At 40.6% G+C, this 69,067-nt stretch overlaps 1 long non-coding RNA gene and 1 pseudogene across 1 annotated transcript; one reads left to right on the forward strand and one right to left on the reverse strand.

The window, feature by feature from the left end:
- Positions 1–42,662: 42,662 nt before the first annotated feature.
- On the reverse strand, positions 42,663–58,039 carry LOC139075059 (uncharacterized). The gene is made up of 3 exons (XR_011525089.1): positions 57,924–58,039; positions 48,683–48,878; positions 42,663–45,160 (listed from the first exon to the last, which is right to left on the reverse strand). It is a non-coding gene; the product is annotated as an uncharacterized lncRNA (long non-coding RNA).
- LOC103549067 (large ribosomal subunit protein uL30 pseudogene) lies at positions 56,172–56,993 on the forward strand (annotated as a pseudogene).
- Positions 58,040–69,067: the final 11,028 nt, after the last annotated feature.

Below are 69,067 nucleotides of genomic sequence, written 5' to 3' on the forward strand. Positions count from 1 at the left end.
GCAGAGAAAGAATTTGAAAAGATACAGCATCCATTTATGACAAAAACTCTGAATAAAATGGGTATAGGAGGAAAATAGCTCAACACAATAAAGGACATATATGACAAACCCACAGCTAATATCACTCTCAACAGAGAAAAACTGAAAGCTATCCCTCTAAGAACAGGAACCAGAGAAGGATGCCCACTTTCACCAATCTTATTTAACATAGTATTGGAAGTCTTAGCCAGACTAATCAGGCAAGAAAAAGAAATAAAAGGGATTCACATTGGAAAAGAAAAAGTGAAACTGTCACTATTTGCAAATGACATGATTTTATATAGAGAAAACCCTAAAGAATACACCAAAACACTTTTTGAAATAAATGAATACGGTAAAGTTGCAGGATACAAAATCAACATAAAAAATCAGTTGCATTTCTATATACTACAATGAAGTAGCAGAAAGAGAACTTAAGAATACAATCCCAATTATAATTGCAGCAAAAAATAAAATATCTAGGAATAAGTTTAAACAAAGAGGTGAAGGACCTGTACACTGAAAATTATAAAACATAGTTGAAAGAAATAGAAGAAGACACAAAGAAATGGAAAGATATTCCATGCTCTTGGATTGGAAGAATTAACATAGTTAAAATGTCCATACTTCCTAAAGCAATCTATAGATTCCATGCAATCCCTATCAAAGTTCCAATGACACTTTTCACAGAAATAGAACCAAGAATCCTAAAATTTATATGGAACAACAAAAGACCCTGAATAGCCAAAGGAATCCTGAGAAAAAAGAACAAAGCTGGAGGTATCACACTCCCTGATATTTAAAATATACTACAAAGCTATAGTAATCAAAACAGCATGGTACCAGCACAAAAACAGCCACCCAGATCAATGGAACAGAATTGAGAGCCCAGAAACAAATGCACATCTATGGACAGCTAATTTTCGACAGGGGAGCCACGAACATACAATGGACAAAGGAAAGTCTCTTCAACAAATGGTGTTGAGAAAACTGGGCAACCACATTCAAAAGAACGAAACTAGACCATTATCTTACAACATACACAAAAATTAACTCAAAATGTATTAAAGACTTGAATGTAAGACCTGAAACCATGAAACTTCTAGAAGAAAACATAGGCAGTATGCTCTTCTACATCAGTCTTAGCAGCATATTTTCAAGTACTATGTCTGACCAGGCAAAGGAAATGATAGGGAAAATATAAAAATGGGACCACATCAAACTAAAAAGCTTCTGCACAGCAAAGGAAACCATCAACAAATGAAAAGACAACAATTGGGGGAGATATTTGCAAACCATATATCTGATAAGGAGTCAATATCTAAAATATATAAAAAACTCATACATCTCCACAACAAAAAACTAACAACCCAATTTAAATTGGGCAAAAGATCTGAACCTACATTTCTCCAAAGAAGATATACAGACGGCCAACAGGCACATGAAAAGATGTTAAACATCACTATTATCAGGAAAATGCAAATCAAAACTACAGTGAGATACCACCTCATGACTGTCAGAATGGTTATAATTAACAAGACAGGAAATAACAAGTGTTGGAGAGGATACGGAGAAAAGAGAACTCTCATACACTGCTCATGGCTGTGCAAACTGGGGCAGCCACTATGGAAAACAGTATGGAGATTCCTCAAAAAATTAAGAGTAGAACTACCATATGATCCAGCTATTCCACTGCTGGGTATTTATCCAAAGAATATGAAAACCCAAATGTGTAAAGATATATGCACCCCTATGTTCATTGTAGCATTATTCACAATAGCCAAGACTTGGAAGCAACCTAGGTGCCCATGAAGGGACAAAGGGATAAAGAAGATGTGGTATGTATACACAATAGAATACTACTCAGACATAAAAATGATGAAATCTGGCCATTTATGACAACATGGTTGGACCTTGAGGGTATTATGCTAAGTGAAATAAGTCAAAGAGATAAAATCAAATACTGTATGATCTCACTCATAAATAGAAGATAAGAACAACAGCAAATACATAGAGACAGATTTGATTGGTGGTTACCAGAGGGGAAGTGGGGAGGGAGGAGGGTGAAAGGAGTGATTAGGCACGTGTGTGTGGTGACGGATTGTAATTAGTCTTTGGGTGGTGAACATCATGTAATCTACATGGAAATTAAAATATAATAATGTACACCTGAAATGTATGTAATGCTATAAAATAATGCTACCACAATAAAAAAATAAAATTAATTTTTAAAAAAGTATGATTTTGGCTGTCAGTTTTCTGTAGATTTTTTTTTAATAAAGATTTTATTTTTTCCTTTTTCTCCCCAAAGCCCCCCCGATACATAGTTGTATATTCTTCGTTGTGGGTCCTTCTAGGTGTGGTATGTGGGACGCTGCCTCAGCGTGGTTTGATGAGCAGTGCCATGTCCGCACCCAGGATTCGAACCAACGAAACACTGGGCCGCCTGCAGCGGAGCGCACGAACTTAACTACTCGGCCACGGGGCCAGCCCCTGTAGATTTTTTTTTAATCAAGTTGAAGAAGTGTCTCTCTATTCCTAGTTTACTGAGAGTTTTTACCATGTATTGGTGTTGAATTTTGTCAAATGCCTTTTCTGCATCTATTGATATGACGTGGTTTTTCTTCTTTAGCCTGTTGATGTGTTGGATTACATTAATTTGTTATAGAATGTTGAACTAGCTTTGCGTGCCTGGGATAAATCCTACTTGGTAGTCATATATAATTCTTTTTGTACATTGTTGGATTCAATTTACTAATGTTTTGTTAAGGAATTTTTTAATCTATGTTCTTGAGAGATACTGCTCTCTGTTTCTCTTTCTTGCAACGTCATTGTCTGGTTTTGGCATTACATAATTCTGGCCTCATAGTATGAGTTAGGAAGTATTCCCTCTGCTTCTATCATCCACAAGAGATTGTAGAGAATTGAAATTTCTTCCTTAAATGTTTGGTAGAATTCACCAGCAAGCTCATCCAAGTCTGGTGCTTTCTATTTTAGAAGGTTGTTAATTATTGGTTCAATTTCTTTAAAAAATACGAGCTTATTCAGATTGTCTATTTCTTCTCGTGTTAGTCTTGGCAGGTTGTATCTTTATAGGGATTGGTACATTTTATTGGACCAATTTCATATTGGTCCAAATTTTACATCAAATCTGTGGGCATAGAGTTTTTCATGGTATTCCTTACTATCCCTTTAATGTCCACAGCATCTGTAGGGACATCTCTTTCATTTCTGATGTTAGCCATTGGTGTCCTCTCTCTTTATTTCTTTGTTAGCCTGGCTAGAGGCTTATTGATTTTATTGATCTTTTCAAAGAAACAGATTTGTTTTCATTGATTTTCTCTACTATTCTTCTGTTTTCAATGGAATTTCATTGAATTATTCTCTAATTCTTATTTCCTCTGCTTATTTGGATTTAATTTGCTCTTTTTTTTCTGGTTTCTTATGGTGGAAAATTAAATCATTCACTTGAGAATTTTATTCTTTTATAATATGCGTATTAAATTTTCCTGTAAGTGCTGCTTTCTTTTCATCTCACAAACTTTGATAATTTGTTTTATTTTCGTTTACTTCAAAATACTTTTAATTTCTCTTAAGATTTATTCTTTGACTAGTGTGTTACTTAAATTATGTTGTTTAATCTTCACACATTTGGGAGTTTTCCAGCTATCTTTTTGTTTTTAATTTCTAGTTTAATTCCATTGTGGTCCGAGAGCAGACACTGTATGATTTCTATTCTTTTAAATTGTTGAGGCGTGTTTTATGGCCCAGAATGTGGTCTATTTTAGTGAATGTTCTATGTGAACTTGAGAAGAATGTGTGTTCTGCTATTGTTGGGTGAAGTAGTCTATAGATGTCCATTATATCCAGGAGATTGATGGTGTCAGTCATTACCATTATGTAAAGCTCTTCTTCATCCCTGGTAACTTTTCTTATTTTGAAGTTTCCTTTTTTGAAATTAATATAGCTACTTTTGCTTTCTTTTGATTAGTGTTAGCATGGTATATTTTTCTCTATTTACTTTTAATCTATATTTGTTTTTTCTGTCAATATTTTAAATATTTCACTTCTCTCTCTTCTTGGTTGCACAGTTTCTGAGAAGTTTGGTATAATTCTTATCTTTGTTCCTCTATAGATCTGGTGGGTGTTTTTTCCCCTTTGGCTTCTTTCAGGGTTTTTCATTATCTTTGATTTTCTGTAGTTTGAAAATGATATGCCTTGGTATATTTTTTTGACATTTATCCTGATTATTGTTCTCTGAGCTTCCTGGATCTGTGGTTTGCTGTGTGACATTAATTTGGGGGAAATTCTCAGCCATTATTGCTTCAAATATTTCTTTTGTTCCTTTCTTCTTCTGGTATTCACAATATGCATATGTTACATCTTTTGTAATTGTCCCACAGTCCTTGGATATTGAGTTCTGTTTTTTGCAGTCTTTGTTCTCTTTTTCAGTTTTGGAGGTATCTACTGAAAAATTATCAAGCTCAGAGATTCTTTCCTCATTTATGTCCAGTCTACAAATGAGCTTATCAAAGGCAGTCTTCATTTCTGCTACAGTGTTTTTATTCTCCAGCATTTATCTCTGTTTCTTTTTTAGGATATCTATCTCCCTGCTTACGTTGCCCATCTGTTCTTGCGTGCTGTCTTCTTTATCAATTAAAACCCTTATCATATCAACCATAGTTGTTTAAATTCCTGGTATGATAATTACAATATCCCTGACATATATGTTACTGATACTTGCTCTGTCACCTCAAGTTGTGTTTTTGCCTTTTAGCATGCCTTGTAATATTTTCTTGATAGCCAGACATGATGTACTGGGCAAAAGAAACTGCTGTATATAGGCCTTTACTTACCTGGTGGTGAGGTGTGGGGGGAAGAGAAGTATAGTCCTATAATCAGGTGTCAGTCTTTAGTGAACCTATGTTTCTGGACTATGAATTTCACATGTGTTTCTCAGTTTTTCTCCCCTTAGTTGGAATAGGATGACCAGAGTGGGCTGGAGTTGAGTATTTTCCTCCTCCCATGTAGAAGGCTAGAGTGGACAGGAGCTGAGTATTTCCTTCTCTCACATGGAAGGTAGAATTAAAAGTTGCTATTTTCCTTCCCCTGGGTCAGGTAGGTTCTGATAATACTTCAGCAGGTTAGGTTCTGGTTGACTAGTTTCTCCTGAGGGTACGCCTTGTTAAGAAGAACAGAGTGCTCTGACGTATTTGCAGATGGTTCCTTTTTCCTTCCCCATGCTCAAATCATGAGAGGATTTTTCTCGGATATTTATTATGAGAACCTGGCAGAGCTCCAGGAGGTAAAACCCGCAAAAGAGAGGGCCCACCTATGACTTGGTCTCCCTGGTGATTTAACTCTCAGAGTTGTCCAGAGTTGCACACACTGAGCTGCCAGCAATTTGTCAACCACAATTCAGGTTTTCCTACCCTGGCACTGATTCCTGAGGCAGTTTCCACTCATTAGTCTCTGCTCTGGTAAGCTGTGACTCCCTGTATTCACCTGTCCCTCTCTCTCCAATCTTGGGGGCAGGAGTCTGCTCTGTGTTCTCACCTCTTTTATGGATCCAAGAAGAGTTGATGAATTTTCAATCTGTTCAGGCTTTTACTTGTTAAGAGGGAGGGGTAACTTCCAAGCTCCTTACATGCTGAACCAGAAACAAGAAGTTCTGATAGCTACTTTTTAAATAAATATATCCGTATTTTAAGTAGAGAAATTTATTTAAAGAAAAACATAAAGTAAATATTAGTACCAATGGTAGGTGGAAATGGGCCCAAATCCAGAATGTGGTAATGAATGACTAATGTCTGGAAAATGCTGCATTATGCAACATGTGCATATACCTTAGATTCCTTTCTATCTCTCTGCTACTCTGCCTCTGAACCAGCACCCCACTCACTGCTCCTGAGGAGAATGTTTAACTGAGAGAAGGCTGACTGTACATAGGGTGCCAATTTCCTGTGCTTTCCAAAGAACTTCTGGAGGACACTAAGTAATGGAGGCCACTCAAGAGATCAATATTATGCTAATCAGCATGTGAGACACTTTAGCAGACTGATACACTCCACAGGCTTGAAGCAGAGAGCAGAGTCATTTGAGGATCCAGAAATAAGGAAGGCAGGCTTTTAACTGAAGAATAACTGAGTACTTTTCTGAGAACAGATTTGTCCCCCCACCACACATACACTGTTGCAGATGCTGGAAGCCGTATTTGTATTATGACCCCTCCTTCTTAGCTACAGCTTATTGCAGTAGGCGTTGAAAACCAACTCAAGCTGAGCCCAATTAAAAAATCTCTCCTATGGAAATTTAGAATTAAAACAAGAGATACTATTCAATTTTCATCATATCTTGAACTAGAAGGATATATAAATTAAGGAGTTGAGCCATGACCAATTCCTGCTATATACAGAGGATAACAGAGGGATTTAGTCCACTAAAAGGGAGATGAATAACACAGGCACTTAGCAAGGAAAGGGGAGGGAAGGCTCTGTAGTCTCATAGAGCCAGACAGAGCAGTTTATGGTTCACAGTCGCTGTTTCTAGTTGGTTCCAGTTACCAATTGCTGTACAGCAGATTAACGCAAAACTTAGTGCCTTAAGCAACAGCCGTTTTATTATAGCTCATGATTTTGAGGATTAAGAATTAGTGCAGAGCTTGGTTGGGTGGGTCTCCTGCTTCATATGTCATTGACTGAAGTTACTCACTGGTATTCAGCTAGCAGAAGGACTGGTTTAGAGGGTCCCATGATGGTTCCACTCATATGTCTTGTACCTCGGTCAGTTGGCATGAAGACTGGGTTCAGCTGAAACTACCAGCCTGATCATCTACCTGTGACCTCTGTAGTATGGCTCTCAGACTAGTCAGGCTTCTTTCAGAATGGCTCAAGATTCTCCCAGAAAGTGTTCTGAGAGAGAGGAAGTAGAAGCTGCCAATCTCTTAAGGTCCTGGGCTAGAAACAGGTATTGCCTTCTTTTCTGCCCCCGTTCTACTAGTCAAAAAATTCAGCAAGTCCAATTCAGATTCAAGGGGAGGAAAATTAGATTTGACCTCTCAATGAAGAGAGTAGAAAGAACACTGCAGTCTTCCTTCATGATGGCTGGCTCACTTGGGTTCCCTGAGAATGTTCTATGCCTCCACAGGAAGTAGCCCTTTTTGGGTAGGCTAGTTTGAGTCATTTTTAGCTATTTGTAGTTATCATATCAATGAATAAGTTACAAGGACAATGCTTTATATTTGGTTGGCTCTCAAAAACTCTTTGAATGTAGCACACTGAGTGAGAACTGGAGATTCAGTACAGTTTAGGCTCTGCTGCAAGAAAGACCAAGGTTCAGATGCTGACTTTAAAACTTCCTGGTTTTGTGACCCTCAAACAATTACTTTCCTTTTCTAAGCTCCAGCTTCCTTGTGTGAAAAGAGGAAAGAATAAGAGTGCCTATCTCATTCAGTGATGGTAAGGAATCCAGTGAGATCATAAACACAAAACTCTTAACATAGGGCCAAGCATATGGTAAGCACCCAATGAATGTTGCTCTTATTCTTTTCATTCATTGTTATTGTTAGAGTTTCAAGTCAAAGAAATGTAAGAGAAAGGTTATACACTCAGGGAATATACAACCTAGCTGGGATACAGGATATTTCTAGTAATAGAGAACTAGCATTACAGCTATCTAGCATTAAATTAAAATGAGGGAACAGTCAGAGAGCAAGTTCCTATAGGTTATTAGAGTAAAAGAAAGTGTTATAAATTGGTCAATCAGAAAACATTCCAAAGCAGGGGTCAGGTCAGAGATAGACTTTAAAGGACGCACTAGGGTTAGGCTAGAGCAGAGGTGAAGGGAGAAAATCTCAGGCAGGCAGAAGAGCAGAAGATAAAGGCCAGGTAAAAATGTGCTTGAGGTTTTCGGGAAGCCTTAGCGAACCAGTGCAGCTACAAATGCTATAGGAGGTAAGATAGAAAGAAGGTAGGGATCCAACGGAGTGAGAGCCTTGAATGCCAAGTTAAGGAATTTCAATTTATACTTAAGACTGGGAAATTCTTTGGGAAGTTTTAAAATAGAGTTAAGTAACAGTATATTAATCTTCTAACAGAATGTAGACTTGAGTGAAGAAAGAGAAATGTTTAAAAGAGAGACTGTTAACCTCTGGACATAATATAGATAGAGGTGAGCAATAATGGAGGCCAGATGGTAATAGCAGGAAATGAATGGATGGCAAGCATCTAGGAGACGTCATACAGAAACATTGACAGGGCTGATAGAAACTGTGACTGACCAGATGTGGGGAAAATAGAGGAGTTAGTAACGTCACCCAGGTGTCAATTCTGAATAACACAAACAACAATTGCCCCATTGCCAGAAATGGCAAAGTCTGAGAAGGCGGCTAATTTGGAACAAGAGGGAAATGGAGGGAAGAGAAAGAGAGAAGCCTTGGATAGATGGACAAAGAAAGAATGAGAGGACAGAAGAATTTAATAAGGTATAAGACATCACTGTTCCTTTAACCCTCAAAGGAGAAAATATATATTAAAGGTCATGAGTCATTCAGCCTAGAAGCACAGGAGTTTACACACTTGAGTTAGTGCTTTTGAAATAATGGGTCATGTGGGAGACAATTTATAATCCCTAACCCCAGAGACCTTCTGTTGTGATTTTCAGAAGCACTTAACCAGAAGCTAGGCCTTAAAATCACTAGTTGAGAAATGAAACAAGGGTTTATTCCCCCAGCCCTCTCCCCACATTTACTTACTTACAAGTGTTGAGATCAGTTGATATGAAAGGAGTCTGACACATAAATTCCTTTATTGTAGTTATGTTTTACTAGGTCCCCTCAGCATTCTGTGTGTGTGTGTGGCATGATGTATTTTCAGAGGGACGCGTTTAATTGTTCATAGGCAAGTTCTCCAAGACACAACGGGGCTCAGTGCTATTACCTCAATCCAGGGATTTTGTTCTTCCAGACACAAAACTGCGCATCTACCTCTGTGCCTCCAAATGTATTTCTTGGCTAGGAGAAACAGAACGCTACTTACTTCACTAAGCGTTGTATACATTCCAACCTGATGGGCAGGGCAGTCACTCCATAACCCAGGGAGTTGGAAGGAATTACTGGGAACCCAAGCCCACAATTGCAACCTGAGAGTCATTGTTTTAGATCACAATCTACCTCTAACTCTAACTAGATAACTCAAAGGTAACCACTGACATTCACTCCAGGGTAGAGAGGGTTCCTAATTTGTCTTCCCATCTCCAGTTTATCTTACACGCTATCTTAGTTTGTTCCGGCTGCTGTAACAAAATATCACAAGCTGGATAGCTTGTAAACAACAGAAATGTATTGCTTACAGTTCAAGAGGCTAGGAAGTCCAAGATCTAGGTGTCAGCACAGTCACCTTCTGGTGAATCCCCTCTTTCTGCTTCCTAGGCAGTGCCTTCTCTCTGTTTCCTCACACGGTGAAAGAGGCAAGAGATCTCTCTGGGTCTCTTTATCACTCTTTCATCAGGCATTCATCTCATTCATGAGTGCTCTGCCCACATGATCTAAGAAACTCCCAATGGCCTCACCTCCTAATATGATCATTTTTGCAAGTTATAATTTCAACATATGAATTTGGGGGGGACACAAACATTCAGACCATAGCATGAACTATTACCAAATTCTCTTCTCGGAGAATGATTGGAGCCATGTTGTTCTCTTACACAAGTAGGTTATTTTATAAATAAATGATCTTATGCCTTTCTAGATTATTCCCCAGACACCATTCCCCTTCCTAATGACCTCCTTGTATCCATTTGGAGGATTCCTCTTCCATTATATACTGTCTTAGCAGAAGGAGATTTTCCAGAACCCCAGCGCCTCCAACCACAGTAGCACAATCGTTCTTCTACCTGCTATCTAGACCAGCTAGGGGCTATCAGGAGACCCAAGGGTGGCCAATCAGAAGATATATCCCTGGACCTTGAATCTTGACCGACACCAACAGCAGAGGCAGCTATGACCAGGACAAGTCCTTCCTGACCAGGCTCTTCTGGCAACCAAATAGCCTTGCTTCCCTGCTTTCTTCTTCTTTTTCTTCCAGGACTTCCCTATTTATGTTTCCAGGGGGGCCAAGGAGGTGTCCCCACTTGGAGCAGGCCCACTACATTTTGGATACTCAGGGTCCCCAAATTTTCCACTCGTATAGCCCTGGCCTACATCCAAGTCTTCCCCACATTTACACTCTTGAGGATGAACCATGCTGCCACTGGCATGCACACCCCAGGACATAAGGTTGGCTGAGGAATGACTTATTACAAGGAGGTGGTAGGGTGTGAATAAAACTTGGTTTGCGGTATCCATACGCGCACAGGCAAGGCCCTTCCTAGGGCATGTGAGCGAGTGAGAAGAGAAGAATGAGAGGTTGCTCTGGGGAACCTGAAAGGGCAATATAAGCAGGGGCTGGGGGGGTGCTGGGGCAACTTTGTGGGCAGAAGGTCCCTAGTGTGAACTGTGTAGGGTGAGGAGAAACCTTGCGGCTTATGAAGTGCATAGAATGGGGGAAAAGGGGGTTGCAGTGGGCAAGCATCTGAACATGAGAATAAAACGCCCCCAGAGCACCTCAAAGAGGAAGAAAATGCGGGAGTTTGTCTTGTGGATTCCTGAGCCATCAGAAAAGGAGCCTGAGGGAGGGAGCCAACAAACCAGGGAGACATTCTTCTCTGTCATCTCTCCCTACTCTTCCTGGCCTCTGGAGCGTCTTCATATCCCCAGGGCAAAAGCGCAGGCTGTCCACAGTTAGTCGGAAGTAACCATTGCTTTGCATCTACTTCTTGTTGTTGTTATGAAGACATTTGTCAAGGGCAAAGGATAGAACATATTTCATGCAATAGTTTGTTAGTTTGATTTATAACTCATAAATATTTAAACGTATAGTATGTGGGCCTCCATTTGTTCTCTTTCCCTGGGCCCACAAACAGTCCAGGTAGCCCACCTGCCCTTCTCCAGCTTTATCTTCCAGCTTCTCATTGATTCTATAAGGCCCAGATATCTTTCTAACAATCCCTTTTTGCTATTGCATCAGGCTCTGCTTTGTGTTTGCAACTGGGAACCTCCCAGAAGCTTTGCCTTCATTTGATCTAGGAAACCCCCAAGCCTTATTTCTTCTAAATACAGAAAATATAAAGAAGAAAAAGAAATCACCCAAAATTCATTAACATTTTTACACAATCGTTTTTCAATATGTCATTTTTGGCGGAACTGGTGTTACAAACACATGGTTTTGTACCTATCCTTTTCACTGAGCATAATCATTTCCCCATCAATAAAAATTCTTCAGGAATAGTATTTTTAATGACAGAATCCTATCGTGTGGGTATTTCATAACTTACCTAACAAATCTCTGAGTTTTTTCATTGGAATAAATTATGCTGAGATTCAGATCTTTGGGCACAAATCCTTTTCTACATTTCTTATTTCTTTAAAAATAGATTCCTAAAGGAGGGAATATACATTTTTAAGGTGATTGATAAATATTAACAGATAAAGCTCAAGCAAGGTTTTACCAATTTGCTTTCCAGTCAGTAGAGTTTAAGAATGCCTGATTTCCTCATATCTTCACTATCCAGCTCTTTTTTTCACTGAATACCTCAGGGCCATTATTGGCTGCACCTTATAACCCCAAGATAGGGCTCCTACACACACACACAGACTCCCCACCATACCTCACTGCAGTATCAAGATAAAGGAGGTGCTGTGATAGAGTATAAGAACAAAATGGAAGAAATGGAGGAGAAGAGATTGTGAATTGAACTAAAGGGGAATGGAATTCTCTCTTGACCTCTATCCCTCTTGGTGCTGTTGAATTCTTTTGGTCCTGTGAAGTTAGAGACCCAGGTCCTCCTTCTAGAAGTCTAAAGGATTTCTTCCTCTCAACTTGGAAGACCAACAGGAAACAGGGTGATACTGAAGGGAACACCTAGGCCAGCCATTGGTCTAGGTAAAAGATATTTTAGTGGGTCACATTTGTTTCAGGCCTGTTCAGTAGAGGTGTAAAATACAAAGGAGTTGAACCAGAGCCTGAAAATTATTAATGAAGAGTGAGTATTTGCCTGAATCAACTTCTAGATATCTCCCTCTATGGATGAGGGAGATGGGATGACAGGGTTAGTTGGGGCTGTGCTGGACCAGATGGTCATGCATTTGGTGATTTGGAATCTCACCATCAGAGACCCAACACCATTAACTTTTATTTCAGATTCATTTCTAACAGGCATTTGCTACAATGTATATTAGTCAGATGGAGTTCGAGATCTAGTTATCTGGTAGAAAATGGAGTGAAATTATGCCTGTCACAAAGACTTCAGCAAGAAGAAAGAAATGCCAACTAAATCTGCTGATATAGCTGGAAGCTGGAGTCCCAGAGGCTGGGGGTAGAGTGAACCAAGTGGTTTCCCAGAATGACCTAATATGGGAAAAGTCAGAGGTCAAATGTAGGATGTACAGAAAAGAGGAGCAACCTGGGAAAATCAAATCCGCCTAAGTTATGAGGTTGAAAAAGGAAGAAAATTCCCATGAGGGCTGGGACAAAGTGAGAAGCCAGAGGAATGCACAGAAGTGAAGGGAGAGCTTTCAGGACAATAGCATTTGGAGGGTCGTTTTTTATGGAGTGTGGACTACCTGGAAGTTGGGTTCACTGGGCTGGTTTAAGAGCACCGCTTTGTAGCAGACATACCTTTGGATTCCTCTCCACAAGACTATTAATATGTCTTATAATAATGGAGGCGTACTACTAAAATAGAGTGGAACAGTTTATTCAGAAAACACCATACTTTATGATGCTGCACTCTCCCTACCCACCCAGGTCCCATTTACCACCAGGAATTTCATCGTTAAAAATTGTTGGGCCGGCCTCGTGGCATAGCGGTTAACTTTGCGCTCTCTTTGGTGACCCGTGGTTCACTGGTTCAGATCCCAGGCATAGACCTAAGCACCACTTATCAAGCCATGCTGTGGCAGGTGTCCCACATATAAAGTAGAAGAAGATGGGCACAGATGTTAGCTCAGGGTCAATCTTGCGCAAGTAAAAAAAATTGTTAAAAATGGGTTCAAAATCTCACCTATGTATTTTGAGGGCATCTCTGTTCATCTCTCTCAACCTTTTACCTCAAACTATTTTTGTTACCTCAAACTTTTTATGGCTTTGATGAGGACCCAGATTTACTTCTTGTATAAAAAACTAGACAACCTGGGATCTTTAGAAGTGAAATGCCAATTTTTGTTTCAGAACATCTGAGATAGTTGGAAAAACCCCAAATTGCTGTTTACTGTGAATACTAGAAAGATTACGTGTATATCACTTTGGAAAAGATAACACTCTGGAAATGCCTCTCCTCCCGTTGTGCCTTGGGGTGAAAGGATTTCTGTGGTCTATGTAAACCAGAAATAGTCTCTATGCTTTTGCGAAGGGCTTAAGTTATCAGGATGCTTTCTCTAATTCAAATTCCCTTGTCTTTTCTAAGTTGTCTTGGTACTCTCAGGAAGCCAAAACTTCTAGGAGAGAATGCTCTGAATCATAACACAGACCAATGGGAGAAACCTGATTACACTGAATTAAAGTAAGTTTGCCACCAGCTCTGAATAAAATGTTAGAAGGTATCAGGGCACCATATTTATTTGGTCTCTGTCCTAAAGAAGGCAGATGGTGGAGGGGCTGCCTGCCTTAGAGAAGGAAGCAGAATTCATCCCTTCCCTAAGGATCAGTAGATTGCAGACCCCGAGCTCAGAAAAAGTATGTTCTGTTACAGAGAACATGAAAAGTACGTGTATACGCTCAGCATTTGTGAATGTTCCAGTTCCAAGTTTCTAAGTTGAGGAGGCAAGGGGACAGTGGAGGTGGCAGAAAAAAGTCAGTCACGTCCCTTCAAAGCACATCGGATTTGGAGGCTAATCTTCAAAACTGCATTTGCCTTTATTCTTCTTGACTTAAGTAAATGGGATGAAAATAGCTTCAGAATACATCATTTCTTTTCCAATTTCACATAGCCGAAACCCTTTATTAAGGAGAGCTGACCTTCAACACTCTAGTGAATGTGTTTGTTCTCTTAATTTCACCAGCAAGTAGATAACAGTACAATGTCGCTAGCCAAACCTGACATAGGACAGTGAGCATTTAATTAGCCCTGTGTTAGGTCTAACGTAGACAAAACCATCACTAGAGGGAAAATAGTTTTCTAGAAGTGTACACTCAATAGGATTTGTGATTTCCTGTCTCTTGATGGAATGTTTTCAGTATAGAGAGCAATACAAAAGATGTCTTTGGTTAAGGTTTTGTTTGTTTGTTTAAGTTACCTTGAGGATCAGCAAAAAAGATGATGAAACAGAAAGAACACCGAATTTGGATTCAGACAGACCTAGATCAAGTACTGGCCCCATCAGCTAGCAGTATATTCTTCGCCAAGGTACTGAACCCGATGTTTCCCAAACCTGATCGCACACATCAGAATCACCTGGGCTTCAGCCAAAGAATCTTTTTTAAACAAGCACTTCAGATCATGCTGATGTGCAACCCTGTTTGGGAGCTTCTCACCTAAATTCTCTACATGTCAGTTTCCTCATCTACAAGACGTGGTTCAATACCAACCCCACGTGTGAGTACTGAAGGAGATGAAGGACATGAAACATCTATTGCATTGCCCTGCACTCAATCATATTTAGATATTCTCTTTGAACTAATACTTTTGAGATGATTTCTTCCAGAAGATTTCAACTGGCTTTCAGGAGGCAACCTGTTTAGGTACCGTATATCTATTATTTCTTTACCACCAAAGATAGTTACAGCAAAGATAGTTATTGCTGCTGAAGGAACCCAACAAATCACAAACAAAACATCTTCCATCAGGGAGGCATGAGGAGAAAGTCAGAGAAATGATTTTCTTCTTTTGAACCAAAGATGTAACTCTGCAAAATCAGTAAAAAATGGATTCGAAAGATCAGGATTAGCTGTCCTTCCTCCATTTTCTTTTCATCTGAAAGCAAATGGAGAAACGGGAACCACTTTGCAGCAGGTGATCATGCTAATTTTCTGAGTCACTTCCTCAAGGTGTCCTTAAAAGTAGCAATCATCTCTACTCAAAGCAATTCCCTCCCATTAGATCCATCAGCTCCCCAAATGTTTGACACCATTTAATCACTGCTTTGTTACCTCAAAAAGCATCGCCTGTATGGATTAGCTTTTTCTCCAACCTTGTCCCTTGTGAAAACTGCAGCATTACAAAACAAAACCCAAACTCCTACCACAGAAATTTTTTCAAGATTGATGTTCCGTGATGATGTTGATGTATCTGCATAGAATTTTTTTTTACATTCAAATCCCTTTCACATCCTCCTAATATCAGTTTTCACAACATTGGAGGTAGGTAAAGCAGGTGTCATCACTGCCCTTTTAAAGATGAGAAAACTGAGGAATCTGAGACACAGGGAGGGCATAGAGCTGGTTGAGTGACCCAAATGGAGCCAGAAATCCCAGACTCTTAGTCTATACTCTTCAAGACTCCAACTCTGATGGGTTTAAGCCGTATTGGCTCTTAAAACTAAGAAGTCCATGAACAATATTGTTTTAGGCACAGATGGTTGCAGGAATTCAAATGCTACTACCAAGTAACAGTGACATCGACTTCCTCTGACTCTCTCTGCATCTATCTTTGTGTGCATGCATGTGTGTTGCCCCCGTCTTTCTGTGTGTCTCTGTGTATGGATCTGTGTGATCTGTAGGTATGTGTGCCTAAGGTAACTCCTCTCTCTATTTTTGTCTCCATCTTCCTTCTGTCTCTTGCCTGCCTTTTTCTATCATTCTCTTTCTGTCCATCCCTCTATCGCTCTTTCTCCAGCTGCTTCTCCCCATCTACCTCCCCTTTCTCTATCAGCTCTGTTTTCTTCTTTTTAAACTTTATGCTCAGATCAGTTTGTTCATATGGCAGCCAGATGATCCCTTGAAGTTTCAAGCTTCCGTGCTTCCAGAAACATGCAATATAATGGAAGTCTCCTCTCTCTCTCTCTCTCTCTCTCTCTCAAAAGTCAAAACAAACCTCTAAAACTGACTCTGGTCAACCTCGGTTGGGTCAGGCGCCCTCACGTGGACAACACTGGTACTCCGATTGGTCAGTCTGAGTCACATGCAGGCCCCTTAGATTCAGTGCTATCAGAATCACTGGAGAGAGGAATAACAGTTCTCTAAAGGAAATGTCAGAGGTTTTTACCAAAAAAGGGAGAAGTGTTGCTGAATAGGCCAAACCCACACATATCCACACAGCCTTCATTTTAGTGCATCATACATTGCCTCCTATGTATGGGCATTTTTAAGGATTCTAACTCCTTTAATGTTAGGTCAAAAAGAGAATTCCATACCTCACCTGAAATAAGGCCACACCCTAACAATCACTGAGGGAAAAAGCCACGTAAACAAGCTAAGTTCCCGCTTCTTACAGATAAAGCTCATCCACAGAGGACTTTTATGAGAAAATATGTTTACCCTTGCAAAAAAAATATGGCAGAGGGGAGGAATGCTTAAGCAAGTCATATCATCTCTGAGCCTCAGTTTCCCCATTTGTCAAATGAGGTAATATAAGTCATAGGGTCTTTTGCAGACCACGCAATCCACTCTGGTTAGTTCAAACAGAAAATGATTTATTACAAGCTGATGTCACTTCTGGGAACCATACCGGGCTGCTATTTAAACAGGAACAAATGTGGTTAGGAGAAATATCCAGTCACCATATGGAAGCTCCACTGCATATGTCATCCACTACTTGGACCAAAGACAATGATGATAGAGAGTAGAAGTTTCACCCCAGCTGCCCGAGAAGAGCTTCCATCACTGCGTTTGCAAGAAGATCCAGTCTCAAAGTGCATAGATACCACTTCTTCTTGCTCATTTCTCACATACAAATACAGAAACCACAACACAAACCTGCTCCAAGGTGTGAGAGGAAGGTCTGGAATTGTGCTTTATCAATAGCCTGGATTCTCTGAGCACATGTAGGCCAGTACAGTGTTGGGTCAAAAAGCATGGGCTTTGGATTCGGATCAAATCTGAGCTCAAAGATGTACTGTTTTACTTTAACCTCTTTAAATTCTCCATTTCCACCCACTGTTAAGTGGAAATCCTTGTAAATAGAGATTAAGTATGCAGGGCACCTGGCACATAGCACACACTCAACACAAGGTAGCTAATAGGAGGTAGCTCATGAAACTCAAAAATATGTGAAAATATAGAATAAACATGCCTCTTCCTTCCCTCTTATGATCTTCTCCTTGGCCTACCTCTCTACACACAACTGCACTAAATAGATTTCTCTGCAAGTGTTTGTTGCAAAAGACTCCACAGGTGAGATGTTAGTAACTGGCAGCTTTTATTTCCAATTTCTAATAGCCCCACCTGAGACCTTCCTGTGCGGCCCACACAGTAGCACAGCCGCCTCCTACCACACACGGGCTGGGTCCCTGCACAGAGGCACCTCTGCTCCTTGCCCTGGATCAGGAGTCAGGAGGCACTCCAGGACAGATTGCTTAGATCTCTACTTCCTGGACACCAGGCCTGTCTCCATGGCATCATTCTGCTGAAAATAGACAAGAAGTTTATTTCGAGATCCATAGAAAGGAACACATAGATGGGGAGACGATTAAAATGAGAGACTGACGAGTCTTTATGCAAATTCCAGAACTGAACCCACTCCTCCAAGAGCTTTCAGGCCACTAGGGCCTATTGTTCACCCCTATTCCTCCTGGCCCATTGCAGTCAACTGTTAAACTTCAGACCTTGAAACAGAATTTTAATTCAGTGTTTTCTGGCTTCTTTCCATTGCTTTTTGCGTCCTTTATTAAACTATAAGGTTCTAGAGGGGAGTCAAAATCTATTCTTTTTCTACATTCCCCCAATTCCTAAGTCAAAAATGTGGCTTTGAAATAAACAAACTTGTCTTAGTTATTTATGAACTATGTGGTATTAGGAATCACTTAACTTCCTTCAGTTTTAATTTTGTGGGTGGGATATGTTTAACTAGACAGTTTTACGTAAGATAGTTTTGGGTTTCTTTTAAGATTTTATTTTTCATTTTTCTCCCCAAAGCCCCCTGGTACATAGTTGTGTATTTTTAGTTGTGGGTCCTTCTAGTTGTGGCATGCGGGACACCGCCTCATCGTGGCTTGATGAGCGGTGTCATGTCCGTGCCCAGGATCCGAACCAGTGAAACCCTGGGCCGCTGAAGCAGAACGTGCAAACTTAACCACTCGGCCACGGGGTCGGCCCCAGTGGTTTTACATAAGATAGTTTTAAGGCATCCAACATAACACCTGCCACAATAAAAGACAGGCATGACCATACACAGTCCTAAAAATGCGGACTGTGAACTCACGCTGTCTGGGTATTTGTGTTGGTTCCAGCACTTATTGGCACTTTTATGTAACTTCATTGTGTATCATTTCTGCATCTTTAAAAATGAGTCCAATGATAGTCTGTAACATATAGTGTTGCCATGAGGATTGAGTGAGACAAGACATAAAAAGTGCTTAGCAAAATGTCTGGCCCAGAGTAAACTTGAGCAAAATTCCCCATCACCTTCCCATCAGAGGCTAAATTCAGATCAGGCAAAAGAATACACACCATCTGAATCTTCTCAGACTTCCGGAAACATTTTTTGGGTCTCCTGTTATTTAAGTTAATTAGGAATTTCCTCATTACCCACTATTGTTTCTTAGCACCATACCCTCCTTCATTCCTAGATTATCACTTGCATTTGATTGTTACAAAACAAATGGTGGAGGTGCTTTGTGATAAATTAGTTATTATGGAGCATTAGGGCTTTTAAATGTAGTGATTGCATTAGTCTCCAAAGGCCCCCTATTTTCCCTTCCCTACTCCAACCACCAAAGAGCAGAGATGGACTGTTCAGGCGACATGGCTCCCCCTGCTGGATGAAGTAGATTTAGGCCCTGTTTTGGCTCTTAGATGAAAGAACAGTGCAAACGGTCACACTTTCCCTAGCTTCCCACACTGCAAATTCAGCTACTGTTATGTGGGGGGTTCTCTTCTAAACATGACTCTGGCAGCTGAATGTCACATGAGGCTCCAACCCATGGTCATCAGTCCCTTCTCAGAATTCTTATTATGCTTCTCATCTAAATTGGAATTGCTTAGATCTCACTTCTTCTATATTCTAACTTTATATCATTCTGTTTTAGTTTGCTCAGCCACCCCTGTAATCAGCACGCTTGTCTATATTGGGTTTTCCACTTCCAAATTATTTTTATGTAAATACACTCCTAACAGAAGACCTTAAACTTCACCTTGTCTTCCATCCTGTTTCTGAGCCTGCAAAAGAAAAGCTAGAGGGATCTTTTCAAGATGAGAGCAGTGAAAGCAGAGATGTTCTAAAAGAATGTTTAATAAAGGAAAACAGGTAAGTTCCTGGTCTATGCACTGAAGTCCTCACAGCTACGGGAGGAAGACAGACAGACACATGAAGAACACACTGCACTATGACATGAGAAGGCACCTTCATATCTTGACCCTGAGAGAAAGGAGCCACTATATGGCTCAGAAAAGGCTCAGAGACCTGTGATTCTTATTAGAATCATCTATATTGGCAGTTTTTTGCCCTCATGAGCATCCCATCTCTTTTCAGTTGGCAATCCCCCATCGCTTTGGAGGACTTCCAAAAAAGCAGAGGCCATTTCATTCATCTGAAGCTCTGTCCTCCTTTTTAAAACTTTCAACTACGATACCTTTTATTTCTCCCTTCCATTCGTTAGTGTTGGGTCCTCTCAACTTAGTCCCATCCTTGCTGATACTTTCTTTGCTCAACTCAAAAGGCAATAGGATGTTATGGGGCTATATTGTGCTTTGGCTAGGACAGGAGTTTTTCATTGCTATTTGTGATTTTGGGGAAGAAAAGACAAGCTCAAGATCATAGGGTCTTCCTTTGCTCTGACTTTGAAGAGGTGTCAATTCTTCTTGGTCACAGATTCTTAGAACCAGATAGAAGTGGACAGGATCTCTCAGGTAACAAGCCTTTGGTGTCATTGAAATAAGACAATATTAGTAACCTGAAAGCCAGAGTCCAGGAGAGCCCCCTGACCAGTCAGCAATTCACAGATTCACTGAAATGAGGCTGCAGGGCGAGAAGAGTGACACACACACTGGGAGGTTCTTATATTTTGAGTGCTGGGTATAAAAAATGAAGCTGAATCCAATGAGTGGCTGCACCTGCAACAGCAAAAAAATCCTCTAGGAGAAAGTAAGACAGCTTCAAACTTCTAATTTGGGAATGAGCCAAATTATAGTCTCAATTTGGTACTTGTCTTCTGATCTACCAAGTGGCAGGTGGGCAAACAGAATGTAGAGAGCTCTTTTCTCTTCTCCTTGTGCGCACAAGAAAGGGAAATATATTTAATAGACTGATACCATATAAAATCTAGAGACAACTTTTGAGATAATTATTACTACCTGCATGTGTTTTAAGTGATGGAATCAAATCCCAAATACTGTAATTTGCATGCCTAGTGCCACCCATCTATCAACGCAGACTAAAAGGCAAACCCGGAAACTTGGACCTCTTAGTCCACTGCTCTTTGAAGTCTGCACAATTTCTGTCTTTGGGGGAATAGTTATTGTCGGTTCTCATAATTAGATGAATCTTAAATATTGCCATTTAAATAAAACCTGCCAGTTTTCTATTACATGTCCCCAGTATTATAGGAATCTTAAATATTGCCCGTCATCCACACATGTATTCTCCTGATAATACAGTTTGTGTCAAGGTTACCAAGTCACTAATTGCAATTAAAGTACATGATGCTTGACCATGTTACAGTCAGAGAGGCAACCAAATAGGACACTGAATGTACATTGTAGAAATCAATGCAGGGACCTCACATCTCAACAGGAGATTGAGATTGCAAGTCAGCTTCTAAAGCAAACACCACAAATAGTCAATAATCACCCTTCAACACCCCTCAGAAGGCACTCTGCTGGGGATCGTAATACTAACTCTCAGCATATCCAACACAGACTATATTTGCTCCAATTTTGGAACAGATTGTTCTTTCTTCAGTTGAGCACCAGATGAAGTGGTGAGTTGGCTTGCATTCAGGGGCAATGTTGTATGAAAAATATGTATCTTTAAACACTAAACACTCAGCAGAGTGAGATGCTCACTCTACAGGAAGCAGGAGAGAACTTTCTACCGAGGAGCAACAGTAGATCTGCAGCCCGGTGTCGGGCTGCCTCAGGTCATATGTTTGAGTGGAGTGACTGGTGAGTCACCTGCACTATTTAAATTCTTCCTTCCCTCTTTGCCTCTCCTATCTTTGCTGAGCAACTCGAGTTAAATTTACCAAAATTAAATGTATGTTGAAACTTCACTGAACTTTGTGAAATTTAGCCGGGTTAGTTATCGTAGGTCACTGGCTCAGAATAATGAAGCGACATATATACACATATATACTTATTTTTGCTGATTTCTCTGTCAAAGAACCTCTGTGCTTCCATCTCAACTTCACTTGTCATCACAGCGATTACACGGTGAAGATTTTTAAAAGGTGATGTGGTTGGCAGTAAAGAGAACTAGGTTCTAATCCCGATTCTACAATGAACTCACTGAGAAGCCTTGTACAGTTTGTCTAACCTCTGAATCTCAAATTCCTCATCTTCAAAGAGAGGGCACAGGGGAGATATCCAAGGTGACGTTTAATTGTAAATTTCTGTTAGGAGTTTCTAAAATTGGTTTCTGTCAGCACTGGGACTTCAACCAAACGCGGGACTGCAAATTAGTAATATGATACCTCTTCCTCCCTTTTTGCCTCCTGCTCTTCCTTCTTCTCGTTCCTTTCCTAGTCTCTTTCTGATCCCTCTCCTCGTCTTGTCATGTTCCCTCCATCCGGCCCTCCCTCCCTTCCTTCCTAACCAGAATTGGGTGCCTATTGTGTTCTGGAGACTACATAGGCCCTAGGGACACAAAGATAAACTTGAGGTTAGAGCATACTTTCTCTTGTGCATTGAATAGTCTTTCCCCTTCGCTTATCTTAAATGCAGCTGAGCAAGTCCAGTCTGATACTATTGTCATAGAATAATTCAGTGTGAAGTTTCTTTGGAAAATCACATCCTTTATCCAATTTGGATAAGCAAAAGTGCTTTTTAAGTTCCAGCAGGGAGTCACACAAATCTTTCTAAGTTATTGAAATGCTTCCTGAAGCTGTCTATGCTCTATTTATTGGTAAAGAAGGAAAAGAGACTAAAGGCTCCTGGCATAGTATTCAGGGCCAGGTGGAATCTTTCTTCCATTACACTCCAGTCAGCTCCAGTGCAAACAGGAAGACAGTGTGGTTCACAAGCAAGAGCCCATGTGTGGAATTAGGCAGACCTAGTTCACGTTGTAGCTCTACACTTACTGGCTGAGTCACCCTGAATGCAGAGTGTCACCTCCCAGAGGTGCTGATTCTGCCTCTATAAAATGTGAATGATAATTTCCACCTTGCAAACAGTGATGAGAAATGACACCGTGCAGGCAGAGAGCCTAGGGGAGTGCTGCACACATAACAGGTATAAAGAGAAGGTAACTGAGTGTAATTCAGGGAAAGCAACTCACATTCACATAGCACCTGCCAAGTGTCAGGGATTATATTATTAGGCTGGATAAGGCTGCAGTGACAAATTAATCTCAAAGTGTAGAATGGCCCAAACAAAAAAGAAATTCATTTATCACTCATCTAACAGAGCAAGTGGGTGCTCCCAGTTGGCAGCTGGCTTTCCTCCACATGGTGATTCTGAGACCCAGTCTCCTTTCATGCTATGACTCAGCCACCCTCATCCTCACGTACATTCTGCTGACAGAGAGGAGGGAGAAGGCATCCCTGTTTTCTGAAAGCCTTGGTCCAAAAGTGATAGACATCACTTCTGTTCTCATCCATTATTGAGAACTACTCACCAGGTCACATCTGGCTGTAAGCAGGAGCTAGGAAATACGGTCACTGCTGGGAAGCCACTAACCGGAAATGACTATATCCCAAAGAAGGACAGCAAAAGGTTGGTGGACAGCCAACTGTCTATGCTACAGTGACTTTGATTGTTAAGCCACTTAAATCTATGTGGTAGGTATTATCATCCCCCAACTTATTGATAAGAAAATTTCAAGTCAGTTAGTAAGTAACCTCCTGGTCAAGGGGATCCAAGTCCAGATATCAGATTCCAAGGCTGGTATTCCCAATCTCGCATCACTGCAGTCCTATAAGGCAGAGTTCAGGTTCCTGAATGGTGGGCTGGATTATACCTAGACATCATGCCCCAAAAGGTATTTATTTACACACAGAATGTGCATTTATAGCCTTTCTTTATAAATCAGAACATCTGGCAACTCTGAATTCTCATTCTAGCAAGGCAACAATGGCCTGAAGATTTCTCCTAGCTTTGATGCTTTAGATGGGGCATTCTGGTTCTGGTTCATTCACCACTATTCCCTATCTTCCAGTTTATCCCTGTCCAATATCACCCTTGACATCATCTACCTAGACTCCCTTGGCCTTTGAATCTGTCACCTCTGCTATACGAGATATCTTTATTACTTTATTTCTTGACAGGGAGAGTCAGCATTTTGCTCTAAAAACTTGTGATAGTCATGAGGATATCAAAGAAATTAAACATATATTTCTCTCTGAAACTGTCAGAAAGAGACTATTTTAATGCTCTTTGTGCCTCTTCAAATTTTGTGCTTCTCACCCTTATCTCTCACCTCAGATTTATTATTCAGCCCTAAATAAATTTCCTTGCAGTCTGGCCTCCATGGGTACAGAGAGCTCTCCTACTCTGAAAGATTGGTTTTGTGTCTCTTTTCCCAGTTCTTCCCTGTCTGCACTTATCTATGCTGCTCATTCCACCCCCAACAATAGCTTTGCTTCTATCAGTTCCATCCATCTAATCAATGCATCAGCGATTTGTCAACAGAGCCCAGAGAGTTTTGACTCCATGTTCTCAAGATTAGAATTCAGTAAAGAAGCTGAAAAGCAGAGGACAAAGCACCGAGAGCGAAGATAGACACTGATTGGAAAGCAAGAGAGCACAGTATGAGCCAATAATCCACCACTTCTGTGGGTTTGTCCCCTATCCCTGAAAATCAACTCCAGCTTTGCAGTCTGAAACGCGACACCTCCGAGGACAGGGAGTGTCCAGCCAGGCCAATCTCATCACATTTCATTGAATCCAATTTTAACTTAAAGTCCTAACTGTGATTCATCAACCAGGTTCTGCTCTGACATATTACTTGCATCATGGAAGGTGTGCATAGACTTCTCAGTTTCTAAATTTATTTATTATTTGAGTTTCCTGAGGGCATTATTTTTTATGTAGTTGCCCCACTCTGTGCACTTTCTATCATCAATTGGAATCTTCATTCAACTTTCTAATTGGCCATTCTTCTGCCTTTACTGCCTTAACCCTTCTTCAGCTCCCCAAGCAACCCCTCTGAGTGAAACATCAAGAAAACTGTGTTCCCATCATTCCACACAATATGTCTGGAGATGGGTCTCATAAAACACTAGTTCAACAGGATGCTAAAGCTACCTATTATGTCACCCCTCAGCATATACATGACATAAGTTAACAAATCAAAAGCTCTGAAAATGCCTCAGTTAACAAAACAAAAACCTTTTAAATGTAAGTCCATATTTCCTGCACTAATTCTACTCTAGAATCCCAGCCAAACCCTCCTTTATCTTGAAACACCTAGTCATGTCTGCTGGAATTACTGTTCCATGATAAATATTTTAGGAAATGTTTTCCTAGCTCTAAGAAGTGTTTTATTATATGGAAATACTTATTTGCTTTTTGTTACCTTTTTCAACCCTACTACACATGTACTAGAATGAATTATTGGTTATCATTCTTCATCCCTTCCTATATCCATAATCTTTGCCATCTAACCTTTCAGTTCTTCTCATAAAACATGACTTTGGTCTTGACCACGTGGTTTGCTTTGGCCGATCATATATAACAGACACAACATGAGCAATGGCTTAAAATGTGCTTGTGTAGTTGAACTTGTCCTCTTGCATCTCTGCAGTGATTATAAGAAGAGGATGCTCTAGCTAACCTCCTGCTCCCAGAGGGAGGATGAGAGACACATGGAGCAGAGAAGCCCCAGCCAACCCAGAGACCTGCAGCCTGAGCAGGGCTTCCCCAGCTGACCAGCAAAGCTTCCTTAAGAATCAATGCCTATTTTGTATGCCTCTGAACTTTTGAGGTTGTTTGTTATGCAGCCACAGTTGATTAATATAACTTGCTAGCTCTGTACTAGAAAATATTCAGCTACAAATGAGGGAAAAAAATACTCTGTACCTTCAGTGACCTCATAGTAAGAGAGAAGAGAAATAAACAACTAGTTATAACTCAAGACAAAATAAAATGAGAGTGCCAAAAGAAACATCAATAATATGCTGTGGGAACATAAAAGTAAAACTAGTGCTCTCCCTAAGTTCTTAAGCAAGAAGGTAGAATTCTGACTGGTTCTTAAAGGATTAAAAGGATTACATTAGAAGAAGAATCAAGAGGAAAGACATTCCGGGTTCTCTTTGTGGAACAGCATGCACAAAGAGAAGTATGAATGTTTTCCCTCCCAGGGAATGGAGGTGTTCTTTGGTGTCTCTATCTTTGTATGCCCTGTTTGTAACTGAGAAAACTAGATGGCTACCCAAGACCACATAGCTAGTCGATGGCAGAACTGGGCGCTAGAACCGAGGTCTCCTGACTCTAGTTCTTGCTCCCTGTTCTAAATGTGTTTACACAGCCTAGCACAGAATGGAGAAGCAAAAGTGGAAAATTAGCTTGCTATTGTGCCTTCGAGTAACCATGGTGGTCCAGGCAAATAAGTGTGTATATCACACTAGTAATCATCATCATCCTCCTCATCACAACAACAACAATAACCACAATAAGAACAAAAATGACAATAGCCACAATAGTTGATATTCATTAGTCATCTACCATGTGCTTGTTACTGTTCTAAGTGCTTTTTATCTGTTCTTTTCTGTTCTTCATGATAATAACCCTATGAAGAAGGTACTATTATTAGCCCCATTAAACAGGAAGAAATAACTAAGAAACAGAGAAGTTATGCCACTTTCCAGTGGTCACACAGTAAATAGGGGAGCTAGGACATGAAACCATCTCTCTCTGTCCCGGGAGCCTGAACTCTAACCACTGTGTTCAACTGTAGCCAAAGATAAGAATTCCCTCTGGGAGCTTTTAAAAAATACCAATGCTCAGGTCCTGTCCACACTAATTAAATGAGAACTTCTGCTAATGGAGTCCCAGGCACCAAATCATCCTAAAAGCTCTCCACGCAATTCTTTAGAACAGCCAGTATTAAGAGCCACAGTGAGAGCGAGATGAAAATGAGAGGCTGGTGGGTGAGCTGGATTCAGAGTATTCACAAAGAGCAAGAAAACAAAACAACAAACCAGACAGACAGAAGCTGAAGATGGTAAAACTTGCCTGAGAGTTTGTTCATAAGTTTATGAATCAATTGGGAAAACCATGGAATTAACTTACTGATAAAGGCAATGTTCCAAATGGAGAAAGACTTCTAGAATAGCCCACTGGGGCATAACTGACCCACGTAATGAGCAATCTAAAGTACCAGTGATACTAGATTGCAAGTGGGCTCCTCAGAGTAAGAGAGAAAAAGAAGCGATGAAAGATTCCACCATCTTTCCTGGTCTAATTCTAACTAAAATTTTGAAATGGTCCAGTTTAGATTTTAGCATCCTCTCTGACTTTCTGAATTGTCTTACAGTTCTTTGCCCAGGTGCCTAAGACCTACATGTTTCCCTTGGCTCCCCACTGCCGTGGACACCCTCAGGTCCCCAAGGCAACCTCATCGATGATATATCTACCCCTAAATGACGTAGTTCTCCTGAGCAACCTTTGCCATCATGTAAAACTCTTCATTGAGATTGGACACGGACTCAGAATCTTTCTCAGCTTTAAGTAGAGCCAGAGAAGCAACCAGTCCTGATACTTGGGGTTACAAATCGGTTTGCCACCCCTTGTCTGAGTAAATTTTCTTAAAGATCTCTCTGACTCTCGGTCCAGCACATATAATAAGAGAGAGAGTTCCTCACATGTGTGCTCTGCTTTATAGAAGTCCATGTCCAATGTCACTTTGATCCTTTTCAAAACCCTGTGAGTGATACAAGGTAACTGGTATTTCCCACATTTTTCAGATGATAAAATTGAAGCTCAAAATGGAAAGAGTGCTAGGATTTTAAAATATTAGTTGGGAAGGAAATTGTCCCAGATCACAACATAGCTTGTATCAGGATTGGAATCATGTATTCGGCCAATAAACATTTGCTGGACACCTACTGGGTGCTCGATATCAGGAAAGCACCTAGAAATAGATAAATAAATTGTGATTGGTATCCTGAAGAGCTCATACTCTAGAACAGAGATTGACAAACTACAGCCTGTGGGGCAAATTTTGCCCAATGCCTGTTTTGCTAAATCACGTTTCATTGAAACACACCCATGTCCACTTGTTTGAAAAGCATCTATGGCTACTTTTGTACTACAGCAGTGGAGTTGAGTAGTTGTTAACAAAAACCATGTGGCCCACAAAGCCGAAAATATTTAATATCAGAGTCTTTACAGAAAAAGTTTGTGGACCCCTGATCTAGTAGAAAGAGACTGAAGTGAAATCAAGTGTTGCAAGTGTTATTATAGAGCTCTGTGTGGGGCATACAGGGTGGGATCACATGAAGCAGGTGGCAGCTTCACAGAAAAGATGATGTCTTGAAAGATACCCAAGCAGAGAGGCAGGAGGCAGGGATGGAGGAAGAGGTAGCAGTGTAAGCAAAATAGTGGAGATAAGAAACAATAAGGCTCATGGGGGAACCTTCAGGAGCTCAGCACAGCTGGCATTTATTTGGGGGCAGGGGGCAGAGGAGGAAGAGTCAGCAAAGGACCATCTTAGGAGGACTTCATATGCAAATCTGAAGCCAGTGACTTTGTGATTTTTACATAACATACACAGGCTATGCTAAAAATCCTATATTTCTCTTCCAGGCTGAGTAACCACAGGAGATTTAGAGTTCAGTAACCATGATGCCATTAGAGCATAAGATGAGCTATAGTTTCAATTGAACAAATTGAATCTCTGTTAAATGGATTTCAAGCAATTTCCTCCCTTTATGATAGTTCATGGCAACCAGGATAGCAGTTAAGAAGGAGAGTTACAGGGTACCATGGGAACAGATGATCAGGAGACCTGGTTTAATCTAGGGGAATTGAGAAGGTTGTCCCAAGGGAACAACATTGGAGGCAAGATCTGAGAGCTGAGTCCACATCAGCCAGAGGAAGAGTCAAAGAATCACTTGAGAACTTTGTCTGAACATTTCAAAATCTGCAAAACTGAGTCATTCCAAAATGGTCCTCCTCTTCCTGGGAGGGCTACAATATCATTGGGTCCACCTGTAAAATGGAGACAATAATGGCACCCACATCATAGGATTGCTCTAAGGACAAAAGAAAGGAATGCATGAAAGGTGCTTAACATAAGGTCTAGCACACAGTAAGCATGTAAGAAATGCTACCTATCAGTCTTAGTATCTGTTTTTTTCTTCTTGTTCTCTAAAAACGATGAGCCTATCTTGCTTGTTTTATATCTTTCATAGGATCTAAATAAAAGAATTTTGGATACAGATTGTTGTGGAATTCATATAATATTCATATATAATATTTTTGTTGAATCAATGACTCTTAGAGTCAGAAGCCATGGAGCTCCATCTCTCACTAATTGTGGGAATTCCTGTCCTGAATCCCTAACAGATGGTCTTCCAACACCCACTTGGATGAGACCAGTGCACACTTGTTCTCCAACAGGGCAGCTCTGATTGCAGGAAATTTCTTCTTCATATGGAGCCCAAATTAACTTTCCTGAAACATCCACTTACTGGCTTTTCTTCTGTCCTCTGGATGATATAAAACATGGCTTCTGCCCCTTCCACATGACAACCTTCAAGTCCCCTGATAGTAGCTTTCCCACACAGATCCCAGACCACAGGATGAGATCCTTCCAATGCACCATATGCTCTTATCTCTCTCTGACCTTCAATGACATTCAAAGACAAAGATCCTTGAACTCACATCTTATTCATCTCTCTATCCAAGCTCCCAGCACAGTGTCTCTCACATAGCAGGCATTCAGCAAATATTTGTGATAAATAAAGGAAAGAATGCAATTTCAAAGCACATTACTCTTTAAAACGCAAAATAAAACTGAATAATCACTCAGCCAATTTTATTCCAAACTCTAGTGTGCATCAGAAAACATCATGGGGAACTTATAAAGATGAAGGTTTCTGGGCTATACCTTTAGAGACTCTGAGCCCATCAATTTGGAGTTTTCCTGGACATTGCATTTTCATCAAGCCCCTTGGTTATATCTGAATCAGGTGGTCTGCTAACTGCACTTGGAGAAACACTGCTTTAAGCACTCCAGACGTCAAACCAAACAACTTTTATTAAACCTGATATTTGAAAGTGGTAAACACATTTCAGTTATTTCTACCTAGAACAACTTTTCATTTGCTCTCTTATTATTTTTCTTTCCTTGAAGCATTTTTTTTTCCGAGTTACCCAGCCATAGCTCCCCTCCCATGCTGAGAAGTAAGTATGCTCCATCTATTACATTCTTTTCAGACCTCCTAAGGAGATAATTAGGCATTGCAATTGATTGCAATTTATTAATCAGAGCAGGATGTTATAGAGTTTGAAGGGGAGAACACAGTGCTGAAATCTAGTATAAATGCAAGGCAAGTGTGTAGAGTGACAGGGGAATAAGGCAAAAATAACCACAAATCACAGGATGTTTTAAGCTGATTTCCTATTTTACACTATGGTGTCCTGATCTATAAAAAGGGAATATTAAAACCTGGCTAGGCTACCTCCACAGCCAGATGTAAGGTTTATTCTATGAATGTTTATTGAGTGCCTACAACGTAGCAGGTGCTGTTCTTGGTGCTAAGGATACATCGGAGAACAAGACCAAATCTTTGCTTCAGATAGATTAAAAAATATGTAAATGCATACATTTATTTTATACTGTATCATACTACACAGCAAGTAAGTAGAATTGAATAATGGGAGACAATGAGGGAGGGATGGGGGCAAGAGAGGTCTCCTATTACATAGGAAGGTCAGAGAAGGACTCTACAAGGAGGCAATATTTACGCAGAAGTCTAAGGGATGTAAAAGAGCATGCCATGCAAAGATCTGGCGGGAGAATACTTCAGGAACAGAGAATGGCAATGCAGAAGGCCTAGGTGGGCATCAGAGAATGAGGAGTGGGCTCCATATGTTGGAGGAATGCAGGAAGGCATGCCTAACTGGAGCAAAGTGTGTGAGTGAGGAGAGTGGTAGATGCAAATAAGATCACAGAGATGGAAGGAGAGGGAAATGTAGTCTATAATGGGGCAGAATTATTCTCACAGGACAAGGACCTAAGCAATCATCTAGTCCAGTCCATTCATCCAATAGGTGGGAAAACAGAAACCCAGAGAGGTTGACAGATCTCTTCTAAGTAGGAGACAGGTGCCCAGGTCTTACTTCTCTTTTTGCTACCTCCTCCTCTGAGTTCCCTAATTTTTCTCTCCTTTTTTCCTCCTTTTTTCTATCCTCTCCTCCTCTCTCCATCCTGTTGTCTGTCTCTTCCTCCCCATGACATCAGTCTTTTCTAATTCCATGGCTTGTGGTCAGTGTTAGGTCGAGGCAACAAGATTTATCCATATGTGAAAAGAGTTCTGACCAGCAGGCCTATGCAACTCAACAACACCAGATCATTTCAAATCCTGACATCTCAGAACCTCAAAATATCACTTCTCTAGTCCTCTCCTTACTCTCTTAAAAGCTACTTGTTATTTTAGCCAAAAATTTCCTTTTCCTGCTGTCTGATATACAAGTCACCTCCATGATTATAGAGGTTGTGTCTCTGTACTCCAATGCAAGATCTTTGGTTCAGAAGGTGCAAAGCAAGACCCATGTGTAGCAAAATCCAAACAGCATCTAATACAATGGGACAAGCATTAAGTCCAGTCACTGCACTTCCATTAGGTGTGGGGAGGATAAAGACTTCAGCCAAACCACAGGAAATTGCTACTTCTTTTAAAGAGGTCTGTTTGTTCATGTCTAGCGCATTCCTAGAATTAGATATATCAACCCAGAATCTTATGAGAGATACTAGGGAATGGTGGTGCTCTGAGCATTGCCAACAGTGACCCAAACAGGTGTCTGATTTCTAAAATGTAAGTATAGAAGCAGTGCAGTGTGAGTTTGTCACATGCTCTCCTCGGCACACATCCCCAAGTGGGTCCTAATACAAATCCCTGACGATTATATTTCAATTTCATATTTCCAACCACTTAACTAGAGAATGCAGAGCTGGCATCTGTAGAAATTTATTTTTCTTTTTCTGTTGAAAGAGTCCTTTGCTGTCACAACAAAGCATATCCTTTTTCTTAGAAAGAAAGTAAAAGGAATTATTGGGAGTACTTTTATCCTGCCCAACAGCCAACATCAGTCTTCCACCCAGCTTTTCAAGTGCTCCAACTCTATGTACCACTGCTAAAAAATAAGAGCTACAGACACGTAACTGAGCCTCTTAAAAGTAACCATCTAAAATTTACTCCCACAGCTAATCTCCCTGAGTCTCAGTTTGCTTATCTGTAAAATGAAGGAATGTAATAAATGATGTTTAGATCTGTGGCAACTCTATCATCCTATTCCTTCTAGGTTCTGAATTACTCGTCTTAGGACTGATGCAACCTCAGAAATAGAATAAGTCTAAGACTTCTCCCTCCTCTCTCTCCTTACCAAGGATCAAAGAAAGAAATGCTCTATGTCTTAATCTTGATATTATTAAAATATATGTTTTTCATGAAATTTCAGAGGGAGTAATAAAGAAATCAAAATTCGGTTGTGGGTTGCTGAAGGATGCTGTATAATACCTCATTATGGTTTTGGGATTCAGCTCTGGAGCTTGGTTACACTTGTAAATAGTATTTAAATGCATAAGAGAATTTGCTTTATAAAATGTATATGCTTAGAGAAGGAGCCACAAAATGTCAGAGAGGAGGTTTGGCAAATCCTCATTCCCAAAAAGCAATGATAAAACTGAGCAGAATTGTTAAACACAATCACTGTAGGACTCTGGAAATTGATCAAAGGCATACAATAAATTGGGAAGTGTTTATTCAAGAAAAATTACTGGGGCCAGCCCGGTGGCGGAACGGTTAAGTTCGCACATTCCACTTCGGTGACCTGGGGTTCACCGGTTTGGATCCCGGGTGCAGACATGGCACTGCTTGGCAAGCCATGCTGTGGCGGGCATCCCACATATAAAGTAGAGGAATATGGGCATGGATATTAGCTTAGGCCCAGTCTTCCTCAGCAAAAAGAGGCATATTGGCATCAGATGTTAGCTCAGGTAATCTTCCTCAAAAAAAATAAATTTAAAAAAAAGAAAAAGAACAATTACTAACCATCTATAAGGACAGTGAGAGTCTGTGACGTTTTAGGCTGCTCCCATCCCTCCTTTCATTTCCATGACATGGTAGCTCTACCATGGCTGGGGAGAAGTAAGAACAGACAGCTCTCCTACAATGGAGGGCTGACCTGAGTTGGAGCAGAGTAGAGAGAAGCCATATATTCAAGGACTTTGTCGAAAATAATAGCAATCTCAGTGCCGATCTAGGAGGGCAGATATCACATCTGTTGGAGACTGCGATACTGACTGGGCCAAACAACAGATCAACCAGAAATGGAGTAGGGAAATACAAGGAATAAGCCAGGCATAATGGGTTTGGATAATAACCCAGATATTTCTGATGGTCTGGAAGGATATTTGCCTGCTTAGGAGAGTCAAGAGAAGGCCCTACATATCTACTCATCCCCAAAGGAATGTGAAGCCTTGCACAAGCAGAAAGTAAAACCTGGGGCATCTGCTTGAGCTCTGAAGTCATTCTGCAACCTACACACAGAGTCGTTAGCAAACAGTGAAAGTCTCAGGTGTTTAAGCACAATTTCTGACCAGTCTTTGACTGACCACTAAGCTATGCTGGCCAGGGAGAAACCCAAGAAAGCCTGTCTTAAAAGTTAAGAAAAGAATTAAGAAAAGTAACCAGATTAGAGACATCAGGGGTGAACACAATGGAGGGCAGACAGTTTGACAGAATTAGTCCAGCCAAGTCACTAAACAGCCAACAGCCAAGTCACTAAACAAACAACTAAAGCAACAACACCATCCCCTGGGAGTGGTAAAGTCAGAATCCAGAGTACTACAATATATTATTTAAAATGCCCAATTTTCACCAAAAAGTACAATGAAAAATTCAACATAATAGGAAAATGTGGCCACTACACACACAAAAAGCATAAATAGAAACTATCTCTGAGGGAATCAAGATGTTTACTTTAGCAGACAAAGACTTCAAAGCAGCTATTATAATAATTGCATTCAAATGAATACAGAAATTATATTTAAAGAATTAAAGGAAAATATGACAGCAAGGAATCTCCAAATGGAGAGTATCAGTAGAGAGACAGGAAATGTAAAAAAAAAAGAACAAAACAGAAATTCTCAGTTAAATGGTCAATAACTGAAATAGAAAAAAAAATACATTGGAGGGGCTCAATAGAAGATTTGAGCTGACAGAAGAAAGAATCAGCAAACTTGAGAATAGATCAACAGAAAACATACAATCTGAAAACAGGAGAAGAATGAAGACAATGAATAGGGCCTCAGAGGCTATGGAACAACACTAAAAGTACCAATATGTGCACAATGGGACTCACAGAAAAGAGAAGAGAAGGAGAGAAAGGAACAGAAAAGTACTTTTAAAAAATGGCGATTGAAGCTTCCAAAATTTATGAAAAACATTAATCTACAAGTCCAAAAAGTCCAACAAACTCTAAATATGCTAAAGACAAAAAGGTCAACATCTAGACACATTATACTCTAACTGATAAAATACCAAAACAGAATGTCTTGAAAGGAACCACAATAAGAATAATAGCTTACTTCTTATCAGAAACAATAGAAGACAGAAAGCAATGGGATAACATACTCAACACACTGAAAAAAAAGTCAACAAATAATTCGGTATCCATCAAAACTATCCTTTAAAAAGTGAAGGTGAAACAAAGACTTTCCCTGATAAATATAAGAGGTATTATTTCCCAGCAGATCTGCCTTAAAAGAAGCCCTGGAGGAAATCTTTCAGGTTCAAAGAAGATGGCACCAGATGGTAACTCAAATCCACACAAAGAAATAAAGAGCACTCATAAAGGTAATTACGTAGAAATGTATAAAAGAAAACATAAACATGTATTTTCCTCCCTTCTCTCAATTGATTTAAAAGACAGCTGCACTATAAACTTTCAGAAACTGTATTAGTGAGTTTATAACACATGAGCATATAATAGATATAAAAATAAATGCCCAAAGTAAGGGAAGAGAATTGGAGCTATGTTGGGGAAAATTTTCTTTTTTTCTTTTTACTGTATTTAAGTTTGTATAAATCTGAAATCAATTGTGATAAAGGAAGATGCATATTGTAATCCCTAGAGCAACCACTAAGCAAATAACTTTAAAATTATATAATAAAAATATAAAGAAACGAGTTAAGGGGACTGGCCCACTGGCACAGAGGTTAAGTTCGCATGTTCCGCTTCTCAGCGGCCTGGGTTTCACCGGTTCGGATGCCGGGTGTGGACATGGCACCACTTGGCATGCCATGCTGTGGTAGGCATTCCACATATAAAGTAGAGGAAGATGGGAATGATGTCAGCTCAGGGCCAGGCTTCCTCAGCAAAAAGAGGAAGACTGGCAGTAGTTAGCTCAGGGCTAATCTTCCTCAAAAAAAAAAAAAAAGAAAGAAAGAAACAAGTTAAAATGGTGCACAGAAAATCTATTTAACACACAAAAGGCGGTAAAGAAGGAACACAGGAAAAAAAGGTATAAAACAATTAACAAAATGGTAGAAATAAATTCAACCATATTAAACATTTAATGTAAATAGATTAAATACTCCAAACAAAAGGCAGAGGCTATCGGACTGAGTAAAACAAACAAAAACAAAAGCCAACAATATACTGCCTGTAAGAGCTTTAGATACAAAGACACTTATATACAAACTCTTTATATACAAAGACACAGACAAGTTGAAAGCAAAAGGATGTAAAAAGATATACCATGCAAACGGTAACAATGAAAGAGCTGGAGGAGCTATATTAACATCAGACAAAATAGAGGTTAAGATAGAAAATGTTAATAGAGACAAAGAAACGTATTTTATAATAAAATAATCAGGAAAATATTACAATTATAAACAATTTGCACACAACAGCAGAGTCCTAAAATAGATGAAGCAAAAACTGACAGAACTGAAAAGAGAAATAAGCAACTGAACAATAATAACTGAAGAGTTGAAAACCCTTCACTCAAACATTGATGTAAAAACTAGAGAGAAAATTAGCGACGATATATAAGACAAAAAAACACTATCAACTATCAACCAGCATGACCTAATTGACTTCTAGAGAACAATCCACCCAACAACGGAAAAATATGCATTTTCTTCAAGTGCCCATGGAACATTCTCTAGTATAGACCATATGCTAGGCCATAAAGCAGTATCAATACATTGAAAGGTAGTGACATTGTAACAGTATATTCTCACAATGGAATTAGAAATCAATAACAAAAGGAAATAGGGAAATCCATAGGCATTTGAAAATGTAACAACACACTTGTAAATAACCCATAGGTCAAAGGAGAAATCATAAAATTAGAAAATATTTTGAAGTGAGTGGAAATGAAAGTACAAAATATAAAATTTATGAGATGTCAAAGCAAGTACTTAAAGGGAAATTTATACCTTTAAATGCCTATATTGGGAAAAAAAGTCTAATTAATAACCTAAGCTTTGATTTTTAGAAACTAGAAAAAGAACAGTAACTAAACCCCAAAGCCAAAGCAAGAAAACAGAAGGTAATAATAAATATTAGAGCAGAAATGAATGACACAGGAACCAGAAATAAAGAAAATCAGTATAAGCAAATGGCAAACTCTGTTTGCCATAGAGAAATAAAATAGAATAAAACAGAAAACACAGAGTTACCAAAATAAAAAATGAAAGAGTATATATCACCAAATTTACAGAAGTTAGAAGAATTTTCAGAAATACTATGAATAATTTAATGCCAACAAATTATACAGCTTAGATGAAAGGAAAAATCAATATAAAGATGCAAATTACCAAAACTGTCTCAAGAATAGATTTAAAATATAATAGGCCTATAATAAGCCAAGAGATTGAATCAGTAGTTAGGTATATCCCCACAAAGTAAAATCTCAAGGACATATGGCTTGACTGGTGAATCCTTTTAAACATTTAAAGAAGAGATAATAGCAGTCTTCCACAAACTCTTCCAAAAACAGAGATGAGGGAACACAACAACTTATTCTATAAAGCCATGATACCAAGGACAGATAAAAACATGATTCACACAGACAAAAAGCAAACTACAGACCAATATTCTTCATGTATATAGATGCAAAAATTCCTTAACAAATATTAGCAAGCCCAGTCAACAACATAGAAAAAAGATTATACACTATGACCTAATGAGATGTACCCCAGAAATGCAAGGTTAAATTAACATCCAAAAGTCAATTACATCATACTAATTTTTTTAAAAAGATGAAAACTGCATGATCATCTTAACAGATGTAGAGTAAAGCATTTAAAACACCCAAATCCCATCGCTATAAAAAAAAAAAAAAAAACCCAACTCTCAACAAAGAATAGAGTGGAATTTCCGCAACCTGATAAAAAGCATTTACAAAAAACCTAAAGCTAACATTAAATGCAACAATGAAAGTCTGAATTCTTTCCCCCTAATATCAGGAACAAGGTAAAGATGTCTACTCTTGCCATTTCTATTCATCATTGAAAGTTTTAGCTAATGGTGTCAGGCAATAACACTGACTAAAGGGCATCGAGATTGGAAAGAGAGAAGTTAAACTATACTCACTCACAGACATATGATTCTGTATGTCTGTGAAAATCCTAAAGAATACACACACACACTACTGGAACTAATAAACAAATTCAGCAAGGTCACAGAATAGAAGATCAACATGCAAAATCAATTCTATTTCTATATAATCCAGAAATAAAAAGTTTTAAAATTTCATTTATAATAGCATCAAGAGAATAAAATATATGTGAATAAATTTAATAAAAGAAATACAAGACTTATAAAACATCATGGAAATAAAGAAGACCTAAATACATGGAGAGACACTCCATATTTATGAGTTGGAAGATTCAATATTGTTAGGAGGGAAATTTTTTCCAAATTGATATAGATACTAGATGCGATCCTTATGGATAACTCAGCAAGATTTTTTTTTTTTTTTGCAGAAATTGACAGGCTCGCCTAAGATTTATATGGAAATTCAAAAGACTCAGAATAGCAAAATCAATTTTAAAAAGAAAGAACAAAATTGGAGGATTCACACTTCCCAATTTCAAAATTTACTATGAAGCTATTATAATGAAGATAATGTGGTATTGACATAGAGATAGATATATAGATCAAGGGAACAGAATTGAAAATCTAGGAATACACTCTCACATTTAGAGTCTATTGATTTCAACAAAAGGGCCAAGACAATTCAATGAGAGAAAGGATGGACTTTTCAACAAATGATACTGAAACAATTAGATATCCACATGAAAAAGATGTGTTCAGACCCTTAACCGCACACCACACCCAGAATTAACTCAAAATGGATCATAGATCTAAATGTAAGTACTAAGGTTACTAATTTCTAGAAGAAAGCAGAGAAGAAAATCTTTGTGACTGTGGATTAGCCAAACATATCTTAGATACAACATCAAAAGCACATCCACAAATGAAAACAAATGATAAATTAGTCCTCATCAAACTAGAAACTTTTGCACTTCAAAAAATACTGTTAATGCAAAGATAAGATACAGATTGAAAGAAAATATTTACAAATCATATATCTGTTGAAGGACTTGTACTCAGAATATACAAAGAACAACTCAAAACTAAGACAACCCAATCAAAAAAAAAAAAAAAAAGCCAGCTTGGAAAACAGTTTCTCAAAATGCTAAAGATAGATTTACCATATGATCCAGTAAGTCTACTCTAGATGTCTACCCAAGAGAAATGAAAACATATGTCCACAAAAGTCTTGTATGTGAATGTTTATAGTAGTCTTACTCACAGCAGTCAAGAAGTGGAAGCAATCCAAATGCCCATTAACTGGTGAATAGGAGAACTGTGGTGTATCCTGCAATGGGATACCGTTCAGAAATAAAAAGGAATGAGCTATTGATAGATGCAACAGTATGGATGAACCTCGAATGCGCAAGCGAGTGAGGCAGGCCAGGTAGAGAGGACATGGTCTATCTAAAACAGCCAATTATTGCCATACGGGAATATTGTCATGTGGGTCCACTGTTGCTGGATGTTCAGATTTTGCAAAAGTACTGAGAAAGCAACATTTGCATGTCAATTCTCATCAGTGTTCATTTGCAGATTCTCTCTGGCTGTTTTGCTATCTGTTGGTTTATGCCAGGTGCCAGAAACTTTGGCCATTTTAGAATTCTGCCTGCCTCCTACATGATATCCTCAATATTGCCTCTTAGTCCACAAAGTCTAAAATATTTACTATCTGGCTCTAAACAGAAGAAAAAGTTTGCCTACTCCTGCTCTCATTGATTTTCTTCAGTACACGATTTCAGCTGCGTATGCCCATCTGGATTCTTGTAGACTGAAAGTGTGTGCATGGGAAGAGGTGTGTCCCTAAACAAAAATTTGGGCTGTTTCTGTGAATTCAAATAAAAATAGAAACTACCTCAGCTCTATCCCTGCTCATCTTATGTCTAGCCGTCCTCAGCTCTCTCCTGTATCAGCTCTTTGCCAGCACTCCATATTACCATTTGAGATGGAAGAGCAAGAGCCATGCCCAGAGGTTCCTGAACATCTCAGGATGTTCTGTTTTCCATCCTTCTGAAAATCCATTTCTCCTCAGCTCCTCATTTTTCTCAACAGAATAGATTGTCTGTACTTTCTCCCAACAATTTGAAACACCTTCTGTTTCAAACACAAACTTACGTTGGGTGTCGGGATTGATTTCAGGACTATGTTCCATTTCATTGGTTTTCTGTCTAGCCCTGTGCTGGGGTCACTCTGCCTCAACTACAGTAGCTCGATTTTAAGTTTTCCTGAGAGGGCTAGTTTTCTCTTTACACATTTCTTTTCCTGAATCTTTCTCATAGGTCTTATCTGTTTTTTCCTACTTAAATTTCCACATTCTAGATCAGAAAACCGAAGAGCAAAGAGATTCGATGTCCTGCCCCAGGTATGTGCCAGGGTAAGGTGCAGATTTCAAGTGTGTCACCCTCCTCTTTGTATTTAGTCTGTATTTTCACATATGTGTAGAATTTTTATTCCATTTGGTTTTTTCCTTATTGCAGTATTTCGTAAAAAAAACAAAACCCTGTTTGAAATGTTCAAACCTCAACTGTGATGTGTATCCCAGGGTGTTCGCCTGAGACACCTCCTACTACAAAGGATTTATAGCAGGATTGCCGCATTTCTGGGGGCCTTGTGTGATGGTTGCAGTGTGGATAGTAAATTTAGAGAATTTCAAAGTAGGGGTAAAATTTAGGGCACAGGGCATGGGCCATTTTATAAAACTTCTCATTTGAAAGTAATTTCCAACTTACAGAGAAGTTGCCTGAAGAGTGAAGAGCACACTATTTACCCAGATTCACCTCGTTTTCACATTCTGCTCCATTTACCTTCTCTGCACACACACGTGACTACTCTTTTTCCTGAACATTGGAAAGTAGATTGAATACATTATTGCCCTTTATTGCTAAATGCATCAGGGTGTATTTCCTAAGAAGAAGGATATTCTCTTCTGTACCTACAGTACGGTTCTCAGCTTCAGTGAATTGAACATTAATACAGAAATTTTATCTAATCTCTTGGCTGTATTTCTTGTCAGTTTACCCAAGAATGTCTTTCATTGGATTGTTTTCTCTCCAGTACAGGATCCCATCTAGGATCACATATTGAGCTTAGCTATCATGTCTGGAGTATCCTTTAATTTGTAGAAGTTCCTCAGCCTTTCTTCTACTTTTATGACATTACCATTTTTGGATAATAAAGTGCTTGGGCCTTCTTAAGAAAGATGAGGACATTTTCCTCTAGAGAACTCCATGAGCAGGCAGAGGGACCTCCTTCATCAAAGAGGTAATGAGCCAGTCTGCCAAGGTTGGGGACCAACAGACATCCCGAAGCCACAGTTCTTGCCCCAGAAGAGACGGGCTCCTCAAAAAAGTAAACACCAAAAACAGATGACCCATTTCTTAAGGTAGATTTATCCAAGGAGAAAATGGAAAAGTAGGTAAGTTGCCCCAAAACCAGCTAGCCTGTGTCTCCCATGCCACTCTTCCATCAGCAGGTACCAAGGGGACCAGGTCCCACGGGCTGCCATCACCACTGCCATCTGCTCTGTAATATGGGATGTGCATCCCCCACTGATCCCTAAAGTCTCCCTCCATCTATATAGAATGTTCTCTGAACAGGACGATCTACTTTTCCTGCCCTCCAAAAATGTTCTTTAAAAATGTATTTACTCAAATAGGAGAGTGGTGACCTCTGTGTCTGCCACACCTGGGGTTGACATGTAGGGCATCTCAGTAGCTTGTGCTTAGATGGTGGGGGTGGGGTCGCACTAGCTCCTGGGGAATGTCTGCTTTGGCCTCTAAAAGAAGACCCTGTTCATGGAGAGAAGTTGACAGTGACATTGCGTATCCACTACCATCCAGCATTCCTTCATTTTAATCTACTCAGATATTCTACCTTTAAAATATTTTTTCTTAATTTTATCATTTACAAGTTACCAAAAATAAATACTATGAAAACCTCTAGGAATCTGTGAAGGTGAGAAATTCATGAAAGTCCCAAGGCCAGGTCTTGGCTCAAGCAGTCCTCTGCTTGCTCCCTCACTCTCCTGACCCCTACACAGTTGTGGGGTGGGTAGGGCTACACAGGCCTGGTAGAGCCAGAAACTCCCCGTGAAGAGTAGAAGACAAGTAGCCTCCCAAATGGCCTGTGTGAAAATCGGCAGTTTGGGGAACTGGGCCCTGAGTTCAGAAAAGTAGAGAGAAATCTATGTCCATAAATCTCAGTGGGAATTGCTGACACCTTTACCTAAGACCTCTTTCCCTTCTTGATGAAGAATGGGGAGATGGGCCTGCCCCACCTCTTAGCTTAGCCGTAATGAAATGAGGAGCAGTCCACGACTTCCCCTTTCTCCTGCAAACACTCTAGAGTGTGGGGAACACAGAACTTCTGGTCGGGGTGTGTGTGTGTGTGTGTGTGTGTAAGTGTGTATGTCAGGGAGGCTGCTGTGGGACTTGTTCCCCTCTCTGCCTCAAATGAAAATCTTTATCCTTTAGATAACCTCCCTTCCTGTCTCAAGGCTGGAGAGGATGCAAACTTCTCTGTGGGTAGAACACGACTGTGCATGTATGTGAGCTTGGCTATTGATTGTGGGACACAGTGCACCTAGGGGAGCTGGGGACAGGGAGGGGGATATGAAGCAGTTTCCTTTCTGTGACCTTTTCTCCTTCCAAATGTGAGAATGTCAGAGGGAAGGTGGAGGAAGTTTCTGAGGGAAATTCCTAGCAAAAGTAGGAGAAGCAGCAGGACATGCTATTCACAAGCTTGGACAGGACACCTCTTCACATATTTAAGTACCTCTCAGGTCTATCTTTAGCCACGGCATGGGAACTAGATTCAGCAGGAACATAAAAATGAACCCCAGGCTTAGGTCAGGTTTCCCCACTTTCCGCATATGACAAGGCAGCCAGCTTTTAAGTGGTTCAGGGACAGAAACATTTCCTAAAAGTACTGGCTTTTGCATTTTAGAAATGCAGAGACAGAGCAGTGTGGACTTTGTGCGTGGGAGGTACATGTGTTGGGCTGCTGCTGTGATGGAACCTGGGATAGCCGGGGTAAAGCTGAGGATCAGGTTAGTTGCTCAAGGACTTCACATCTGCGATGTTAATCTGTCTAGAAACAAACTTTGAACTTGACAATGATATCACTCCACTGGACGGGCTCCTTCTGGAAAAGAAAGCCCTCCCCGTGGAATCTCTCCCCAGTGCCTGGCAGAATGTCTTCTCTGCAGGCAAAGGGATCACCCAGCCATCCATGCTGGGCATGTACACAGTGCCCAAGAAAAAATGAGTCAACATGGAGAAAAGTCTAGGTCCAGTGAGTGGGAAATGAAGAAGGAAAAGGATCAACCTGCTGACTGGAAGGGATGGAATGTGCTCATTTTCCTTAATCAAAACTCTTGCCTTGTAATCTTCCCGAGCTTGGTGGAGCCATGGCAGGTTTCCTTCAGGGACACGTTCATCTCATGAACCTGTAGGGGAGGAAGACATTTCCTCTACCCTCTCTGGGTTCGTCTGGCCAGAGAATGAATTAAATTCACATGAGACAGAATAGCAGGAGAAAATTAAACAAAGCTTTATAACATGTATACATGGGAGGCCCAGGCAAGCTGAGCAACTCGCGAAAATGGCTGAAGTCACTACTTAAATATTATATCCAGCTAAAGACAAAGGAGGATGTTGGGAGTGGGGGGAGTCAGTTACAGGAGGTTACCAGACAAGCACAATAAACAAATGCAGATTTAAGTCCTTGCCTTCCCCATTGATTAAGAGTTTCTAGAGATAAGGTCATCCCCCCTTCTTCCTGGTAGAGAGGGAAGATTTCCTTTACAATGTAAATGTCTCTTACAAAGGGTAAGTAAACTCTACTCTTCAGTTGCTTTCCTGTCTGCAAAGTAACCGGTCTCAAATAATCATCATGCCAAAGAGACATATCTTGGAGTGGCCAATTCCAGGACCCCACAAACCACAGGAGGGTCCTGCGTGTTTCCCAGAGTTTACAGTGTTTCCAGAGCCCAAGTTTGACTCCTACTCAACCCACTGAAGTCAATGTGGGTAAAGGTACCAAACATTTCTCATGTTCTTCCATGTACACTGGACAAAGGCATTGAGTGGTTTAGTGTGATGACTGCTGGCAAAGAAGTTTTCAAAGAGGTGGGAGACACCAAGGAAAGGGCTAGAGCTTTTGTGGGAAATCTCCATGAATAGTGTAAAGAAGTCCCAGGAGCCGCTTCATATACCACTGTTGGTCTTCATGCCCAGAGAGGTGGACAAGGCAGAGGCATCATGGCTCATTCTGGCTCCCCCCCAATATTTTCACCCTGCCCTACCTATTAAACCATGGATCTAGAGAGAAATCATTCTAATAACTAAGTTTTTGCTTATTTCTTATCCTCAAAGCCCCCTTGCAGCTCAGTTTAAGTCACTAAGAGGCTTGTCTCCTGAGTTTGAGAACTACGCTTTCTCCTCTGTCTTATATTCCAGATCATCCTACCCATCTTTCCCATTACACTGTGAGTTCCATCAAGGCAAGGATCTCATCTCTCTTATTCTCCATTGTGTCACCTGTACCAAGAATAGAGGGAACCAAGCCTGGTACAAAGTAAATGTTCAAAGTTCAGAACCTTTGCCTGAGTTGGTCTGCTTCTTTCCACTCTCCCATCTGTGGATCAAATGAGAGCATCTGGGTCTGCAAACCGTCCTGGCAGGCATGCCTGTTTCAGTGAAAATGAAACAACCAGAGGAGAGTGCTCTGGCTGGGTTTTTGATGTGACACTGATAGCAAGCTTTCATGTTTCAAGATCCTTTTTATATAAACCTTGCTGCTTCTTGGAGGGCTAGGTGCTTGCATCCTAAAGCAAGACGCGAATCTCTCTGGATTTAAATTTCATGACTGTTTTGCAGAGATGTCATGGGTAGGAACAGTACCCCCAATTTTGAGGGGTTATGATTTATAGCTTCTTCAGCTCTCTGAAGCTAAAAATCCCCTGGCTCTGTGCATCTCCTCCAAGAGCTGTCACCACATTATTCATGATGACTCTCACCCATGGGGAAGGATCGGGGATTTGCCGCGGTGGGATCAGAGCTCCCTCTCATTATACACACAGTCACTCAGAAGCATTCTTATTTGCGGCTTTCGCTTTTCATTTGCTTTCTTCTGCTCAGGTCAAAGAGATTGAAATTAAGGACCTGAGAGAGGAATCAAAATATTAGCAGCTGTTTGCTTGTTTCTTCAATATTTCCCCCCACCTCTTCTGATGACAGTTTAGAGTCAAAGAAAAAAGTTCAGGCTGTGGGACCTGGTTTGTCATGACGTCCTGATTTGTCATTATTATCTGTATGACATTCGGCAAGTTAATGTCTCACAGTCACTATTTTTCAGCATAAGATGGAAATATCATCTAACCCGATGGGTTGTTTTAAGAGAAAGGAAAATCCAGTTATCAGTTGTCCCCTTGTCCTGGAGATCCTCTGTCTCAGTGGGCTATCTCCATGGTCAGCCAGCACCCACGTGGATGCATATCTCAGCATTCCCTCAAGTTCTTCTAAGGAACTGACTCACATCAGTGTCTCTATGAGCACTGTCAATTTTACTGAAGCTTTTATAAGACTGAGAAAGAAATTTATATCGCATACACGATTTTTTTCATTACGCATTTTTGTTCTCCTAAAGATCTTCAGCTGAGCTGCTCGATGATGGGGGTAGGGCTGCTTTCTGACTCTTCCTCCACAGAGCGACCAGTCTACCTGGACCCTCTCATTTCCCTCTGGGAGAACTTGAACTCCTTATCTTGCTATTACGCAGAATAATTTTCCACGTACTCAAGCCTTGGGGCCTAGCCCCTGAGGCTCTGAACCCCTAAAGGACTTATGAGAGCAAATTTCAAGAAATAGGCAAGTGTCTTTAATGAGAAAGTGATGTCCTTGTTGTAAAGAAAGTTTAAAAATTTCCCTAGGGTCAGACTGCTTGGATTAAATTCTGTTTCTACCATTTACTATCTTGTGGTCTTGTTCAAGTGGCTTCCCCTTGTTAAACTTCCATTTCCCGATCTGTAAAATAGAAAAAGAGAATTTACATTATAATATTGTGGGTGCGATTCAATGAGATGATCCAATAAAAGTGTTTAGCACAGGACCAGGCTTATAACCCCCACAAACATAAAGAAACAGATATGTGAAATGCCTAGTAAATAGTATGCTTTCAATAGGAGAAGTTATTTCTATTTCATAGGCATTTATGTGAGTCAGATGATGTCATGTCATCATGTACAGGAAAATGTTGGAGATTTCAGGCACTGTTGGAGAAATATTTTGAATAGAGTACATGGTCTGGTGGGGGGCATTTCTGTACTTATCAAATTGGAACTCTCTATGGAAAGGAGCAGTCCTGGATGGATTTCAGAAATGTGAGTTTTCCTATGTGCCCTTTTAAATTTGGGGGGGTGCCAGCTGGGTGGCGCAGTGGTTAAGTTCGCAAGTTCCGCTTCAGCGGCCCAGGGTTCACTGGTTTGGATCCCCGGTGCAGACATGACACCACTTGACAAGCCATGCTGTGGTAGGCATCCCACATATAAAGTGGAGGAAGATGGGCACGGATGTTAGCTCAGGGCCAGTCTTCCTCAGCAAAGAGAGTATGATTGGCAGCAGAGGTTAGGTCAGGGCTAATCTTCGTCAAAAAGAAAAAATTGGGGGGGATGCATTTTCTGCCCCATATCATCCCCAGACCAAGGTATCATCACTACTTTTTCCTTATTAGGTACAGTCTGCATTCATAGGGTGGTCTTTCAGCTTAACCAGAGATCTGGCCAAGGGGATTCAGTTCCACAGACATCTATCAAACTTGAATCTCATAAGGCTTTTTTTGAATGGTGTCATTCACTTTATGGTGGACAAGAAGATGTGCAACCCAGATTCCCCTTCAAAGAAGGACTTCTTGCTCTAGTTGTCAGCAGGCAGCCTCAGCTGACAGTTTCTCCAGTCCTTGCAGAAAGCCACCCAAGGGCATACCCTTCTGGGGAAGCCTCACATACAATGACTGATCAAGGCAGGGGCTGGAAGATAGAAAGGCCCTGTCATTTTGGTGCTTCATGGGAGAACTCGGTGGGGTTGGCTGAGGCTATGTTGGATCTGCATCCCGGTTGGATTTCTCCATCTGCCCAGTCCTCCTTCCCTCACTTTCTTCCATATGCATTCATCCCTAACAAATATCCTACCAGCCACACTTTATTTCAGCGTCTGCTTCCAGAGAACCCAACACGTGACATCTTTTTATGGGACCTACATCCTTGACCTCTTAAGGAATGCCTAGGACCATGCTAAACACTATGGGATTCATAAAGGAAATACACATGTTTTTGTCCTCAAGGAACTCCGTGAGGAGACAGAATACACACAAACATGCCTAAAATAGCTAAATAACAATGCAACATTATGTGATGATATCTGAATCTAGTGATTATGTGATTATGTGACACAGTGGGAGGTAGAGAGAATGTATACAGAAAGTTAACAATAAACTAGGCTAGTTCAGGGAGGTTTCAGAGAGGAGATAGGCTTGTGTGGGCTCTGAAGGTTGGGGAGAACCGGGATAAGCACTCTAAAGTGTAATTTAAAAATGTTTTCCCTTTTAGAAGGAAAGAGCCAGACTGGCCTTCTCAATTCGTGATAAACAAATATATTAAATTCAGCTACTAATCCCAAGAGTCCTTGCAGTTCTTTCAGAAATTGCAGAATCAGAGCCTAGAAATCGCTTGGGCTGCAGCAGAACTGAAGAGCCACGCTCGTTTCAATATAGCTGACCTGGCAGCTTAAAGGGTCATCATGATGTATCAGGTGTAGAATGTGTTGGGCAGCCTTAAGGAGATTCTGGAAGGTTGTAGATAAGAAGACTTGGCAAAGACAAAGTCTATGCTCAGTTCCCTTGCTCCAAAACTGCCTCCCAGATAGCTTCCTATTGAGTAGTAAGAGTCCCATGGCAGGGCCTATGTCAGATCAATCCCTGGGTCCCTTTAATACACACACAAGTGGGTGAGGTGTAATAGGCATTTGTAGAATGAGCAAATAAAGGAGCCTAGCACAGGCAGAAAGGAATGCTTTCCCGTGCTGCCTTCCTCATTCATTCTTTCAAACATTCAATCAATATTATTTATTGAAAGCCTATTATGTGCCAGAAACTAACTAAGCACTGGCCTCAGAGCTTCATAAGGTCTAGTGGGACCTAGATACCATAAAAAACAATGTCAATACATAGAGCAAAGTCGGGGACAGGCTCTTCAACACAGGATAGTGGGAAGGGCTTGTCAAGGAGAAGACAAATAAGTGGAAAACATAGACCCAGAAAAAGTTGACAAGGTGGAAAGGTAGTAAGTGGAATGGGATGGAGGTTAATTTTAATCAGGAGGAAGAGCAAGTGGGAGAGGTCTGAGACAGAAAGTAGACTGCTCATTTGAAAAACTACAAAGAGGGCACACAACTGGAGAAGATTGAAAGAGGGAACAGGTAACTCGGGTGAGGATAGAAAAGAGGAAGAGACCGATCACTCAGGACTATCTTCAGGAGTTTGGATTTTGACCCAGAGCAAAAGGAAGCTATTTAGTCTTTAATAATGACCCAGTTAAATTTAAAAGCACATTCCTTCTACAGGGTGGAGAAAAGCTGCTCCCGGATGACTTGACCGAAGCCATTGGAAGGCCAATGATAATGGAGATTTTCTTTGTCTCTTCATCTTGGTTTCCTTTGTTTATTCTCTCTCTCTCTTTGTGGTGGTCTCCAGCCCTAGAGCTGAAGTGCAGAACTGGCCACAGGCACTCATGCTGGTGAAAGGAGTCATCCTCTCAACTACATTTTGGAGGATGCGTATCAGAGGTAATGGAGTACATCAAGAAAGAACATGGGTGTGGTGCCAGATACGTGGCAGTTGAGTTTTGACTGATCATTTCACCTTTTTTGGACTTAAATTTTGTTCATCTTCAAAGAAAATTAAGCAACATCCTCCCTACATTTTTTGTACAGGAGAGTTGAGGAGTCATGAGATAATAAATGACTTAGAGGCATAGTATTTTTATAAGATAGAACCATTTTCTTTGTAATGTATTAGTGTTAAATAACAAGGAAGACAGGTTGACTGCGTTGGTGAGAAGTCAGAAGTACAGAATTTGAAAGAAGAGACACGATTTTGCTATTTTCAAGTACATATGGCTATAACAAGAAGAGAAAAATTTTTTCTTGGTGGTATGCTACAGAATTTCTCTTAAGGAGCAAACCACATTTCTTGGAAAGATGCCGTGAGAGGCTCTCTTGGGGTTGTTGAGCGGCTGTAAGGAATGCATTTCAGCTTATGTGGAGCCTTCAGAGAAGGGCAGAGCCACCTGCTAGTGGCAGAAAGAGGATTTTGTTTCTAAGAGGGAAGGAGAGAATAAAAGAGTGGAAAGGCGAGGGGAAGGAAGGGAGAGCAGGGAAGGGTAAGGGAGCGGAGGACAGAGGTGGCAGAAAACTTTGCAGGACACAATGTGACCTCTCCCATTAACCTTTCAAATCTTCAGTAAGGTGATCTAACTCAGAAAATGTGAGTACCTTTATTTCTCTGTAAACAGGAGAATGGGCCAACACCAGTGGCTGCAGGAGCTAGGGATAGAAGTCATTAGGAGGAAGCAGGCCCCTGGGAACTCCTAGAAATCTTGATGACACTTCAGCCTTCCCAGATCCATGGAACCAGCCACTGAAATGAAGTTTCTTTGGTTTCCAAAGGCAAGGAGGTTGTTACTATCACCTTGGTTTTAAGGGAAAGCAAACGACAGTTATTACAGAGTACATTCAGATGGATGGGATTCTTGGAAATGAACACGTTTTGGAAAGCTGCCAACTTACTTCAGACCATTTTTCTTCTGCAGACTCTACTTAAGGTCATCTTATCCCCATCATTATTTTCTTTGGCAAACTCTTTCTTCCCAGAGCATGGAAGGTGGCCTTCAGCCAAGTTTCTTCTCCAAATCATGTAATTCCATTACACATGAAACTAGAAGTGTTTGTGTTCATCCCTTAAGAGCCCTCAGAATATAAGGCAGCATAGCCTTATCAAGGGCCTGGCCAGCAGTGAACTCACTGACACAAATAGGTGGAAGAAAGGGACTTCGTGCTTCCCACTGGGCAAGAGGGCCTTCAAAGGAGGAGGATATTTCTAATATCATATTTTCAGATTTAATTTTCATGTGGCATTTTCTTAACTTTGTAAAACGTTTAAGGACACCGGTACTAGAAACTCACGTCATGGGTTCAAATCCTTATTCTACCATTTGCTATTCTGTGACCTTTCACCAGCCTCTTAACTTCCCTGAGCTTCAGCTTGATCATCCATAAAATGGGCATCCCTACCTCGCAGAGTTACTGTGAAGGTTAAGTGTATGTGAGCCTTTAGCACAGTGCCTGGCACTGCATAGGCTCTTAGTAAATGTTACCTATCTTTATTTCTACAATTATCATCATGATCTTTAATATTTAAACTTTGTCACTGCTACCCAGAGCTGGTATTGGATTTTAAAAATCTATTAATAATACAATTTCTCACTAAGCTAGTCTAAGCCAAACTTTCAAGGAGGTGAGTTTATATTCAAAGTTATGTATCCAACATTTTTCATTCTGATTTTTATTTTTATTGGCTCTTCCTTGTTGAAATAGTGTCAGCAAAACTTATCTGTCCTGCTGTCTCATTCCTCTGCTAAAGCAAAAGGAACAATCCTAATTGACTGAGTTTGTTACTAGCTGAGAACGACATACGTATAGAATGGCTTAGATGTAATCTTCATTCCTAATGCAAAGGTATGGATTAAAGGGAACAGATGACATGATTATGGGTACCATCCCTGGACAGACATTAAGCAAATTCAGCTCTTATCTCTAGTTCTGCTCCTACTTAGTTGTATGACTTTGAGAAGGTCACTTAACCCCTCTCAGCCTTACTTCGCTCGTTAGTAAAATAACATTAGACAACATCATCTGCGTCCATTGTTGTTTTAAAACGTATGTAATTCATATTACATTTTGAAAGATTGTAGAGAATGGTCGAGATTTGGATCTGTAATTAGAATGTATGGACAAAAAGAACAGAGCTCAAAGCCAGGAGATATAGGGTTCTGAATCCAAATCTGCCCTTGCATTTTTATTGTGACTAAATTCTGTTTCTTCATTGTCTATAAAATGGTTAAATTAGAGCTGCATTCCTCAAAGCATTCCATGGGTTTGCAAAACAATGGGTTATACAAATAGGTTCCCTTGCTGTAGGAATTCCCAGAGAGTTAAAATGCTAACGTGCACTGTGACTATTGGAGGGGAGTATTCGAAGCCTTTCTAAAACTTCTTTGATGAAAGAACCATGTCTTTTTCCCACAGTGGCTCTACTTTCATGGAACACCCTTTGAAAAACATGGAGCCAGGCCACCAGCAAAGTCCTTTCCGACCTGGACAGCTCCAGGTTCTGTGAACTTGGGGTGCGGATGGCAGTGGGGTTGAGGGCGAAGCAGGTTTCACACCGTGGATTCAATGCAGCCTCGCTCAGTATCCATGGTAGAGGACTAATGCTCTCAAGGAGTTAAAACTTCTTCCCTGAGCCCAAATTCACAGGCCCCGAGGAGCTTGGGCTCTGAAGACGCTATCCAGCCTGTTTTATTAAGCCTTCAAGATGGAAAGATGGGAAAAAAATTCTATGACACTGTAAAGTGTTATAAGCCTCTGTTCAGTGGGATCTTTTATAGTTCAGGTGAAAGCAATCTGGAAAATGGAAAGTTTAAAGAGGTTTCTTTTGCAGAATTGGACAAGCGAGTTGAGCGCTCTTCACCTGTCTAATGCTGATAATTATCTGTGAAGACCTCTCTTGTTCTCTCAGATGAGCTTCTCTAGGTTTCAAAGAACTCATTCCACAACAGCTTGAAAGGGTAGGAAAGAGCTTGTCAGCCACTAAGATTGTTTAGATTGAAATAAAAGATTCTAAGACTCAATATGAGAAGAAATGCCGCCAACAGGTGCTCCTCAACAATGAAAATTAGAGTAGTCTAAAATCCCAACAATGTTTCACATAAAGTATTTAATAAGCAAACCAAATGGTTAGATTTTGTCTTTATTACAAATTCGGTGATGAGGGTAGTAGAAAACTTGTAATTTAAAACCCTTAATGAAAGAAAGAGAGTTATAAGTCTTAGAAGTAAATAGACCTTAGAAGACTGTCTGGTTGCTTTCCTTTCTCATTTCAAAGAAGGAGAAATGAGCCCAGAGAGCAGAAGTGACTTGCACAAGGTCACATCACAAGTGCCAGAGCCCAGGTTACAAATCTTGTCTCAAGTCTCCAGTCTCTTTTTAGGTTAAACTAGATGTGGCAGGGAGGATCTTGATATTTTATCTTAAAAAATATGCTGAGCTTTTGCTTTAGAATCCTTACTATAATTATCTGTGGAAATATGACATTTAAATTTTCAAGGAGCTTCCTACTATCCGTTTAAGAACAGCATGAGCAATTGCCTCCAGTAGGCACAATAGCAATACTGCTTTAATAAAATGCCACCTGGTGGAGGTTTTGAAGCAAAACACACTTCCGCGTAGTCCTCTCCAAGAGAATTACCTTTCTTAGGCTCACATTTTAATCAATATCATTATCTCCCTGAGTGGTACATGATTAAAAATAACACTGAAAATTGTCCTACTTCCAGAACACAGCAGGGAAGATGAGACTGCACAAAATAAGCCGGTGCACAGGAAAGAAGGTATATGGGGTCAAATTGAAAACCATGGCACTAAGGGACCTTAAATCTTCATCCCCGTTTTACTGTAACAGAAAGCAAAAGGAGAATTAGAAGGAAGTTCGTTCTGCTACCGCCCTTCCATGGTTTGGGGCATCCAAGTTTTCATGGAAGGTGGAGCTTGGAAAGGGGAAACTTTTACCATGAACAGCCTACCTGAAAAAACTTCCTGCAATCAGAACACCTCAGGACTAGCAAGTTCCTAAAATGTCGTCTGGTCCAGTTCTCTGTGGTGAGGTCGTCATCCATCCACCCAGATAGTATTGTGGACAGCCATCACAGAAGAATGACTAGGTCTATCTGAAAAGCTCCACATGGAAAACTCAGAACAGTGGATGTGTACCCAGCAGACCAACTTCCGCTCAGTAGGAGGAAGAACTCTCAAAATCGGAAGTGTCTGACATAGAATGGAAAGACTGCCCCTGGAAGGCTGGATACGTACGTCAGGACTATTCATTCCACTTGTTGAATTTAAAGAGGCTTACTATTAACCACATGGAAACCTAATATTTAAAAAGAATTGGAGTGAACTGTGCTGAATGGTGGAAGATTTAGGAATCTGTCTTTATCTTAGGTTGGTTCCCCTGGGAAACAGACTCTGAGAGGGAGATTTGGGTACAGGATGTTGATTGAGAAGTGCCCCCAGGATCAACACCTGTGGCCGGTGAAGGAAGCAGGACTGAACAGAAGGAGGTTCTGAGCAGTAACACACAGGCAAAGAAGGCCTCCTCAGATCCCATGGGGAGGTCTGGAACTGGGATGACCTTTCAGAGTTTCCCTGACTTAGGACAAGGGCTTTTATTTACCTGCTAACCAGTCCCAGCTTTGGGCTGCCACAGGGGAAGGAGGGTGAGCTTGGATTAGCAGCTCTCTTTGAGAATAATTCTCAGAGAGGAGCTCACTGAGAGCAGTCAGCAGTCAATATGTGAGCGCCTCAGCTCTGAGGGGGTGTGGACAGCATACAGCAGCATCCACTACAGTCTTTTCTCCTTGTCTGTCTAGAACCTAACCAGGAAGTTACTCTTGTCATCCTCCAAGGCTAAATAACCCATAACCTGGAGTTTGTTTGCAAAAGAGTGTTCCTCACGTCTCTTTGTTTTCTATCTATATGCTTTAGAATACACCTCACAACAATTTGCATTGGGAAATTAATTTGCCCCTTTCTGATATTTGTCATAGAAATTGGGCCTCACTTTGAGTTGTAACTTCTCTGTGCCTAATTTCTTAATCTGTAAAATGGGTATAATAATATATCTCTTCTCATGAGTTATTATGAGGGTTACATGAAATAATAACTATGAATTAGCACAGTATCTAATATACAGTAAAGATTTAATGTGCTGACAAATAGAAATGGCAAGCAATAGGATATATTGGAGTATGTGAGGAAGCCATTTGGTGTAAACCTAATTCAGCCTGACTTTGTTTTTCCAAAGGACCTGGCATGGCCATTGAGCATGCATTGTATATCTGCTTTAAACATTTACTATGGCAAGAACAAATGCCCTTAAGATAAAGGTGCAACTTCCCCCTACATTGGCATTTCCTTAAGGATAAGCATCTTTCCTTAGGCTAGGAACTGATTGCTGCACTCACCTTTGACCACCCAGCTCACCTGTGACCACCCAGCTTGAGACCAGACCTGCCATCCTGCTGTGTCCACCGAGACAGCAGACCTACCTGCTGTGTCCATCAATCGCTGTGTTGACAGAGCAGTCTCGCAGCTATTGTAAAAGGGACATTTTAATCATATGTGAAACATCCTCTTTGGGGGTATATAATCTCTCTGCACCCCAATTCTTCGGTTCCCTTTCTTTCTTTGGGAAGACAGGCCCTGGGCCATGGTCCTCACATTTTAGCTCAGAATAAACTCACCCCAAATTTTCATTTATAGATTGATTATGGATTATTTTCATCGACATATCATTAATGTTAGAGAGAGAGATTGGTTCATGTATATCACACTCTGTCTCAGCCCTTTATTTTCCAATGTCCTTGCCTACACCAATGGCTCTCAAGGGCCCCAGGACTCTTTTTGTATGTCCATAAGATCAAAATTATTTTTATAATAATACTAGGACATGAATTGTCTTTTTCACTTTCATTCTTTCTTGAGTACAAAATGGAGTTTTCCAGAGGCTACATGATATATATTGATGTTATTGCTCTCATGTTAATAGATAATTATTATTTTTAAAGAAATTTAGAAAAATTTAACTTCTTTTTCTAATTTCTAATATGATAACTATTGATACATGTAATCCACATAAAGAAAACATTTTTAGGGTCCTTAATAATTTTTACAAGCGTGAAGGAGTCCTGGGAGTGAAATGTTTGAAAACCAATGACCTGGACAAACTCTGTCTCCTCCTTCTAAATCTCTCTGCCTATTCACCACTCCTACCACCAACCCTGCTTGACAGCCTTCCCTGACTTCTACTTCCAGGCTGCTCTCTCTGTTTTTAGTATTAAGACCTACACAGGACATGATCTTGCAGATGGAATAGGATCAGGGAGTACACAATGTGCTTTTCCCCTGGCGATAGTCAGATGGAAGGTTCTAGAACATCAAATGAGGTACCAGAGACTGGATGCTGCAGTTAGAACTTGCATAGAAGATGCTGAATGGCAGCAAATGAATCACAAAGTGACTGACGTCCTGCTGCTCAGTTGCTGACTGTATTTTAGGAGGACTGGCATGTGCAGAACAATGTGGATTCCCTCATTAAATAAATTATCATCTGAGGCTTTCTCTAATGATTACCATAGAGATGACTCACTGGAGTCAATTTGACAGTGGAACAGAAAATTGCCGCAATGTGGTTTCAAACTCTCAGAATTTAGGAACGAATAACTCTTACAACTCTTGCTTAGAACTTAGTTCCTTATTTCCTTCCAGCCCTTGCTGAGTGTGAGCTCTCAATATGAAGAGAGGGTAGGAATAGGAGAACAGGGACACTGTGTACCCCAAAGAGAGAGTTTCATGTGAAAGGGAAAACGAAAACCCATAGGAAAGATCATCATAATACTGCGTAACTCTATATCCTGCGGCAGCTCAGGGGCTCCTCTCATTTCTCCTCCCAGCAGCCTCCTGAGGTAGAAATGGCCACCCACATTCTACAGATAAGAAACCTGTGGGCTAGAGAGGTTTAAATGGCTTGCCTGAGGCCACACCTCAATTAGGTGACAGAACTGGGTTACTCAGTCTTCCCACCATAAAACATCATACTTTGCCTTTTGTGTGCCGAATAGATCCAGCTTTAAATTTAATATGTGTTAATCGCCTAAAGAGGCACTAAGCTAGAATCAAGGAGGTCTTCAAAGATATAAAGCTGCATCCACGTGTGCCTGCTCTCAGGAGCCACGGGACAGGCTGAGAGCAAAGCAGCCTTCATGGGTAAGGAAGCAGTTGTAGAGTCCTGCAGAAACCCAAGAGCGACAAAAAGGAAGAACATTTCTGCAGCGTTACTGTGTGCTGTTCACATGGCATTTCAAAAGCAACCTCACATTTCATCCCACAGCTCTCTGGAGAAGGTAGAATTATTGTCCCTCTTTTTTAGACAAGTAAACAGAGGCTCAAAGAGATGAAACAATTTGTCCAAAGTACCTCGCTAGTGAGTTCTGGTGCTTGGATTCAAATCCAAGTCTGTGTGATTCTTAAAGACCAAGGCTGCTCTATGCCCCACTGCCTGGGGAGGGAGCAATCCTGGTCATCAAGAATTGGGAAAGACCTGGTATGATGGGTTTATACTACCAACTGTGATGTCTTGGTCCATCCCTCAGTTAGAATGACCCCTTCTCTCTAGGCAGTGTTGCCTAATGACTAGGATGTGAGTGTTATGGGTCAGACATGAGACTCCAAAAACTAGTATTAACCATTTGCTTACAGAAGGGCACTCTGGAGGGGAGGTTTGAGTGTGAAAGAGTTTTATCATCTACATGATAGCACTTTTGTGCTTTTATTATTATACCATGTACAAGTTTTACTTCTTCAATTAAAAGAAAAGCCAGTTACAGAGGGAGGGAGGGATGAAAGAAGGAAAGGAGGAAGGGGCTTTTGAGATGAGATTAAAGGATGCACAGGATTTTGAAAGAGAAAAGGGGAGAAGACTTCCAGGAGGCAAAAGTTTGAGTAAAGGTTGTGAAATGGTGTTATGGGCTGAATTGTGTCCCCTCAAAATCATATGTTGAAGCTCTAACCCCCAGTACCTCAGGACGTGACTGTATTTAGAGATAGGGCCTTTAAGGAGGTGATTAACCTCCTTTTGGCTGGAACCATGGGGAGTGCAGAAGAGAAGAGAAAGAAGTTTCCTGTGGTGCCAGAAACCCTTAAGAAAAAGTGAGGGAATCTTGCAGAGCTGGAGATCAAGCACCTGAGAAAGAAGTTTGCCCAAAAGATGCTTCAAAAGGCAAGAAGGAAGCTTACCTATGAAAATGGTAAGCACTGTCACAAGGAATAACAGGCGGATGTACAGAACTGAGACTCGAATGGCTAAGATCAAAGAAAAGCTGGCAACTTGTACTTATCTGTGGAATCCAAATTGGCATCTGTCATCAGGATCAGGGGTATCAATGGTGTGAAACCAAAGGTCCAAAAGATGTTTCACCTTCTTCACCTTCGCCAGACCTTCAATGGCACCTTTGTTAAGCTCCAACTGAGCTTCAGCTAACATGCTGAGGATTGTGGGACCATATACCGCAAGGGGGTACCGGAACCTGAAGTCAGTAAATGAATTGATCTACAAGCGGGGTTATGGCAAAATCAACAAGAAGTGAATTGCCCTGACAGATAACACATTGATTGTTCCATCTCTTGGTAAATACAGTGTTAATTATATGGAGGATCAGATTTACGAGATCTATACAGTTGAAAAATGTTTCAAAGAAGCAATGACTTCCTGTGCCCTTCAAATTATCTTCTCCATGAGGTGGAGTGAAGAAAAATACCATGCATTTTGTAGAAGGTGAAGATGCTGACAACAGGGAAGATCAGATCAACAGGCTTGTTAGAAGGATGAACTAAGGCATCTATGATGATTATTTTTGTAATCTGATCAGTTAGTAAACAGTGACTGCTTTCAAACTGAAAAGAAAACCCAAGAGGTTACTAGGTTAAAATGAAACCATTAAGGTGGGGCCTTAATCCAAAATGAGTGTTGTCCTAAGAAGACAGAGAGACCCCAGGGTTGCATGGGCACAGACAGAGCCCTGTGAGGACACAGGGAGAAGGCAGCCATCAGCAAGCCAAGAAGGGAGGCCTCAGGAGAAACCAAATCTGCCAGCATCTTGATCTTGGACCTCCAGCCTCCAGAACTGTGAGAAAATAAATTTCTGTTGTTGAAGCGACTCAGCGGATGGTATTTTGTTATGGCAGCCCGAGCTGACTAATGCAGGAGGCAGAGTCTTTGTGAGGACAAGTCTGAAGTGGCCACAGTAATGAAAGAGCAGGAGGGATTAGAGAGAGAGAAAGTAGACAGAACAGATGGGGCAGACCATGGAGAGTCTTGTGTATCATTAAAAATCAAATATTCAGACCAGCTGCGAAGAATAAGGAAGAAGGAAAAAAGAGATCTCTCCTCTATAGTTCTTCACATCTTAGACATAGAGCAGGAGAGAGTCAGCTGAGAATTCTAATAGTATTTTTCTTCCCTGGCCACTTGTAACGTTATGTCGTCTAAGGAAATTTATGATTTTCTCTACTCTAATTGGTGCCTTTCTTACCCACTTCTTTTTTTATTTCTTTCTTGACGCCATCCTCTGTCTTATTTTTGTATCCCAATTTTATTCTCACCCTTAACTTTCTCAAGATTATGCAACAGCAAATGCATACTGCCTGCACCTTTGTTAAACAGAAAATCAGAGTGAGGAGACCTTTCAGAGTGTCTTATCTAGTCCTCTTAGTTCACAAATAAACACAGTGAGGCCCAGAGAGGGCAGGGACTCTCCTAAGGTCACACAGGCTCACTCACAGTCCAGTGCCCTCCTTGCCAGTTCACTGTGCTAGGACCATCCCATGTTTGCCTGCTCACCTGGTTCCAGGGGCCCAATTTTTGTTGAGGTCAGAGCAGCTCCCAAAGCAGATCGTCTTTCCTCTCCAGAGAGAAAGTATCACTCCCCTGTGCTCAGGATGTGGGAGGGAACGTACGGAGAGGTCAGCGGCTGACCAAAGGTCACACGCCAACCCTGGCCAGCACTGATGCCACACCCCTCATCTCTCCTCAGTTCACTGACACCTCTGTTTTCTTCACCTTTCAAGTAATTTTGGAGTGAAATTCTAGATGGGGAAACAGAAATAATCAATGTCCCTTTACTGTACCCATTTCCAAACCCAAACTGGCCAGCTGTCATCCAAGAGGCCATCTGTGATCCCACGTAAAGGTCCCTCTGTCCTACCTCCAGCTCTTGCTACCTGACAATAAGTTAGAGCCATAGTCTGGCAGGAGTTGGAGCAGACCTTAGAAGTTAATCCGTACTTTAGTCTCCAGCAAATTGTATTTGAGGTTCTGCTTAAATTTCAAATGACAAGCTACTAATTTCTTTATCAGGCAGTTTTCCTCATTTTCATTCAGTTGTTTTAAAGTTGTATTTTTAATGTAACTGATACAATCCAGGGTCCCAGATGATTCAGCCGCAGAGTCAATATTCAAAATAGTGAGAAAGGAATCCCATTCTCCACTCAATAGCACTAAGAGGAACCCAGATGAAGGGTCCACAGCAATACATAACTAAATCCTCTTTCTTCCTCTATCCTTTTCTCTCAGTGGGCAGCTGCTGTTCCATCACCATCCTCCCACTCAAAATTCCCCCTCTTCTCCCACTAAGGCAGCTTTCTTCTCCTTCTCCCTTCCATTGCCTTTTCTCTCTCAGACCATTATTATGTAGGTTGACTTAGCGTCTCTCTCAGCAAGAAAGAACCATTCCTTTCACAAGAGGGAGAAATTGATCTGGCAATTTGGGGATTCTCTTTTGTGGCTTCTGTGAGTCTGTGTCAATGTCTCATAATTCCTACCTACTGGTCCTGTTAAAGCGACTTGACCCCAGAGCCACTTTTCCACATGACAGCATTTTAAATATTTGACAAAAGGCTCACAAGCCTGTACCCAACCTCTTTGTCTTCCAAACCAATCATGCCTGCTATGAAGTCACTTCTTCTCTGGGCCTTCATTTGTGACATATGACATGAACGTATGATGTAGAAGGAGTTAAAAGAATAGACTTTGGTATTATTGTTAAAAATATTACTTAGGCACACAAATGTTAATTAAGCAGTCATTGTTCTAGGTGCTGGGGATATTGTGCCAAACAAAATCTCTATCCTACTCCTGGAGGAGTTTACCTTCTGGTTGGAAGAGACTGAAAATTAGTTAAGCAAATAAACATGTAAGATATAGTGATAAAACTCTGAACAAATTAAAATAAAACATGAGATAGAAAGTTCCTAGGACTTGGGGTGGTTACTTTAGCTACAGGGCTCAGGAAGGGCCTATGGCGGATGTGACATCGGAGGTGAGAACTGAATAATCTGAAGGTGGCAATCGTGTGACAAACTGGAAGTCCACTGCAAAGCCCTTCAGATGGTAACAGCGTGGCATGTTTAATGGGAAGAACAGCATCCCGTGGGGTTACAGTGCAGCGAATGAGAGAGGGAGCAGTGGTGTACCACCTCAGGGCAGGGAAGTCAAGGGCATAACGGTAAGGAGAATGCACTTTATTCTTTTTTTCTAATGAGATAATTGATATGTAACATGATATTAGTTTCAAGTGTACAACATAATTATTCAATATTTGTATATTACAAAATGATCACCACAATAAGTCTAGTTAACATCCATCATCATACATAGCTATAATTATTTTTCTTGTGATAAGAACTTTTAAGATCTACTCTCCTATCATTTTCTTTTCTTTTTATTGAGGTGAAAAGCTATGTGAAGTTTTGAGCCAGAGAATGACATGACTGATTTTGTTTTTAAAAGCTCGCTTGGCTTCCACACAGAGAACCAATGGATGAGGGGCAAGAGAGAAGGCCAAGACATCAGGCAGAAGTGGTCCAGGCAGAAAATGAGGGGATCTTCAACTAAATTTGTGGAAATGGGAATGATGAGCATGGTTCAGTTCTGTGATATATTTCGAAGGTGGAGCCAACGGGATCTTGGTTTCCCAGCGGGGCTGCTGCGGCTGTGCAACCACCATGTCCACACAACCTCCCTGAGGTCTTCTGTTGCAGCCTCTGACATCTGTGGCCCACTGTTCTAAGAATAATACACACGTCCCCCTAGAACAAGCACCAATTTTAGTCACATTTAAGTCTAAACCCATACTTAGAAAGTAAAGTTATCCCCCAAAAAACTGTAGTCTGAAAATATGTATCTCCTCCTACAACACAGAGATTGTTTTACATGATTACAGAGCAGTTTAGCTCCTTAAATCCCCAGTGGTTCCAACCTTCTACCTCCTATTTTGGTCCCTTTAACATCGTATAACTAACCACTACCTTGCTCATGGCCAGGTTTAGAACCCAGAATACCAGGGCTGCTAGTTTGACTCCAGAGCTTGAGTGTTGTGGACATTTATGGATGATCCCTCAATATCCGTTCCACCCACGGTGATCAGTCTAAGCCAGGACAGGTAGTTCCACACCCCTTGCTTATGATTGACTCTGAAATGTGCATGTGACCCATCTGGCTAATAAAATGATAGAAGACTGTCTTCTGGGGACTTCTATTAAAGGATTCATAATCTCCAGGAAAGAAACACAGAATGGGATGGCCTACCTCCTTCCTCTGGGTGTTGTCATGTCTGGAGGCGAGGCCTACAAATCCTTCAGCCATCTTTGAGCATGTAACCCTCCATAAAAGGAAGCCTAGGCTGAAGATGACAGAATCAAACGATGGGAAAAATTTCGGTCCTTGGTGACTATGAAGGCACTAATCAAAAATGCTTAGAATCTCCCTTATCATTAGACTTCCAGTTTTGTGAGACAAGAAATTTCCTTTTCTCTCAAGCTTTTTGCATTGTAGTTTTCAATTACACTCCATCAGATATATTGAGGTTCATTTTGTTTGTAATTCAACTAATATTTATTGAGCAACCACTGTGTGCCATGCACTGTTCAATGCTGGTAATACAGAGGTGAATAAGACAACGTTGTCTATTCTTGTGACACTTAATATTCTAATCTGGGGGGACAGGAAGTAAGTAGAAATAAATGGGAGAGCTTAGATAACACCAAATTCTATGAAGAAAATAAAGCAGGATAAGGTGCTAGAGAATTACTGGGAACATGGGAGAGGAGAGCAAAGTCTTTTAAAAAACTGTTAGACGTATGTAGAAGTGTGCCTAGTACAGGAATGCTCATTACCGCCGTGTTTGTAACAGCAAACCTAATGATAGTTACTAGAAATGAAATGAATATCCATCTGTGGGGGCCTAATGGAATAAATTTTCGTACATTTATATGATGGAATAGCATATTATCAATAAAAAGGCTAGATTATAAGAATATATGTTTATATGATGCTATCTCCAAGATGTTAATAAAAATAAAAAACGTTGTAGAATAGTATGTAGAGTGTTACCCCAATTCTGGGAATTAGAATAGGATACATGGATATAAATACAGATGTATTTCCGTATGTAAGAAAGTTTGTTAGTATTGTTTAGGAGAGTTAGAGAGAGAAGAGACTTTTATCTTTTATTCAGTCCCTTTCTGTCCAGTTTCGGAATTTATTTTACCATGCTCATTTTTAATTTATGAAATATACAAATATTTTTAAAAATTTTAATGACATCTAAATTTTCTTCCTGGTAAATGTAAGTAAATACTATGGCTTAAGAGAAGTGGCATTTGACATACATGGCATCAGAGGGGAAGAACCTGACTTTAAATAGGAGCCAGGCAAAAACGAGGCCATCTGTTCTACTTAGTGTCACCTGGCATACACTATCCCCACTGTCAGGGGTAAAAGCTACAGGAAAAGATTCTAGCAGCAGAAGCTCTGCAGCTACCAAGAGCAGCACTGCATGGGACCAGCTGCCAGGATTATCCACAGGATAATTTCAGGGCAGAGAGATGACGGGGGAGGATGATAGAAAAATACTTGGGAATGCTAGAAGAGGCCAAAACCCCGACAGGTCACAGGAGCACCTGAGGAAGAGCACCCACGACAAGGGACCTCTGAAGAATGAAGGTTGATGACAAGATGTAAGGTTATTACCAAATGTGTTTACATGACCTTCCAGGGCATTTCACTCCCCAGTGCTTTGATCTGAGCCAGACCAGGAACCTGTGTTGATTTCACCTAAGCTGTGACCTCCCTCTCCACGGAGCATGTGTTTTGAAAAATCCTCATCTGCTACATGTCAAACCCATATTTGTAACACAATCAGCAGGTCTCCAAAGGAGGCTGACTCAAAGCCAACTTCAAGAGCAGAATGGATTGGGCAATCCACTACAATAACGAAGAGGATTAGTGGCCAGTGCTTTTCTGGATGCCTGATTTTTATTCCTTTCAATTTTGACCTCTTGTCTTATCAACAACCACCATATATTTGGTGACTAGAGAGCCTATTTTCTGATAAATAGCACATGTGGTGAGAAATGATAGATCAGGGTGAGGAAAATAGGCTTTTGTTCATCCATGGAAGCTTCTACACACTCAAAGTACTGTTCTGTAAGTGTCCATCCTTCAATGTGTCACATGCAGTCACTTAATGATAACCAGAGTTGCCATAGCATTGGGACTTTTTGCTGTTTTGTACATTAACTGTTCAGTTTCAACCAGAGCCTTTAACCTCTTTCTAACTTGCCTTCTCCATTCCTAGCATAGATTATTAGGCAGGGGTGACAATCCATGAATGAGAAAGAGATGTAAAATACAGTGGCTCCCCTTAGAGTTTGCTTTACAAATTCTAATCTCTAAAATATTTTCTCTCACTCAAAGCAAACACATGTGGTATGTGTGGCTTCCCTATGCCTGAGGCCAGCATTACAAATTCAGCATAACAGCACTTTCTCCCACTGCTTCTAGATGAGGCCTCAGAGCTTCAGGCAACTACTCGAGAACTGACAGGTGATTTGGACTATCTGCCATCCCTGCAGCTGCTATGGCCAGGTTTTTCTTTGATTGTTACCCACAGTTTGGGTCCCAGAGGTGTCAATTTCCCTTGCATTTGTACAATGTGCTGTGTGTGTGTAGAGTGTCATATGTGATGCCGTTACTAATGGATGCCTGCTGAGGAGCTTTTAATTTGCTTAGAACACCCCCTTATGATGAAAAGGGAGCTAAACTTTGCTCATGGATCATCTTCTGTCATTGAGAGAAAGTCTGGAAATTTATGGGTTCCTCATTAAATCATTTCTTTGAGACTTTCTGAAGAGTTTAAAAATAACCCAATATAGAGGAAAGAAATTTTTAACTCTCTTTATCTACTTCCTTACCAGGTCTCGTTTCCAGGGAAGGGAAGAGAATTTCTAACATAATTGGTCTGAGGTCAAGAATTAATTGTGGTATGAATATTAATGGATAGGGCCATTGCATTAAAAGGCCTTACCCCATGATCTATTCCTCTCTCCATGCCTTCCACTACACACAGCTTGGTTAATAAGTCAAATCAGGACTTGCCCTTGGCATGACTTGTCAGCTGCCTCTCCTCTTCTTAAACTTCATGAAACACTCACTTAGCTGAGTCAGGGTTCTCCCTGGAGCCCTGCCATCGCTCCCTGCCTGCATGCCAAATCATGCTGGACATTGCACTGAGTTAGTGTCTCATTCACTTCAATTCCTTCCAACTAGCAAAAATATTTCGAGCACCTACTATGTGTAAGCATCATAGCAGGTGGTAGGCACATAACAGTGTACAAAGCAAAGAAAAATAGATCTTACAGTCTGGTAAATAAATAGATAATACCTAGAGTTCACCAGATGGTGCTTTCCAAGGACTTTGGAAAAAATAAGGCAGGCAAGTGGGACAAGGCAGTTGTGTTCCGATTTCAAGTAGAGTGGTTAGGAAGGCCTCCAATGAGAAGGCGGTAGTTAAACCCAAGGAAATGAGGACCAAATCATGTGATTGTTTCAGGAGAAGAGCACTCCAGCTGTAGAAAGGAGCAAAGGCAAGGAGCAGGGGTCAGCCTGGGTGACTGAGGAGCAGCAACGAGGCCAAGTGGCTGGAACAGAATGAGCAAATGGAGAGTGATGGGAGATGAGGTCAGAGTTGCAAGGTGGAAGGCAGGAAGTAGATTGTGTGAGGCCTTGTAGGTCATTGTGATGACTTTGGATTTTACTCAGCATGAAATGGGATAAAGGGGAGCTGTCTCCGTTTCCTATTGCTGCTGTTACAAATTACCACAAACTTAACAGCTTAAAACAACACAAATTCATTCTCTTACAGTTCTGGAAGTCAGAATTCCAAAATTAGTTTCACTGAGCTGAGGTTAAGGTGTTGGCAGGGATGTTTCCTACTGGAGGCTGTGAGGAGAGAATCTATTTCCTTTTTCAGAATCTAGAGGCCACTTGTATTCCTCTGCTTGTGGCCTCTTCTTCCATCTTCAAAACACATCACTCCAATCCCTGCTTCCATCATCACATCGCTGTCTCCTCTGACTCTGACCACTGTAGTTACATCAGACCCACTGGGATCATCAGGATAATTTCCTCATCTCAAGATCCTTAACTTAATCATATTTACAATATCTCTTTGTCATATAAGGAAATATGCATAGGTTCTGGGACTGGGACCTGAGCATATTTGGGAGGCCATTATTCAGCCTCCCACAGATCCCTTAATGTGACTCAGGTTTCCAAAGGGTGTTTTGGCTGCTCTATTGAGAAAAGACTTTTGGAAGTACAAGGGCAGAAACAAGGAAACCAGTTGGGTAGCTCTTGCAATACCTCAGGCAAAAGATGATGTTGGTTCAGTTCAGGGTTGTAGCAACAGGATTGTTGAGAAGTCATACCTTGGATGTGTTTTGAAGACAAAGCCGACATGATTTGCTGATATGGGTCATGAGAAAAAATAGAAGAGAAACTGATCCCTCTAAGTTTTTAGTGTGAGCAATTAGAAGAATATGCTTTTCCCCAAAATGGGAACGGTTATTGAAGGAGCAGAGTTAGAGAAAAGAAAATGAGTTTGGTTTTGTACATATTAAATTTGAAATGCCTATTGAAGGTTCAAATTGAGATGTCAACATTTGAACTAAATGTTAGAACTTAAACCTAAACAGGTGAATCAGACTAGCCTTTACCATAATTGTGCACTGAGAGTTATTACACATTGTACTTTAAATATCATTCGGCTATTATTCCCTGCATTTAATTCAAACAGGAACATTGCGAGAGCAGGAGAACATGGAAGATGGGCAATAGCCAGGCAGGATTCATGTACTACCAAAACTCTGGCTGTAACACCACCAAAATGGCCTGAGAAAGACCCAAAATCCCATTGAACCCTGACATTGGCTATTTTTGCAAATATAGTTGCAATTTCCAACGCTGACACTGAGATCTACCACAATCCTCTTGTATCTTGGTTTACGGTCTATTTCAGTGGTCTTAAACTCTAGCTTGCATCAGAAACAGTAGAGGAGTGTGTTAAAATGCAACTTTCTGGACTCCATCTGAAGAATCTGACTCAGAAGTTCTGGATGGTAGTAGTAATGATCCGCAACCCAGACAATAGCAGAGAAGGAGAGAGGAAGGACAGATGGGTTGTGGTAAAAGAGTAAATGTGGTGGGTGTCTGGTTTGGTTTGGTTTGTAGTTAAGAATTCATTGAGAATTTATCACGGGCAGATATGATGTCACTTTATTCTCAAAACACCCTAAGAAGTGAGAGGAAAGTACTATTATTAGTCTCATTTTACAGACAAGAAAACTAAAGCCCTAAGGAATTAGATGACTTTCCCAGATCAGATAGCCAGTCAAGGCAGAGCTGAGATTTTAGGCTGAGTTTGTTTGGCTCTGACTCCCACATCCATGCTCTAATCGGTATTCTGTGTTGGGGTTGAGAGCATGGATTGATGAGTGGGTGGAAGTGTGAAAGGGGATGATTCTAAGGTGATGTTGATCATGTCTGGATTTATGTTGGGATTCGTAGATTGAGTTCTGGAACCAGGTTTCCTAGGTTCAAATATTGATTCTGCCACTTGTCAGTCATGTGACCATGCTACCTCACCTCTCTAAGTCTCACTATTCTCCTCTAAAAATGGAGATACAAATAGCACTTACATCATAGGATCATTGTGTTGGTTAAAAAAAGATAATATATTGAAGTTTTATTCACCATGGCCTACAACACCTCTACACAATCTGCCATCTGCTCTTCTCTCCAATCTCATGTGTGTACTACTGTCTCCCATTGTGCATCTTGCTCCAAAGATGCTGGCTTCTTTTTACTACACAAACAAGTCTTGTTCATATGGGACATTTACCTTGGAATGCTCATCTGCCTAGAAAACTTTCCCCACAGACTGTCACATGGCAAATTCTTTCTTACTCATTGAAAGAATGTCAGTTCAAATGTCTCTCCCATACAGGTTTTCCCCGTATGACCAAGGGAAAGTAGTCCTTCATCCCTGGTCACATCATACTTCTCCGTTTTATTTATCTTTTCATAGTATGTATCTCTATCTGAAGTTGTATTCTCTATTTGTTTACTTGATTATTACTAGTATGCCTCCAACTGGAATTTAAGGTGCATAATATTACTTGTTCACACTATAGCCCGAGCTTTTAGAAGGGTACCTGATATGTACAGGGAACTCAGTGAACATCTGTGGAAAGGAAGGAAAGGAAGGAGGGAGGATAGACGGAGGGAGGGAGGGAGAAAGAGAGAGAGAGAAAGAAACAAGGAAGGAAGGAGGGGAGGAAGGAAGGAAAGAAGGAAAAGTCCTTAGCATATTACCTGATGCATAGAAATACTAAAAACATACTACTATTTTTATTATTAAAGAAATAGTTATTAAATATCTACTCTAAACCAGGCATTGTACTAAACTAGATTTACCAGTCTTAAAGCAGACTATATTCACATATCCCTCTAAACAACTGTTGTGTATGGACTGAAATATGTTGTGTATGGACTTGAAAAAGTTGCAAGGAGGCCATGGTGGGAATCTCTAACTCTTAAGGGTTCAGTGAACTCAGGACTCACAACCACATTTTCAATACATTTAAGAAATTCAAATGTAACTTGAACCTGTCCCATGCACAAAACTCATTACCCAAATCCACACCAGACAGAGTGACTGAACAGATGGACTCTGCATTGCACCTGGGAATCCAGCCAACTCTGACTGTGCTGGCCACACTGGAGAATCTCACAGCAATGGGTAGAGTTTACAAATTTCCAAAGGAGACTGAGATCCTGAGTCCCACTTCCAATTTTGAATCATGCAGGTTATGGGTTTTAAATGGACCTTTTTTATTGTTTATCTTCGCTTAACGTTTGTTCCTCTTCCATGTGGGATGACGAGACATCATCTGGCACCTCTGCCAACCTCATCATCACAATGATTTGCCTAGCAGAGGATAGCTGGTTTTGGGAACAGAAACAGCTCCTCTAGAGAGTCAAATATACACATCCCTCTTCGGCAGGTGTGTGGGCATTGGGTCGGGAATCATAGGAAAGGGTCCGTGTATCCAGAGAAATTTTAGAATTTCTCATTCCTTAGCCACTGGGCAGAACTGCCCTTCAACTAAGACTGAAACAGGGGTAATACCCAAAGCAGAACCATGATCTGCGTTAGAAAGAATTTCTGAGTCCTCTCTTGAGCATCTGCAATGAGATTTTCAAGAGGGCAGCACCAGTAATATGTTCTTCCTTCTAAACAGACTTGGAGCCTGTCAATCTAGAAGTTATACCTTTACAGTCCTCCCTGTTTTGGCAAAATAAGTGTTGGAATTCAGTTCAGTTCACAAAGACTAACAGAACATTTACTACGTGCCAGGCCCCATGTGTTGATATCGCCATGGTAAACAAGCCACTTCTCTCCTGGAGCTCAAAGTCCAGTGGAAAATAAAGCCAAGGAAATAATTCATTACAAGTCAATGTGATGGGAGCTAGGGTGGTATGGGGTCATGTTTGGAGCCTAGAGATCCAGAATTAGGTGGATAGAAAATCCTGCAGGAGGAAGAGGTATCTGAATCCTGCATGATAAGATGTACCTGAAAGAATCTTGGAGCAGAAGTCTGTGGATCTGGGATCCAGGTCCCCATTGTTTGAGTTAATTAGCCTTGGAAACATGGGCAAGTCATTTAAAAGCAAAGAACAACGGTCTCTTCATCTCAGAAATGGGTATAATAATACATCTCACAGGATCAGGTAACAAAATATATGTGCAAGTGATTAGTTAATTCTAAAGCATTCTACAACTCTCAAGGCAAGATATTATATGAGGCACCATTGCTATCGATTCTCTGGCATCTTAGCTTGTGTGTGCTTTTATTGGGGCCAGAAAGTTTGGCTTCACCTTTTCCCAGCATCATTCATCTTTGAAAGTGCTTGGAGTTATTTTGCAACCAAGCACCACAAATAGAAACTCAAATTTATTGCCAGGGTAACTCTGCTGATGTTTAATCTTGTCTCCCACCATACTCCAAGCTCTGACCCCATAATGTTTTCTTTCTACTCTTCATACTTTCCTACGAAGTAAAAGAACATGATCCATGAATATTTACTAGTATGATCGGTGATTTGTAAGCATATTTGAGGATAAAATGTTAATATTTCAAGCATCAAGTTTGAATAGCTTTCAAACCAAAACAGAGCTCTATTCCAAAGCAAATATGAGGCACAAGCTCTTCCATGGCATTGCTGCAAGATTTATTTTTATGTCTCATCATCCATAAAGCATAACAACACTCTCAACTCATAAGGCAGCCTTTTCACCTATCATCCTTGGAAGTACCAGAGTTCAAGTTCTTTTCTCCTAAATTGAAACACATTTTTCCACTAATGAATATAACAGTGACCAATGTATTCATCTCCAAGTGTGATATCTGGAATAACCTATAAGATAGAAAAACAAACTCTAGAAACCCTGGGCCCAATGCCCAGAAAACCAATGTCAAGTCCTTCAATATATTTGGACAAAACAAAACACCCAAAATAGAGAGTTGAGATGAGAAGGCAAAAGATAACCTGAGAGAGAAAGCAAGACGAGCCACTAAGTATTA

This window comes from Equus przewalskii, chromosome 13 (assembly GCF_037783145.1).
Source record: "Equus przewalskii isolate Varuska chromosome 13, EquPr2, whole genome shotgun sequence".
Lineage (NCBI taxonomy): Eukaryota > Metazoa > Chordata > Mammalia > Perissodactyla > Equidae > Equus > Equus przewalskii.